The sequence below is a fragment of the Salvelinus namaycush genome, chromosome 12, assembly GCF_016432855.1.
Source record: "Salvelinus namaycush isolate Seneca chromosome 12, SaNama_1.0, whole genome shotgun sequence".
NCBI classification, from domain to species: Eukaryota; Metazoa; Chordata; class Actinopteri; order Salmoniformes; family Salmonidae; genus Salvelinus; species Salvelinus namaycush.
Genome location: NC_052318.1, coordinates 32,769,929 through 32,842,017, shown reverse-complemented (window position 1 = coordinate 32,842,017; position 72,089 = coordinate 32,769,929). Strand labels below are relative to the sequence as shown.

Here is a 72,089-nt window from a genome sequence, read left to right as displayed (position 1 = left end):
GGTCGCAGTGGTGGGTAGTATATGGGGCTTTGGTGATAAAACGGATGGCACTGTGATAGACTACATCCAATTTGCTGAGTAGAGTGTTGGAGGCTATTTTGTAAATGACATCGCCGGAGTCAAGGATCGGTAGCATAGTCAGTTTTACGAGGGTATGTTTGGCAGCATGAGTAAAGGAGGCTTTGTTGCGAAATAGGAAGCCGATTCTAGATTTAATTTTGGATTGGAGATGCTTAAATGTGAGCCTGGAAGGAGAGTTTACAGTCTAACCAGACACCTAGAGTATGTGGACAACCACAAATACCTAAGTCAGAACCGTCCAGAGTAGGGATGCTAGTCGGGCGGGTGCGGGCAGCAATCGGTTGAAGAGCATGCACTTAGTTTTACTAGCATTGAGAAGCAGTTGGAGGCCACGGAAGGAGTGTTGTATGGCGTTGAAGCTCGTTTGGAGGTTTGTTAGCACAGTGTCCAAAGAAGGGCCAGATGTATACAGAATGGTGTCGTCTGCGTAGAGGTGGATCAGAGAATCACCAGCAGCAAGAGCTATATCATTGATATATACAGAGAAAAGAGTCGGCCCAAGAATTGAAACCTGTGGCACCCCCATAGAGACTGCCAGAGTTCCGGACAACAGGCCCTCCAATTTGACACACTGAACTCTATCTGAGAAGTAGTTGGTGAACCAGGCGGGGCAGTCATCTGAGAAGCCAAGGCTATTGAGTCTGCCGATAAGAATGCGGTGATTGACAGAGTCGAAAGCCTTGGCCAGGTTAATGAAGACGCTGAACAGTACTGTCTTTTATCGATGGCGGTTATGATATCGTTTAGGACCTTGAGCGTGGCTGAGGTGCACCCACAACTGGCTCGGAAACCAGATTGCATAGTGGAGAAGGTACAGTGGGATTCGAAATGGTCTGTAATCTGTTTGTTAACTTGGCTTTCGAAGATTTTAGAAAAGGCAGGGCAGGATGGATATAGGTCTATAATAGTTTGGGTCTAGAGTGTCTCCTCCTTTGAAGAGGGTGATGACTACGGCAGCTTTCCAATCTTTGGGGATCTCAGACGATATGAAAGAGGTTGAATAGGCTAGTAATAGGGGTTGCAACAATTTCAGCAGATAATTTTAGAAAGAGAGGGTCCAGATTGCCTAGCCCAGCTGATTTGTAGGGATCCAGATTTTGCAGCTCTTTCACAACATCAGCTGTCTGGATTTGGGTGAAGGAGAGGCAGGGGGGCTTGGGCAAGTTGCTGCAGGGGGTGCTGAGATGTTGGCCGGGGTAGGGGTAGCCAGGTGGAAAGCATGGCCAGCCGTAGAAAAATGCTTATTGAAATGATCGATTATCGTAGATTTATCGGTGGTGACAGTGTTTCCTATCCTCAGTGCAGTGGGCAGCTGGGAGGAGATGCTCTTATTCTCCATGGACTTTACAGTGTCCCAAAACTTATTGGAATTAGTGCTATAGGAAGCACATTTCTGTTTGAAAAAGCTAGCCTTAGCTTTCCTAACTGACTGAGTATATTGGTTCCTGACTTCCCTGAAAAGTTGCATATCGTGGGGGCTATTCGATGCTCATGCAGAACGCCACAGGATGTTTTTGTGCTGGTCAAGGGCAGTCAAGTCTGGGATGAACCAAGGGCTATATCTGTTCTTAGTTCTAAATTTTTTGAATGGGGCATGCTTATTTAAGATGTTGAGGAAAGCACTTTTGAAGAGCAACCAGGCATCCTCTACTGACGGGATGAGGTCAATATCATTCCAGGATACCCAGTCCAGGTGGATTAGAAAGGCCTGCTCACTGAAGTGTTTTAGGGAGCGGTTCAATGTAAGGTCTACTATTCGGCGCACGTGACAAAAAAACTTTGATTTGATTTGACAGCGATGAGGGTGGTCGTTTGACCGCGGACCCATGACGCACGCAGGCAATGAGGCAGTGATCGCTGAGATCCTGGTTGAAGACAGCAGAGGTGTATTTAGAGGGCAAGTTGGTCAGCATGATATCTAAGAGGGTGCCTGCCCATGGTTATGGATTTAGGGTTGTACCTGGTAGGTTCCTTGATAATTTGTGTGAGATTGAGGGCATCTAGCTTAGATTGTAGGACTTCCCGGGGTGTTAAGCATGTCCCAGTTTAGGTCACCTAACAGTACGAACTCTGAAGATAGATGGGAGGCGATCAATTCACATATGGTGTCCAGGGCACAGCTGGGGGCTGAAGGGGGTCTATAACAAGCGGCAACGGTGAGAGACTGGTTTCTGGAAAGGTGGATTTTTAAAAGTATAAGCTCGAATTGTTTTGGCACAGACCTGGATAGTATGACAGAACTCTGCAGGCTCTCTCTGCAGTAGATTGCAACTCTGCTCACTTTGGCAGTTCTATCTTGTCGGAAAATGTTATAGTTAGGGATGGATATTTCAGTTTTTGGTTGCCTTCCTAAGCCAGGATTCAGACACGGCTAGGGCATCCGGGTTGGCAGAGTGTGCTAAAGCATTGAATAAAACAAACTTAGGGAGGAGGCTTCTACTGATAACATGCATGAAACCAAGGCTTTTACGGTAATGGAAGTCAACAAATGAGAGCGCCTGGGGAATGGGAGTGATGCTGGGGGCTGCAGGGCCTAGATTAACCTCCACATCACCAGAGGAACAGAGGAGGAGTAGGATAAGGTTACGGCTAAAGTGGTGGAACAAAAGGACTAGCTAAGGGATATTGAGCAAGGCTGGAGGCTCTACAGTGAAATAAGACAATAATCACTAACCAAAACAGCAATAGACAAGGCATATTGACAATAGGGAAAGGCAAGTGTAGCCAAGTGATCATAGGGCCCAGTGAGTAGCTAGGCGAGCTGGAGACACGGTGATTCAGACAGCTAGCAGGCCGGGGACAGCAGGCTAGCAGATGGGCATCCGGGGGACGTCGCAACGGAAGAGCCTGTTGAAACACCCTCTGACGGTTAAGTCGGCAGACCAGTCGTGATGGATCGGCGGGGCTCCGTGTCGGCAGTAAAGGGTCCAGGCCAATTGGCAAAAGAGGTACTGTAGCACTGTAGCACAGAATTGGCTGATGGATCTCTTTTGCTAGCCGGGAGATGGGCCTAGCTCAAGGCTAGCTCCAGGCTAACTGATCCGGTGTAAAGTTTCAGAGCTTGCGGTAGGAATCCGGAGATGTGGTAGAGAAAAAGCAGTCCGATATGATCTGGGTTGATATCGCGTTGTGCAGACTGGCAGGAATTGACCGGGCTGAGGCTGGTTGATGTCTGAGTTAACGGTGATGACCACTAGCAGTGGATCAACTTGTACGACAGCAAGTTCCAGATCCCGCTAATATCCAGCAACTTCACACAACCATAGAAGAGGAGTGGAAACAGCATTCCACAATCAAAAGCATGATCAACTCTATGCGAAGGAGATTTGTCGCACTGCATGAGGCAAATGGTGGTCACACCAGATACTGACTGGTTTTCCGATCTACACCCTTTTTATAAGGTATCTGTGGCCAACAGATGCATATTTGTATTCCCAGTCAAGTGAAATCCATAGACTAGGGACTAAAGAATTTCTTTCAATTGACTGATTTCCTTATATGAACTGTAGCTCAGTAGCATCTTTGAAATTGTTGCATGTTGCGTTTCTAGTTTTGATCATCTAAACTCAGCAAAAAAAAGATACGTCCTCTCAATATCAACTGCGTTTATTTTCAGCAAACTTAACATGTGTACATATTTGTATGAACATAAGATTCATAAATTGAACAAGTTTCACAGACATGTGACTAACAGAAATAGAATAATGTATCGCTGAACAAAGGGGGGGTCAAAAGTAACAGTCAGTATCTGGTATGGCCACCAGCTGCATTAAGTACTGCAGTGCATCTCCTCCTCATGGACTATACCAGATTTGCCAGTTCTTGCTGTGAGATGTTACCCCACTTTTCCACCAAGGCACCTGCAAGTTCCCGGACATTTCTGGGGGGAATGGCTCTAGCCCTCACCCTCCGATCCAACAGGTCCCAGACGTGCTCAATGGGATTGAGATCCGGTCTCTTCGCTGGCCATGGCAGAACACTGACATTCCTGTCTTGCAGGAAATCACACACAGAACGAGCAGTATGGCTGATGGCATTGTCACACTGGAGGGTCATGTCAGGATGAGCCTGCAGGAAGGGTACCACATGAGGGAGGAGGATGTCTTCCCTGTAACGCACAGCGTTGAGATTGCCTGCAATGACAACAAGCTCAGTTCGATGATGCTGTGACACACCACCCCAGACCATGACGGACCCTCCACCTCCAAATCGAACCCGCTCCAGAGTACAGGCCTCGGTGTAACGCTCATTCCTTCGGCGATAAACGCGAATCCGACCATCACCCCTGGTGAGACAAAACCGCGACTCATCAGTAAAGAGCACTTTTGCTAGTCCTGTCTGGTCCAGCGACGGTGGGTTTGTGGCCATCGGCGAGGTTGTTGCCGGTGATGTCTGGTGAAGACCTGCCTTACAACAAGCTCTCAGTCCAGCCTGTCTCAGCCTATTGCGGACAGTCTGAGCACTGATGGAGGGATTGTGCGTTCCTGGTGTAACTCGGGCAGTTGTTGTTGCCATCCTGTACCTGTCCCGCAGGTGTGATGTTCGGATGTACCGATCCTTTGCAGGTGTTGTTACACGTGGTCTGCCACTGCGAGGACGATCAGCTGTCCGTCCTGTCTCCCTGTAGTGCTGTCTTAGGCGTCTCACAGTACGGACATCTGCAGTCCTCATGCCTCCTTGCAGCATGCCCAAGGCACGTTCACGCAGATGAGCAGGGACCCTAGGTATCTTCCTTTTGGTGTTTTTCAGAGTCAGTAGAAAGGCCTTTTTAGTGTGCTAAGTTTTCATAACTGTGACCTTAATTTCCTACTGTCTGTAAGCTGTTAGTGTCTTAACGTCCGTTCCACAGGTGCATGTTCATTAATTGTATATGATTCATTGAACAAGCATGGGAAACAGTGTTTAAACCCTTTACAATGAAGATCTGTGAAGTTATTTGGATTTTTACAAATTATCTTCGAAAGACAGGGTCCTGAAAAAGGTCAGTTTCTTTTTTTGCTGAGTTTATTAGGCATTTATTTAGTCATTTTCTTCATAATCTAATAAATCAGTTTATTCATTCATAACTAGAATGTAGGTGGGCCCAGCACTGGCAGTGTGGTCCCCTGGTTTTCTGGTGGCATAGTGACAACAGAGGAGAACCAGACGGACAGACAGACAGACAGGGACAGACAGACAGACAACAAGGAGAAGCATAGACAGACAGGAGAAGTTGAAGCACAGAGAGGAGAAGGACAGAGAGTGACAGCAGAGAAGGTGCAGAGAGACAGCACAACAGAGAGGCAACAGAGGCACATTTAAAGTGGTGAGTTGTATCTCCAGTGGTGCTTTTACATGCTGTATTTGTCTTAAACATGAGCTGGTTAAAGGACCGTGTTTAAAGGACCATGTTTTGCCGGTCACTGGTACAGTAACATTTGAAAAACGCTGTACTACAGTGTCCTACTTATGTTCTGTGTCAGTAGCATTACCGCCTGTGTTTGGCTAATCATTTTTCTTTTCAGGGGGGCTGGTTCCTATTTTTTATGTATACAGTGCATTCGGAAAGTATTCAGACCGCTTCACTTTATCCACATTTTGTTACATTACAATTGTTTCCCCCCTCATCAATCTACACACAATACCTCATAATGACAAGGCAAAAACAGGTTTTTAGACATTTTTGCAAATCTATTGAACATAAAAAACTGAAATATCACATTTACACAAGTATTCAGACCCTTTACTCGGGACTTTGTTGAAGCACCTTTGTCAGTGATTATATCCTCGAGTCTTCTTGGGTATGACTCTACAAGCTTGGCACACCTGTATTTGGGGAGTTTCTCCCATTCTTCTCTGCAGATCATCTCAAGCTCTGTCAGGTTGGATGGGGAGCGTTGTTGAACAGCTATTTTCAGGTCTCTCCAGAGATGTTACACAAACAACAAGTGTGGGGTTAAATTGGCAAAAAACACACACATTTCTTTCCACAGGGCCATAGGGTGAGACAGATATGCAGCTTAAGCCCCACCCTCTTTAATATATTTATCAATGAATTGGTGAGGGCACTAAACAGTCTGCAGCACCCGGCCTCATCCTACTAGAATCTGAAGTCAAATGTCTACTGTTTGCTGATGATCTGGTGCTTCTGTCACCAACTAAGGAGGGCCTACAGCAGCACCTAGATCTTCTGCACAGATTATTTCAGACCTGGGCCCTGACAGTAAATCTCAGTAAGACAAAAATAATGGTGTTCCAAAAAAAGGTCCAGTTGCCAAGACCACAAATACAAATTCCATCTAGACACCGTTGCCCTAGAGCACACAAAAACGATACATACCTCTGCCTAAACATCAGCGCCACAGGTAACTCCCACAAAGCTGTGAATGAGCTGAGAGACAAGGCAAGAAGGGCCTTCTATGCCATCAAAAGGAACATAAAATTCGACATACCAATTAGGATCTGGCTAAAAATACTTGAATCAGTTATAGAACCCAGAAAAGAGCCGTTCAATTCTACAACCACCTAAAAGGAAGCGATTCCCAAACCTTCCATAACAAAGCCATCGCATACATAGAGATGAACCTGGAGAAGATTCCCCTAAGCAAGCTGGTCCTGGGGCTCTGTTCAAAAACACAAACAGACCCCACAGAGACCCAGGACAGCAACACAATTAGACCCAACCAAATCATGAGAATACAAAAAGTATTTACTTGACACATTGGAAAGAATTAACAAAAAAACTGAGCAAACTAGAATGCAATTTGGCCCTAAACAGAGAGTACACAGTGGCAGAATACCTGACCACTGTGACTGACCCAAAACGTAAGGAAAACTTTGACTATGTACAGACTCTGACTATGTACTTTGACTTTGACTATGTACAGTGAGCATAACCTTGCTATTGCGAAAGGCCACCGTAGGCAGACCTGGCTCTCAAGAGAAGACAGGCTATGTGCCCACTGCCCACAAAATGAGATGGAAACTGATCTGCACTTCCTAACCTCCTGCCAAATGTATGACCATATTAGAGACACATATTTCCCTCAGATTACACAGATCCACAAAGAATTCGAAAACAAACCCAATGTTGATAAACTCTCATATCTACTGAGTGAAATACCACAGTGTGCCATCACAGCAGCAAGATTTGTGACCTGTTGCCACAAAACAGAACAAACACCATTGTAAATACAACCCATATTTATGTTTATTTATTTTCCCTTTTGTACTTTAACTATTTGCACATCGTTACAACACTTTATATAGACATAATGACATTCGAAATGTCTATATTATTTTGGAACTTCTGTGAGTGTAATGTTTACTGTTCAGTTTTATTGTTTATTTTACTTTACTTGCTTTGGCAATGTTAACATATGTTTCCCATGCCAATAAAGCCCTTGAATTGAATTGTTAAATCGGGTTCAAGTCTGGGCTCTGGCTGGACCACTCAAGGACATTCAGAGACTTGTCCCGAAGCCACTCCTACATTGTCTTGGCTGTGTACTACCTGTTGGAAGGTGAACCATCTCCCCAGTCTGAGGTCCAGAGCGATCTAGAGCAGGTTTTCATCAAGGATCTCTGTACTTTGCTCCATTCATCTTTCCCTCGATCCTGACTAGTCTCCCAGTCCCTGCTGCTGAAAAACATCCCCACAGCATGATGATGCTGCCACCACCATGCTTCACCGTAGGGATGATGCCATGTTTCCTCCAGGCGTGACACTTGGCATTCAGGCCAAAGAGTTCAATCTTGTTTTCATCAGATCAGAGAATCTTGTTTCCCATGGTCTGAGAGTCCTTTAAGTGCCTTTTGGCAAAATCCAAGCAGGCTGTCATGTGCCTTTTACTAAGGAATGGCTTCTGTCTGGCCACTCTACCATAAAAGCCTGATTGAAGCTCTTAAAGAGACAGTGTAGAATTTTCAATATAATGCATCTCAATAGGTAGTGCTTTTACACAATGTAGAAACCTAAAATTCCACAAATGACTTTGTAATTTCCATGACAGGTTTTTGTATCAACATTTCAGCTTTGTACAATTAACAAATGTATTTACAGGGTTAAATATGAGTTTCTAGAGCACAACATGTTCTTCAAAAAGTATCTAGAATTCATATAGCCCAATATGCTAGGCTATATCTCAATCAATACTTTGTTATTTTGGTGCGTTTAGATTTTATGTTTTGCGCTTGACTTTAAGTTGGGAGCACCAGTGGTATCATTGAGCCCTGCACACACGTTTTCAAAGTGTTCAGTTGTGTTTTCAGGCCTATTGTTGGGGTATTCATAGTTTGAACTCGCTGACATATCAAAAAGAAACATTACCTTCATAATCTGTGTCGTTGTCATCACCACCCAATAGCATAATGACAATTATTATGAACGTCCAGAATCTCGACAGAATTTAGCGGTTTCCGGCTGCTGTGTAACCCGAGCCGTGGGTGTAGCGACAGCAGGAGAAGCGAGGCGAGTGGCAGCGGGATAAGGCAGGCTACGCGCCTTTCGGAAATAACCTCTAGCTTTCTCTTTCTTTCAGTTTGTACTTTACTCAAATCTGGAACGGCAAGTAAAGATCGGTTAACTTTGCGATTTTTGGGGTATCTGTACTTGACTATATTTTTGACAACTTTTACTTCACTACATTCCTAAATAAAATAATGTACTTTTTACTCCATACATTTCCCTGACACCCTCGTTACATTTTGAATGCTTAAAACCTGTTGAGGACAGAGGGCGCTGTTTTCACTTTGGGGGAAAATCGTGCCCAATTTAAACGGCCTCGTACTCAATTCTTGCTCGTACAATATGCATATTATTATTACTATTGGATAGAAAACACTCTCTAGTTTCTAAAACCGTTTGAATTATATCTGTGAGTAAAACAGAACTCCTTTTGCAGCAAACTTCCTGACAGGAAGTGGAAAATCTGAAATCGATGCACTGTTCTAGGGGCTGCCTATTAAAGTCCTTGATATTTATTAGTTTAGATGCACTTCATACGTCTTCCACTAGATGTCGACAAGCAGTGAGAGAAGAAATTGAGTGTGTAACTTGATCTGGACTCGAATCATAGCTCTTGGCATGACGTGTCACCAGTTTCCTGTTTTCTGGAGAGCGCGAGGAGGGACCTGGATTTGCCTTCTGATAAGCTGACGTTATGGACGACTAATATCTCCGGCTTTGATTTTATTTGATACATGTGACAATATCATCGTAAAGTATGTTTTTTCAATATAGTTTAATCAGATTATTGAAATTTATTCGCGAGTTTTGCCGTGTTCCGTTCTCTTCCGTTTGTTGACGATGGAGAGATTCGTGCCACTTGGCAAGTGTGCTTGCTAAATCGAGAGGGAAAAAGGCAGTTCTAAAACTAAACAACGATTGTTCCCGACAAAGGACCCCTTGTACAACATTCTGATGGAAGATCAGCAAAAGTAGGACCCATTCTATGATGTTATTTCATATATCTGTCGTACATGTGAACTAGTCGTTTGCGCCCAGCTTTTGGGTACTCTCTCGCTATACCTAAGCTGGATGTCGTAATGAAGTTATTTTTAGAATTCTAACACGGCGATTGCATTAAGAACTAGTGTATCTATCATTTCCTATACAACATGCATTTTTTAGTTATGTTTATGAATAGCTATTTGGTCAGAATATGTGTGTCAGAAAAAGTGTCAGAAAAATATCCGGACGTTGTGGGAAAAAGATGCTACGTTAGCACAACGTTAGCACAATGTATAACCACTGATTTCAGCTCTAAATATGCACATTTTCGAACAAAACATAAGTGTATGTATAACCTGATGTTATAGGACTGTCATCTGATGAAGCTTATCAAGGTTAGTCAAAATTATATATCTTGCTGGTTTATTCGCTATCGCTAACGTGCCTATTGCTATCGCTAATGTGCCTTGATGAATGAATGCGGTAGTGTGGTAGGCTATTGTAGTAAGCTAATATAATGCTATATTGTGTTTTCGCTGTAAAACACTTAAAAAATCGGAAATATTGGCTGGATTCACAAGATGTTTGTCTTTAATTTGCTGTACACCATCGATTTTTCAGAAATGTTTTATGATGAGTATTTAGGTATTTGACGTTGGTGTCTGTAATTATTCTGTCTGCTTTCGGTGCAATTTCTGATTGTAGCTGCAATGTAAACTATGATTTATACCTGAAATATGCACATTTTTCGAACAAAACATAGATTTATTGAATAACATGTTATAAGACTGTCATCTGATGAAGTTGTTTGTTGGTTAGTTTGGTTGGTTCTTGGTTAGTTAGGTTGGCTTTGTGCATGCTACCTGTGCTGTGAAAAATGTCTGTCCTTTTTTGTATTTGGTGGTGAGCTAACATAAATATATGTGGTGTTTTCGCTGTAAAACATTTTAAAAATCGGACATGTTGACTGGATTCACAAGATGTGTATCTTTCATTTGCTGTATTGGACTTGTTAATGTGTGAAAGTTAAATATTTCTAAAAAATATCTTTTGAATTTCGCGCTCTGCCTTTTCAGTGGAATGTGGGAGGAGTTCCGCTGGCGGAACGCCAGAGCCAGACAGGTTAAGAGGACAGGATAATGGTCCAATTCACGTAAGAAAACGTCCCTGGTCATCTGTACTGCCTCTGATGTGGCTGATTCACTAAACACGTGTGTATTGATATGTAAGCTACGTGTGCCACTTTTTTATTGATGTAGTTCTGTCCTTGAGCTGTTCTGGTCTATTCATGTTCTGTATTATGTCAAGTTTCATGTTTTGTGTGGACTCCAGGAAGTGTAGTTGCTACTTTCGCAACAGCATTTTTTTTCTTTGTATCATTACGACACACATGTTGTTTCTATTGTTCCTGCGAGGCAGGTGGCATTTTCTTTTTATAGGCGCTGCGAAAACGTTTTAAACATTGTTACAACGTTTGGTGTTAAAGGCGCTACATTGTCAATTGCAGACGTCAAATTGACCATGTAGCGCCTTTAACACCAACAGTTATGCAGGATTTATGGTGACATGGCCTCTGCAGAAGTCAGGGCATTCATACTTCTTGCGCTTCGCGGAGCAGCGCAGAGCTGTTGTGAAGGAAGTGAGTTTGTGTTTATAGAGGACCTCCCGCACTCCCCTATCAACCAATTATTTCAATGCGGAGGAGCTGAGGGAGCCCTTGGCATTGTTACACATTTTGAGAGACGCATGACTATGCGTTACGGAGCTCAATTTGGCCTCTGCGTGCCTCTGGAGGCTTCGCAATTGTCACACAATCCATATGGCGCCTCTGACCATATTTTCGGATCAAGCATAAACGGTCTCTTACAGAGTTTACACATCCAATAAACTGCACCACACCACTAGTGATTCAGGGCTAATATCTATAGCCATCCAGCTAATTACAAACAACTGGCTAAACAAAAAGACAAGACCTTCTGAAATGTTGGAGTCCGTTTCCAGATGCTTGACACAGGAGCTCAGCCAAGATGACATGGTGTAAAAAGGCTGCACCGTTTTCCCACCGTGTCTCCTCATTGCCCCACAGCAAAAGGATCCTACATTTAGGCTATTGTTTATATGTGACTTTCACACTATGTTGAGGTCAAAATCAGAGTATAATGCTGTATGGATGTCAACCCCAACACATGTTCATGTCATCGTCATTAATCAACTGCATTACAGTTAAAAACGCCTTTGACTACCACCACTATGCTACCAGTTTGTATGAATAGGGCCAACTTCTAAATGTTATGCAGCGAAAACAGCCAAATATATCCACATCAGATTTTAGTGACCACATTGTGGGCCTGTTACAATACATCAATCATGACAGATTTGACAAATATCTGCTTTGTTAGATCAGATTTGTTGAATGTGCGCCAATCCAGCGTCCTTCTATGCCATGGTCTGCATTCCATTGACCTTTATACCACATCTATCCCCATAACCTCCCAGATATCTTTCCAGGAGTTCAAACTCATTATCGTGTCTTTGAAATCCCTACACAAGGTATCATAAAGATGTTTTTATTTGTGAACCTGTTCGTCTAAGTTCTCCATGTTTGTTGTGAAGGAAGTGAATTTGTGTTTATACAGGATATACCTCCCCCACCTACTCTAATCATGTCAATTCAGATCTATGCGGAGACCTCCTCATTGTTAAAACATGTGGGAGGCGCATGGCATCGCCACCGCAAGCCTCTGGAGGCTCCGCAATTGCTTCACACACTCCATATGGAGCCTCTGATCCACATTGCCACCAAGCATAAATTGGCTTTTATGGTTGACACAGGGTGGCTCTAGCCTTGTGGGCGCCCTAAGTGAGATTTGGTTGGGGGGATTTCGAACTTGTACCTTGTGTATTAATATCTAACTCTCAACAGTAAGTTGAGACCCCCGACTGAGTTCCTAAAAACCACCCTTGCGGCAAGGGGCCTTATTATGCCTGGAGCCAGCCGTGGGTTGACATGCCTAGATGTTAATAATGTAAATTGAAAATGGTTCATTGGGTGCTTTTAGCAAATCGGTCACTGATTATTCAAGTTCCTTTGGCCTTTCACGTGTTGAATCCTTTGAAATGGTATGCTTTATAGTCCTTATGGGTTTTATGCCATCCATATTTCATAATAGCATGGTTCTCTTCCTTCCTTCCTTCCTTCCTTCCTTCCTTGTGCAGTGAGTTATAATGAGGAGTCTAAGCTGATTGAGGACCTGTTCAGAAGCTACAACAAGAACATTCGTCCAGCAGCGCACCCCACAGACAAGGTGGAGGTGCAGGTCAAGCTGATTCTCACCAACCTCATCTCCCTGGTGAGAGACAGACCACACCTGCTGCAGCATAACAATACAACACACATACAGTGGGGAGAACAAGTTTTTGATACACTGCCGATTTTGCAGGTTTTCCTACTTACAAAGCATGTAGAGGTCTGTAATTTTTATCATAGGTACACTTCAACTGTGAGAGATGGAATCTAAAACAAAAATCCAGAAAATCACATTGTATGATTTTTAAGTAATTCATTTGCATTTTATTGCATGACATAAGTATTTGATACATCAGAAAAGCAGAACTTAATATTTGGTACAGAAACCTTTGTTTGCAATTACAGAGATCATACGTTTCCTGTAGTTCTTGACCAGGTTTGCACACACTGCAGCAGGGATTTTGGCCCACTCCTCCATACAGACCTTCTCCAGATCCTTCAGGTTTCGGGGCTGTCGCTGGGCAATACGGACTTTCAGCTCCCTCCACAGATTTTCTATTGGGTTCAGGTCTGGAGACTGGCTAGGCCACTCCAGGACCTTGAGATGCTTCTTACGGAGCCACTCCTTAGTTGCCCTGGCTGTGTGTTTCGGGTCGTTGTCATGCTGGAAGACCCAGCCACGACCCATCTTCAATGCTCTTACTGAGGGAAGGAGGTTGTTGGCCAAGATCTTGCGATACATGGCCCCATCCATCCTCCCCTCAATACGGTGCAGTCGTCCTGTCCCCTTTGCAGAAAAGCATCCCCAAAGAATGATGTTTCCACCTCCATGCTTCACGGTTGGTATGGTGTTCTTGGGGTTGTACTCATCCTTCTTCTTCCTCCAAACACGGCGAGTGGAGTTTAGACCAAAAAGCTCTATTTTTGTCTCATCAGACCACATGACCCTCTCTCATTCCTCCTCTGGATCATCCAGATGGTCATTGGCAAACTTCAGACGGGCCTGGACATGTGCTGGCTTGAGCAGGGGGACCTTGCGTGCGCTGCAGGATTTTAATCCATGACGGCGTAGTGTGTTACTAATGGTTTTCTTTGAGACTGTGGTCCCAGCTCTCTTCAGGTCATTGACCAGGTCCTGCCATGTAGTTCTGGGCTGATCCCTCACCTTCCTCATGATCATTGATGCCCCGCGAGGTGAGATCTTGCATGGAGCCCCAGACCGAGGGTGATTGACCGTCATCTTGAACTTCTTCCATTTTCTAATAATTGCGCCAACAGTTGTTGCCTTCTCACCAAGCTGCTTGCCTATTGTCCTGTAGCCCATCCCAGCCTTGTGCAGATCTACAATTTTATCACTGATGTCCTTACACAGCTCTCTGGTCTTGGCCATTGTGGAGAGGTTGGAGTCTGTTTGATTGAGTGTGTGGACAGGTGTCTTTTATACAGGTAACGAGTTCAAACAGGTGCAGTTAATACAGGTAATGAGTGGAGAACAGGAGGGCTTCTTAAAGAAAAACTAACAGGTCTGTGAGAGCTGGAATTCTTACTGGTTGGTAGGTGATCAAATACTTATGTCATTCAATAAAATGCAAATTAATTACTTAAAAATCATACAATGTGATTTTCTGGATTTTTGTTTTAGATTCCGTCTCTCACAGTTGAAGTGTACCTATGATAAAAATTACAGACCTCTACATGCTTTGTAAGTAGGAAAACCTGCAAAATCGGCAGTGTATCAAATATTTGTTCTCCCCACTGTACATTAGATGCCAGTACAAAAATGTATGCACTCACTACTGTAAGTCACTCTGGATAAGAGCATCTGCAAAATGACTCAAATGTAAAACCAAACATATTACACACATCACACTGCTGCACCCCAACAACACAATACATATTCCGTACGGATGACATACTATCTAAACAGTTCTGTACTTCCACCATGCAGGGTGCACTACAGTACTATCACATATCAAACTGAAATGGACAAATGTCTTCATCAGACAATCATATTATCTCCTCTGTTACAGAATGAAAAGGAAGAGACTCTCACAACTAATGTCTGGATTGAGATTGGTGAGAGAAACACTCACAATTTTATCAATTCATTTGTCATTTGTTTCTTGCATACTTTGACTAGATTCAGTTTTTTCCTTTCTCCTACTTTGAGTTTTTTCCATCTCAATGCTCTCTTCTCCCTCACTCGTCTGTTTTCTCCTCCGTTCCTCCCCCTCTCTCGTCTCTCCTCTGCCTGTACCCTCCCCTCCCTCCCACAGCAATGGAATGATATTCGCCTAGCCTGGAACACCTCTGAGTATTTTGGCATTGAAGTTATCTGTGTGCCTTACAACACAGTATGGCTCCCTGACATCGTCCTTGAGAACAAGTGAGCCAGTAGAGGGCTTTCATCTTTTTCCTCATTCTGATTTCCCCCCCTTTTGTGGCTCTGTTTTGCTTTGTTTTGAGCAATGGACTCTTGAACTCTTCTCATCGCACCCTACCCTTTCCTTCCACCTCCTTTCTTCCCCTCCTCTCTTCCCCCTCTGCAGCATTGATGGCAAGTTTGATGTGGCCTACTATGCCAATGTGTTGATCTACTCCAGTGGCTACATGTACTGGCTGCCTCCAGCGATCTACCGCAGCACGTGTGCCATAGAGATCACCTATTTCCCCTTTGACTACCAGAACTGCACCTTAGTCTTCAGGTCCCAGACATACAGTGCAAATGAGTTGGAAATCATATTGACGCAGAGACCAACAAGCCTATTGAGTGGGTGGACATTGATCCTGAGGCCTTCACTGGTAATACACACACTAATGTTGCAACGTCTTGTTTTTATGGTTTTCCAAATCAAATCATATTTGTCACATGCGCCGAATACAACAGGTGTAGACCTTACCGTGAAATGCTTACTTACAAGCCCTTAACCAACAATGCAGTTAAGAAAATATTTACTAAATAAAGTACATTTAAAAAATATATATATATGTTTGTGGTGGTTAATAGACGGTACTCTACCTCAGGCAAGCAATACCTTGAGACGACCTTAATATTAGACATCGTGCACCAGCTGTTCTTGACAAAAAGACACACCCCCACCCCTTGTCTTACCGTACGAAGCTGTTCTGTCCTGCCTATGCATGGAAAACCCAGCCAACTGTATATTATCTGTGTCGTCGTTCAGCCACGACTCGGTGAAACATAAGATATTACAGTTTTTAATGTCCCAGTGGTAGGATAGTCTTGAACAGTTTATTTTCCAGTGATTGCACGTTGGCCAATAGAACGGATGGTATAGGCATGTTACCCACTCACCAATGAATTCTCATAAGGCACCCTGATCTGCGCCACCTGTATTTCCTTATTTTCTTCATGCGAATGACGAGGATTTGGGCCTTGTCCGGGAGTAGCATTATATCCTTCGCGTCAGACTCATTAAAGAAAAAATCTTTGTCTAGTTCGAGGTGAGTAATCGCTGTTCTGATATCCAGAAGCTCTTTTCGGTCATAAGAGATGGTAGCATCAACATTATGTACAAAATAAGCTACAAACAATGCAGAAAAACACACAAAATAGCACAATTGGTTAGGAGCCTGTAAAACGGCAGGCATCTCCTCTGGCGCCATTCTTTAAATAAATTATATTTCAAAATCTACCTCCCTCTAATAGTTTCCCACCACTACTCAGGTCCTGCATGTGTGACACAAATACTGAATATACAACTTTGTAGTTTCTCAAAATCAATATGTACGACTCCAACACCATAAAGTTTGCTGAGGACATGACGGTGGTAGGGCTGATCACCGACGGCGATGAGGCTGCCTATAGAGAGGAGGTCAGAGACCTGGCAGTGTGGTGCCAGGACAACAACTTCTTCCTCAATGTCAGCAAGACAAAGAAGCTGATTGTGGACTACAGGAAAGGAGGTGCGAACACGTCCCCATCCACATTGGGGCTGTAGAGGAGCGGGTTGAAAGCTTCAAGTTCCTCGTTGTCCACATCACTAAGGAATTATCATGGTCCACTCACCAACACAGTCGTGAAGAGGGCATGACAATGCCTCTTCCCCCTCAGGAGGCTGAAAAGATTTGGCATGGGCCCTCAGATCCTCAGTTCTACAGCTACACCATTGAATGGCTGCATCACCGCTTGGTATGGTAACTGCTTGGCATCTGATCTCAAGGCACTACAGAAGTTAGTGCATATGGCCCAGTATATCACTGGGGCCAAGCTCCCTGCCATCCAGGACCTCTATACCAGGCGGTGTCAGAGGAAGGCCCAAAAAATTGTCAAAGACTCCTTCCAACCAAGCCGCAGACTGTTCTCTCTTCTACTGCATGACAAGCGGTACCAGTGCACCAAGTCTGGAACCAACAGGATCTAAACAGCTTCTAACCCCAAGCCATTAGACTGCTAATCAAATGGCTACCCTGACTACCTGCGTTGACCCTTTTTTGCACTCTCTCTCTTGCAGTGACTACGCACACATACTGGACTCTACCCACACACTAACCCATACTTACGCTGACATCCCAACACACACACACACACACACTGACGCAACACACATTCACACTCACCAAGTACGCTGCTGCTACTGTTTTATTTATCCTGTTGCCTAATCACTTTACCTATATGTACATAGCTTCCTCAATTACCCCATACCCCTGCACATCGACCCGGTACTGGTACTCCTTGTATAGAGCCATGTTATATTTACTCTTTATTGTTATTCACTGTGTATTTATTCCTCATGTCACTTTGTATTTGACTTTTTTTTTCTTAATCTGAAGTACATTGTTGGAAAAGGACCTGTAAGTTAGCATTTCATTGTTAGTTGTGGTGGAATTATTCTAATCAAAGATACTTTTAGATTTCCTCAAAACAATTGAACTTTATTATTTAATGACTGCAGTAATGGAACGTTAACAATCACCCAATGGTGTAGTGTTAAAGCCCAAATAAACAGGATTCGGTTAGAACTATTTATAGTCTTCCTGAGTCCTTGTGACAAGGAACAGAAATGATACAAAGGTACATTGTGCTCTCATGCAACAGACATCAAGATTTACATGGCACCAAATATCTGTCTCTAGTTCATTTACTACTTGTTTATACAGAAATACTAATGCAACCTAGAATACTAAATCCTTTCCTTAAATAAACTGGACATTGGTCCTCCCTGTTACCGATAAACAGGCACACAGACACTAATCATGGAATGCAGTCTTTAGATTCTCACCAAGCCATCGTAAATCTGTCAGAGTTAAATCTGAGGATTCTCTCTCTTCACGCAGACACATGAGAGTTCTAAGAACCCTATTCTGTTGCCTCTAGAAAAAACAGACGGTGTTAATGTTTTAATATAGGAATACATTCTAATATAAAAGTAATGTGATTAACATAATGTTGTAATTCTACGACATTGTCTAAACCTGTTGACAAAGCATGTGACAAATAACATTTGATTTGATTAACAGCTATCTGTAAACAATTTACAACCCATCAACAGGTCAAATCCTAATGAAATGGCTTCTATTGATCCCAGTGTGTCTGTTTCCACCCTGTTAGAGAACGGTGAGTGGGCCATAAAGCCCCGGCCAGCCAGGAAGCTGATCAACTCACGCTACACTCCTGATGACCTGGAGTACCAGGAGATCTCCTTCAACCTGGTCATCCAGAGAAAACCTCTATTCTACATCATCATCCTGCCCTGCTCACTCATCTCCTCCCTGGTCGTCCTGGCCTACTTCTTACCTGCACAGGGTAGGTTGCAACACTGCTGCTGATTGGTCAGTGGTGTAACTTAAGGATACAGGAAGATGATACAGTATGCCATCAACAACTGATGTTAGCAGATGTCTGTTAGTGTTGTTTCATATATTGACTATTAAATCAAATTATTTATATTTAAAGCAGCTATCAACAGTTGAAACAATAACAAAGTGTCCTCCCTGCCCCCATTTCAGTAAAAAGCTGAGGGATGGGGCTAGAGAAATATAACCACTCAAATTCATAAAAGAGAGCTATGGATGCAAGGACTGACCATCCATGATATCAGAATTATAATTTTTAATGTTCTGAGGTTATGTAGTGTTTTACATTTACTTTGTTTACAAACATTGAAGTAAAACAAGTTTATATTTTGGATTCTGATGGGGTACGAATGCTTATGAGGCATTAATAAGTTATATTCTTCAAGAATCAATGGGTACATATCATTAATTTATGAGTCCACAAATGGATGTAGCAACTGCAGATTGCCCCTTTATGCTCTAACATAGATTTCATGGTTTTGAGTTTCAAACTAGAGAATGCACTGTATGTTGTCGGATTTAAGTTGGATTCTGTTTGCCTGCGCAAGACAAGATCAATAGGGATCTGCATTCCAACTAAAACACTTGGAAGCACTCTCACGTTACGTCTGGAATTGCTCGAGTATATTACAGGGATCATCAACTAGATTCAGCCGCGGGCCTTTTTTTCTTGAGCGGATGGTCAGGGGGCCGGAACATTATTACAAATCATTTGTAGACTACAAATTGACTACAAGAAACCCAAACAGATAATGTGACTAAAACATAACTTCAAACCTTGCTTAGGCATTTGTTTACGATCACATCTCTTTATTATGTTTGGGAATAGGCCTACTTGGGATCAGATTTCCAAAATGTTTATCACTTGGAGCTGATTTGGAGCTGGAGCTGTCCAACAACAAAAATGTTTTTTTTGCTCAGAAAACTTGGTGGGCCAAATAAAACCATCTGTATATTATGTCTGTTGTCGTCTATGATGATTATGGGAAAAGCACTGCACTCCCGTCTACCCCTCTGATTCTCTGTTGTCCCCTTCATAGCTGGGGGACAGAAGTTGACTGTGTCCATCTCTGTCCTGCTGGCTCAGACTGTCTTCCTATTTCTTATTGCTCAGAAGGTCCCTGAGACATCGCTCAATGTCCCACTCATTGGCAAGTGAGTTAGAATGTACCTGGGTGTGTTTGTATGATGATTCTGTGTGAGAGACTCCATATAGTCACTGCATTCCTTTCTCAACTTCAAATTTGTGCCCTCTAATGGGATTCTTCTTCAGTCTCTTTCTTACTGCCTTCCTCCATACATTTCTGTTACTCCATAAGAGAGCCAAATCCCCTCTCCATCAACATCGGTCTGTTCTTCTCTTCCAGGTACCTGATCTTTGTCATGTCTGTGACCACGCTCATCGCCACCAACCAAATCGTGGTGCTCAACATCTCCCTCCGCAGTCCCAAAACCCACACCATCAAGCAGGTATGTATACATTGAAAAGCAAAATGATTTGTTTAACCACAAATGGGTGCTAAGTGGCATAAAAAAATCCAGGTCCAGTACTTGTGTGGGTTTGAAAGTTAAATACTTTATTGCATAGGCCAAGTCATGACTAAAATATAGTGCATTCTGAAAGTATTCAGACCCTATAACTTTTTCCACATTATACATTTATGGATTTTCCCCACAATGACAAAGCAAAACAGGTTTTTAGATTTCTTTGCCAATTTATTAAAAATAAAAACAGAAATACCTGATTTACATAAGTATTCAGACCCTTTGTACCAAAAAATGGTACCAAAAAATGGCTGCAGCATTGAAGAACACAGTGGCATCCATCATTCTTAAATGGAAGAAGTTTGAAACCACCAAGACTTTTCCTACAGCTGGCCGCCCGGCCAAACTGAGCAATCCGGGGAGAAGGGCCTTGGTCAGGGAGGTGACCGCGAATCTGATGGTCACTCTGACAGAGCTCTGTGGAGATGGGAGAACCTTTCAGAAGGGCAACCATCTCTGCAGCACTCCACCAATCAGGCCTTTATGGTAGAGTGGCCAGACGGACACCACTCCTCAGTAAAAGGCACATGACAGCCCGCTTGGAGTTTGCCAAAAGGCACCTAAAGGACTCTCAGAACATGAGAAACAAGATTATCTGGTCTGATGAAACCAAGATTGAACTCTTTGGCATGAATGCCAAGCATCACGTCTGGAGGAAACCTGGCACCATCCCTACGGTGAAGCATGATAGTGGCAGCATCATGCTGTGAGGATGCTTTTCAGCGGCAGGGACTGGGAGACCAGTCAGGATCGAGGGAAAGATGAATGGAGCAAAGTACAGAGATCCTTAATGAAAACCTGCTCTAGATCGCTCTGGACCTCAGACTGGGGTGAAGGTTCACCTTCCAACAGGACAACGACCCTAAGCACACAGCCAAGGCAACGCAGGAGTGGCTTCGGGACAAGTCTCTGAATGTACATGATTGGCCCAGCCAGAGCCCGGACTTGAACCTGATCGAACATCTCTAGAGAGACCTGAAAATAGCTGTACAGCGACGCTCCCCATCCAACCTGACGAGCTTTCGAGGATCTGCAGAGAAGAATGGGAGAAACTACCCAAGTAAAGGTGTCAACCTACAAGAAGACTCAAGGTTGTAATCGCTGCCAAAGGGGCTTCAAAGAACTAAAGGGTCTGAATACTTATGTAAATATGATATTTCAGTTTTTTTTTGTCTAAAAATCTGTTTAAGGAAATGAAAAGCTGTTAAAACGACCCAACATGTTTTTGATAAAATATGCATCCAAGCAGAAATGAAATCTTATGTGGTTGAAATACTATCAGCTTTGATGATGCTTATAAAGATAGCACCTTTTGTCACGATCGTCTTCTTGAGAAAGAGAGGACCAAGGCGCAGCGCGTGAAAAATACATCTTCTTTAATGAAGGAAAAAACAACCACTTACAAAATGAACAAAACAAACGATCGTGAAGCTAAACAGAACTAAGTGCACACATGCAACATAGAACATAGACAACTACCCACAAAAGCCTACTGTCTATGGCTGCCTTAAATATGGCTCCCAATCAGAGACAATGAATGACAGCTGTCTCTGATTGAGAACCAATCTAGGCAGCCATAGACATAACTAGACAACTACACTCTTCTCTGCCCCATACACATACAACACCCCTAGACTAGACAAAACACACAAAGACAACCCACCCCAACCAACTAAATAAATAAAAGAAAAAGGAACAATAGGTCAGGAACGTGACATAACCCCCCCCTTAAGGTGCGAACTCCGGGCGCACCAGCATAAAGTCTAGGGGAGGGTCTGGGTGGGCGTCTGTCCACGGTGGCGGCTCTTGCGCTGGTCGTGGTCCCCACCCCACCATAGTCACTACCCGCTTTCGTAGCCTCCTCCAAATGGCCACCCTCCAAATTAACCCCACCGGACTAAGGGGCAGCACCGGACTAAGGGGCAGCACCGGACTGAGGGGCAGCACCGGACTGAGGGGCAGCACCGGACTGAGGGGCAGCACCGGACTGAGGGGCAGCACCGGACTGAGGGGCAACACCGGACTGAGGGGCAACACCGGACTGAGGGGCAACACCGGACTGAGGGGCAACACCGGACTGAGGGGCAACACCGGACTGAGGGGCGGATCCTGGCTGGCTGGCTCTGGCGGATCCTGACTGGCTGGCTCTGGCGGATCCTGACTGGCTGGCTCTGGCGGCTCCTGGCTGGCTGGCTCTGGCGGCTCCTGGCTGGCTGGCTCTGGCGGCTCCTGGCTGGCTGGCTCTGGCGGCTCCTGGCTGGCTGGCTCTGGCGGCTCCTGGCTGGCTGGCTCTGGCGGCTCCTGGCTGGCTGGCTCTGGCGGCTCCTGGCTGGCTGGCTCTGGCAGCTCCTGGCTGGCTGGCTCTGGCAGCTCCTGGCTGGCTGACTCTGGCTGGTCATGGCTGGCTGACGGCTCTGGCTGGTCATGGCTCGCTGACGGCTCTGGCTGGTCATGGCTCGCTGACGGCTCTGGCTGGTCATGGCTCGCTGACGGCTCTGGCTGGTCATGGCTCGCTGACGGCTCTGGCTGGTCATGGCTCGCTGACGGCTCTGGCTGGTCATGGCTCGCTGACGGCTCTGGCTGGTCATGGCTGGCGGAAGGCTCTGGCTGATCCTGTCTGGCGGAAGGCTCTGGCTGATCCTGTCTGGCGGAAGGCTTTGGCGGCTCCTGTCTGGCGGAAGGCTCTAGCGGCTCCTGTCTGGCGGAAGGCTCTAGCGGCTCCTGTCTGGCGGACGGCTCTAGCGGCTCCTGTCTGGCGGACGGCTCTAGCGGCTCCTGTCTGGCGGACGGCTCTAGCGGCTCCTGTCTGGCGGACGGCTCTGTAGGCTCATGGCAGACGGGCGGCTTTGCAGGCTCATGGCAGACGGGCGGCTTTGCAGGCTCATGGCAGACGGGCGGCTTTGAAGGCTCAGTACCGACGGGCGGCTTTGAAGGCTCAATACAGACTGGCAGTTCATGCGGCGCTTGGCAGACGGACAGTTCAGACGGCGTTGGGCAGACGGACAGTTCAGGCGCCGTTGGGCAGACGGGCAGTTCAGGCGCCGCTGGGCAGACGGCAGACTCTGGCCGGCTGAGACGCACTGTAGGCCTGGTGCGTGGTGTAGGCACTGGTGGTACTGGGCTGGAGCGGGGAGGTGGCACCGGAAATACCGGACCGTGCAGGCGTACTGGCTCCCTTGAGCACTGAGCCTGCCCAACCTTACCTGGTTGTATGCTCCCCGTCGCCCGACCAGTGCGGGGAGGTGGAATAACCCGCACCGGGCTATGTAGGCGAACCGGGGACACCATGCGTAAGGCTGGTGCCATGTAAGCCGGCCCGAGGAGACGTACTGGTGGCCAGATATGTAGGGCCGGCTTCATGACATCCGGCTCAATACTCAATCTAGCCCGGCCGATACGTGGAGCTGGAATGTACCGAACCGGGCTATGCAGGCGTACAGGAGACACCATGCGCTCTACTGCGTAACACGGTGTCTGCCCGTACTCTCGCTCTCCACGGTAAGTACAGGGAGTAGGCGCAGGTCTCCTACCTGACTTCGCCACTCTCCCTTTAAGCCCCCCCCCAAGAAATTTTTGGGGTTTACTCACAGGCTTTTCGGGTTTCCAGCCACGTCTCCTTGCTGCCTCCTCATACCACCGCTCCTGGGCTTTAGCTGCCTCCCTCTCTTCAATAGAGCGGCGATATTCCCCTGTCTGAGCCCAGGGTCCTTTTCCGTCCAATATTTCCTCCCATGTCCACGAGTCCTGGTTTCTTTGTTGCGCTCTCCCACGCCGCTTGGTCTTTGGTCGGTGGGTAGTTCTGTCACGATCGTCTTCTTGAGAAAGAGAGGACCAAGGCGCAGCGCGTGAAAAATACATCTTCTTTAATGAAGGAAAAAACAACCACTTACAAAATGAACAAAACAAACGATCGTGAAGCTAAACAGAACTAAGTGCACACATGCAACATAGAACATAGAACATAGACATAGACAACTACCCACAAAAGCCTACTGTCTATGGCTGCCTTAAATATGGCTCCCAATCAGAGACAATGAATGACAGCTGTCTCTGATTGAGAACCAATCTAGGCAGCCATAGACATAACTAGACAACTACACTCTTCTCTGCCCCATACACATACAACACCCCTAGACTAGACAAAACACACAAAGACAACCCACCCCAACTCACGCCCTGACCAACTAAATAAATAAAAGAAAAAGGAACAATAGGTCAGGAACGTGACACCTTTACAGACTGTTCTGGTCCTTCTATTTATTTTCAACTCCATTTCACAGCTTTTCTCTTACTGAATTAAACTTTGATATTGTCCTTTTTGCCTCAGTGCATCAATGTTAACTTTTTCTGCCTAAATTCCCAAAAGCATTTGGCAATTGCCGTGTATTTAGCACGCTACAGTTAGGCCCTAAAGCTTAGGCTAAATACTAACGTCAGATAGAAAAACCTCAGTGTAGCCTATAGATATGAATTGCACAAGAATTATACTTTTTTTTAACGCCTTCTTTTCTCTTTATTCAATACTATAACGATCCGATATGACATAAGATCCTACTTTGTCAGAATGAATATTAGACTTTTTTGTTGCCTATTCCACCTTTCCTCTCCCCTGTTTAGCCCCTCTGGTGGATAATGCAGAGGCGGAAGTGAACAGAGTGAGGGAGCGACGGCGTAGCTCGTTCGGCCTGATGCAGAGAGCGGAGGAGTATGTGCTGAAACAACCACGCAGCGAGATGATGTTTGACAAACAGAGAGAGAGAGGCACGGTCTCACACGATCATTTGGTAAGATTAGAGATACCGGTAGGGAGGGAAGGAAGGATAGTGCATGGGGGGGGTATACAACATTTGTTTTGGTGTTATGGAACCCAGAAACAGTTGTGCCAAACAACATTTGAGACAGGCACGTGCACAGATAGGGCTCTACCTGCACAGAGCACATGCCCCTTTGCCCTTCCAGTCTCCAAAGTTCCTTTTTCAGTGGTGGAATAATCTCCCCCCAAATGTTTATTTTTTTAAATAAATGTTCTGTCATGGTTGTTCTGAACCTACTGTCAGCAAGTCCTCATTAAATGATAATCTATGCTTCAGAACCAACAAGTTGCGCATCTTAATTGTTGACCAATGACTTCATCGACGTTGGAGCATAAAGAAGGGCATACTAGTGGTGCACGGGTCAGCTGTTTGTTCACCGGCACCCGCCCGCAATTGCTAATAACACATCTGCAACCACCCAACTATGTGTAATAAAGTGGAAATCTGAGAACCGACCCTAACCCGCAAATATAGAAAATGCATGGTAGGCTAGAGATGGCAGAATTTTGGGGGGGAAGATCTTTTTGCCTGATTTTAGATATGTTTCTGCTTATAATTTCCAACATTATGGTAGGCTATTTGTTAGTCAACTTGTCTATAGTTAGATACAGGTGGCTTCTCTTCTGTCATTATGTTGCCCGAAGAGTAAATAAACCCTTACTCAGCAGAATGTTATAAATGGACAGAATGAATGCTTCAATCTAGTTGACTTCGGTAAAGTTCTCTCTGTCATCTCTGCTTCTTTCGTGGAGCAAAGAAGTTTAGAGATCGGGGAGAAAATGCAATAACTCAAAAATCTGGAAAGATTTTCTGTGCAACATTTCCTTATGACATCAGTTTACCCGGTTGTAAGGGAAGCTGTGAAAACGACCCAACATGTTTCTGATAAGAATTCAGTTCGGCTTGGATGCATATTTTGTGGTTGAAATACTATCAGCTTTTATGATGCTGATAAAGATAGGTACTGTTTAGAGGTGCTAACTGTGCATTCGCATTCTCTCAAGATGACAAAAATCATATTTCTCCACTCCTGTTCAAAATTTTGCCGACATAATTTTACTGCAAGAAATGCTTAATTCTCCAGGAGTTACTATTAAGGCTATGTGAGAGGTTATAGACCTACAGTCAGTGCCCAGATTTCAGTTTCCATTTAACCCTTCTGAACAGTAGGCTACAGTTCCCTCAATATTAACTTTTTCTGCCCGTTCCAAAATGCATTTGGCGATTGGCGTGTTGGCTATTTGGCGCGTGTACAGTTAGGCCCTAAAGTTTAGGCTTATGCACTAATGCAGATAGCCTAAAATAATGAAAGAAAAACCTCAATGTAGCTTAAGATGTATACATTGCACAAGAATTATACATTTATGGATTTTTTAAGGTATTGTCTTTATTCAACCCGCCCGCCACCAACCCGCCCTTCATCCACACAATATTTCATGACCCTCAACCCGCCCGCCCTGCGGATATAACCACGGGGACTGCGATTTATGAGTCACTAGGGCACGCATATCCAGATTAGTGACCAAAAATAACTTGTTTCAAGCCTACATTCATCATCCATATAAAATACAGTTTCACAATCTACTACTGACTTATCTTTGCCAGAACAATTGTCTACCTGGCGATTTGATTGATCATTTTCATATTTCAGATAGGCCTAATGTGGGTGGCTACTGGCTATATGTCTAAAGATAAGCAGCTGTAACATCGCACTGCCATCAATATTATGGGACAAAGATGTAACATATTCTGGCGAAATTCTTACGATATTTGTGAGGAAGAACAGGGCTATCCGGCTGGCAATGAGCGCTTTGCAGGCAGGCATGATAGTGGCCACAAATAGAGTTGGGTTGGATATAGTAATGGTAGGCTACAATCTTCTATTTTGACTGGTATTGTGTTGGTCATTGTTAATAAGAATTTGAGTTCAAAATAGTTTAGAAAAATAATTTACTAATCAGATTGTTCTGCTTTCCCTTCTTGTAATAATTGCTCAACGAATCTGTGACCGCGGCTGCAGGAACCATTTTTTTGGGGTGCCCTTTTTTTGTTGATGAGCACATCCCCCCCCCCCCCCCCCCCCCAAAAGGTCTGCGGACAGCCCTGCTTTGAGATGTAGTAGTAAGTAGTTATGTATATTATCCAGCAAGCCACTTTTTTAAATAGATGTCTGGGTTAATTTGAATTGGTTTTAAAAAGCATTTGGTTGTATTTGTTCTTGTAAATAAGTATCACAATCAATAGGAAAAGGAGAGAGGATAAAGATTCGCACTGTGGTCCATCACCAGCATATGTGTAGGTGACTGTATGTCTCTGTTACCCTCTAGTGGATGGCATTGATGTGAGCACCACAGCCAGTCTGTTCAAGAGCCTCGCCCAAGCTGCTCCTGAGATCAAGGAATGTGTGGATGCCTGTAACTTTATCGCTGAGAGCACAAAGCAAGCAAATGACATTGGATCAGTAAGTATTGCTTTTATTCTGGGGATGTAGGTCAGGTTTTGGGTCAATTTCATTTCAATTAATTCTGTTCAGGCCCATATTCACAAAGCGTGTTGATCTAGGATCATGCTCTTATGATAAAATAAATGATTATGATTTTAAAAGGCCTACACTGAGACACTTTGAATACAGGCCCATGGTGAGCTGAGGGTTAAGAAATCGTGATAGAACAGTGTGGGTCATTGTCTCCCCACTTCTGGCTCACCGTTAACTGTCCCATAGGAAATGGAGAGTTGGGTATTGATCGGGAAGATGATTGACAAGGTGTGTTTCTGGGTGGCCATGGCCCTCTTCTCCATCGGAACTGTCGCCATATTCCTCACGGGACATTTTAACTCAGTCCCAGAGTTTCCATTCCCTGGGGAAAACAAACGATACCTCCCCAGTTAAGAGAAGGGGCGTTGCCTTGTCCTCCTAACTTGGTCACAGATTATATGGATCATCCATTGTCTTCATATCATTGAGACTTAAGTTGTCTTGCTCATTTCTTCACTTACAGTGCATTCGGAAAGTATTAAGACCCCTTGACTTTTTCCACATTTTGTTATATTACAGCCTTATTCTAAAATGTGTTATAGTTTTTCCCCCTCATCAATCTACACACAATACCTCATAATGACAAAGCAGAAACAGGTTTTTAGAAATGTGTATTTAACCTTTATTTAACTTTATTTAAAATATCACATTTACATAAGTATTCATACCCTTCACTCATTACTTTGTTGAAGCACCTTTGGCAACGATTACAGCCTTGAGTCTTGTTGGGTATGACGCTACAACCTTGGCTTGGCACACCTGTATTTGGGGAGTTTCTCCCATTCTTCTCTGCAGATTCTCTCAAGCTCTGTCAGGTTTGATGGGGAGCGTCGCTGCAGGGCTATTTTCAGGTCTCTCCAAAGATGTTCGATCGGGTTCAAGTCCAGGCTCTGGCTAGGCCAATCAAGGACATTCAGAGACTTGTCCCGAAGCCACTCCTGCGTTGTCTTGGCTGCGTGCTTAGGGTCGTTGTCCTTTTAGAAGGTGAACCTTCGCCCCAGTCGGAGGTCCTGAGCCCTCTGGAGCAGGTTTTCATCAAGGATCTCTGTACTTTGCTCCATTCATCTTTCCCTCGATTCCGACTAGTCTCCCAGTCCCTGCCACTGAAAAACATCCTCACAGCATGATGCTGCCACCACCATGCTTCACCGTAGGGATGGTGCCAGGTTTCCTCCAGACGTGATGCTTGGCGTTCAGGCCAAAGAGTTCTTGTTTTACACCAGACCAGAGAATCTTGTTTCTCATGGTCTGAGAGTCCTTTAGGTGCCTTTTGGCAAACTCCAAGCGGGCTGTCATGTGCCTTTCACTGAGGAGTGGCGTCCGTCTGGCCACTCTACCATAAAGGCCTGATCGGTGGAGTGCTGCAGAGATAGTTGTTCTTCTGGAAGGGTCTCCAATCTCCACAGAGGAACTCTGGGGCTCTGTCAGAGTGACCATCGGGTTCTTGGTCACCTCCTTGGCGCTGGCCCTTCTCTGATTGCTCAGTTTGGCCCGGCGACCAGCTCTAGGAAGAGTCTTGGTGGTTCCAAACTTATTCCATTTAAGAATGATGGAGGCCACTGTGTTCTTGGGGACCTTCAATGCTGCCGAAATTTGTTGGTACCCTTCCCCAGATCTGTGCCTCGACACAATCTAGTCTCGGAGCTGTACGGATAATTCCTTCGACCTCATTGCTTGGTTTTTGCTCTGACATGCACTGTCAACTGTGGGACCTCATATAGACAGGTGTGTGCCGTTCCAAATCATGTACACTCAATTGATTTTACCACAGGTGGACTCCAATCAAGTTGTAGAATCATCAAGGATGATCAATGGAAACAGGATGCACCTGAACTCAATTTCAAGTCTCATAGCAAAGGGTCTGAATACTAATATAAATAAGGTATTTGTTTTTTATTTTTAAAAGCCTGTTTTCGCTTTGTCATTATGGGGAATTGTGTGTAGATTGGTAATGAAAAATAAATATTTAATCCATTTTAGAATAAGGTTGTAATGTCACAAAATGTGGAAAAGGTCAAGGGGTCTGAATACTTCCCGAATGTACTTCTTACTTACTTATTACAGTCTTTTTGGCAGTAGATGACTGAAAATGGCACCGTCTTGATATCATGTCATCCTTTTTGATAAATATTTCAAACTGTGTTTTGTGTTTTACCCTAACCATTTCTTGTTACACGTGTGTATTCTACTGTTTAGTAAGCCGTGTGACATGAACATGCCAAAATATCTAAGTTTGTGGCAAAGCAGTTGTGATTTAATTCAATAAGTCTGCTGTGGGCTTTGCTTGGTTAGAACAAAATGAAGAAGCCAGATCTCTGTTTCAGCCCTCACACTGCCTTAGGATGAGGATGCAGGTCTCCTATACCCTATAGAATTCTTGTCTTTCTTGTATCTCACTGTATGGTGATGTATATGTGACACAGGTCTTAACTGATGGATATAATGCAATTTGCAACATAAGAAGACCATAATACTCTAAGAATATTAGATTTAGCTAGTTACTTTATTTTACGCACAATACATTTACATGGTTAATTAATTGTTCTGTTTAACTTCTACCAAATAATGGCACAGACACTTAATTCAAACTTAAACTGAGGCCTTGCTTTCGTTTCTGCCCAATTGGTGCCTCATTTATAAAATGTTATATAATTAAACAATTTATTTTTGTATACAATTAAAACACCTATGCTGATGATGTTGGCATACACAAATCATCATGAACAACAATTTGTTTGTTTTACATTATGGGCATTGAATATGGAGTTTTAGCATCAGGAGGATGTGTTGAATGGTACATAGTCAGCAAAAACGTTGGAGATTCAAACCATTACTGGAACGTACTATGTTTTACGTGTCCCTCTGCATCTAAGATCTTTAAAACATCTATACAAACAAATGCTGCATAATGACTGTTAGTATTTTCTGTTGTTATTAATACTGTGAAAATTAAATAAATACTTTTTATCAAAAGACTTGTGGTCATTGTTGAGAGGGTGCACATACAATATGTGGCTATTAAATCTTGAAATGGCAGTTTGAGATGGTTTTTAAATATCAGACAATGTTGAAGACAAAGGTTAATGCAGACCGCCTCCAAAAACACTGCTTGACTGATTCCAAGGCTTGGCTAGAATCATTTGTCCAGCCCTTTGGGAATCCAAGCACAACCACAGTTTATTTTCCCAAGGATGATTAAATAGAGCAGTAGCACAGCATCCTACCATGCAACAGAACAGTTTGAAGGTAGTTTTAATAAAGTCAAAGTAAACATTTCTTCAACACCAGACAGCAGCAACAATTACACATGCAAGTACGGTTGTATTGCTTCATTTTGTCGACTACTGTCATGGTTACATTTCTGTTTCACTGTAGAGTATTCTTAAAACCTTTGAGGCATATTAATGGGAAGCAGTGTAGTGTGTACGGTGAAAGTAGTCTACATTCTACTTGATCACACCACTATAATTATGCAACTTTTGAGTGAATCAGAATAGGCTACACACACCTTCAAGATCACATTTTGATGTTGCTTGGGCAAGAAATTTGGTTTAATATAACAAAATATTTTCTGGTCTTTATATTGTGTCGATATACATTTGTTTATGTTTATGTATTTAGAATATTACAATGTAATTCGAGATAAATCTCTTTAGGTTCAACACATTTAATTTACTGTTTCTACTGAGTGTAGAGGGTGTGGTCTGACCACTATGACTAGACAAGGTCTGACTATGACTAGACAATGTCTGACTCTGACCACTATGACTAGACAATGTCTGCTGACTCACCCAAAGATCTTCTTTGTCCTCAATTTGAGGACTCTCTCTAATCATTTTAAATGTAACCTTTATTTAACTAGGCAAGTCAGTTAAGACAAATTCTTATTTACAATGACAGCCTACACCAGACAACACTGGGCCAATTGTGCGCTGCCCTATGGGACTCCCAATCACAGTGTTGCAGCCTGGATTTGAACCAGGGACTGCAGTGACACCTCTGGCTCTGAGATGCAGTGCCTTAGACCACTGCACCACTCAGGAACTATGTGCTCCCAACATTCCTCTGGTTTGGCTTCTGGACCAAAGCCCCGGTTGAGACATGTCCCTTTTGTCTCAGTTCAACAGTACTCATTCATTTTGTGTGAATGAGGAGGAGGAATGTCTTGAGCCAGTAAAAACAGATCTGGCATATCACCTGTTTTGCAGCTGGTTACACTTCAAATAAAGTAATCTCTTCTATTGAGAAAATCTCAAGCAACAAAGACAAAGATGTTTAATAATTAAAAACCAATGAAAATCATATAATCCGGACCAAACTCTTATAATTTAGTTGTTGATTGTTAGTTCTCAATTTTTTTATTTGAATTTTAATAGAAGAAATGGTTCGATTCCAGCCTGTATCACAACTGGCCGTAATTGGGAGTCCCATAGTGCGGCGCACAATTGGCCCAACGTCCTCCGGGTTTGGCCGGTGTAGGTCTTCATTGTAAATAAGAATTTGTTCTTAATAACTGACTTGCCTAGTTAAATAAAGGTTAACTACTGTTGTGCTGCTGACGGTACAATCTGTCTTCAACTGGAGTGCTGCTGCCTGCTACGTCAGGCACTATGCGACATTTGTTTTGACAATGGAATAGCTAGGTAATGTGAAAGAAAAATGTATACGTTGTTGATACATTGATGCAATGTTTACCTGGACAAGTCATCGCGCACTACTGTATCAGACTATTTGTGCTTCTGTAGCGGATATTCTCGGTGAATGATTTCAGGAATATAGCCTACCATGCAGCCGGAAGGAACATTTACATGTGCATGGTTTAGAGTAAGTACTGTATCGCTTTCCTTCTCTCTTTTACGTCAAAACTACTGATAAATCTTCTAGGGCGAAGGGACAAGGAAGAAAAACAAAGATATTTTTACTCACGGATATGGAATTTGACCCTCGTCTTCCTGATCTTTTCTATGTGATGCTTTAGTAAGTAACTACGGCTCTACTAAAATGAATCTCCTCTGTGATTCTATACCACTATAAAGGGAACTATCGTGATTTAGAAATAGTTTAAAACAGCACGGATATAGAATACTAATAAGGCCTATGCGACATTTCAACTGGATACTTTATTATAGTTTCACATTGCCAATTCTGTCTTCTCCTTCGTTCTCCAACCTGGTATCATACACTAGACGTAATATAGTAAATGAAAAATTATCGGCCACTCATTAGTATAATATGTTATGTTTGGTATGGTTACATAAGACCAAAGGTTACTTAAAGGAGTAGTTCACTATTTTACAACTTGATGTTAAATGGTTCCTCACTCTAAAAGTAGTCTATGGGCCAGGGGAAACTGTCATCCATGGTTCAGTTGTCTTTAAACAGCCACTACAAACTTCAGCTAACTTTAGCCACCACAAGTTAATCAATTGAAGTGATGTGGGTATGTGAGTCAAATCACCTTTAGTAATATAAAACTAAATATAGAGTTGATTTCAGGTGTTTTGGACATTCTTAATTTTTTAAATAAACATGCTCACATGCCCCCATCACTTCCATTGATTGTTAGCTTGTGGTGGCTAAGGTTAGCTGAAGTTTGTAGTGGCTGTTTTAAAGAACTGTACTGTGCAATCTACTCTCTCGGGCCATAGACTACTTTCAGGGTGAGGAACCCTCTAACATCAGTTTTCCTTAAGGCAAACACGAAAGGAGGGTGATTGGGTGGGTGTATAACATGAATATCTAGCAACCCAAAGGTTGCGTGTTCAAATCTCATCACAGACAACTTTAGCATTTTAAATAATTAGCAGCTTTGCAACTACTTACTACTTTTTAGCTACTTTGCAACTACTTAGCATGTCAGCTAATCTTAACCCTTTAACCTAACTCCTAACCTTAACCACAGCAACAACTAATTGGAATTCTTAACATATCATACATATTGTTAATTCATGTCATACGAATTGTAATTTGTAACATTATATACGGTGTCCACCCACTCTGCCCAGAGTTGGTGAAAATGTGCTTTGGTGATGACATTTCACTTCCTTATGCTATTAAATACATTTTACCAAGACAAATATGGTTCTGAATCTTTCAGTGGAGTTTTCTCCAACATATCACATTATATAGAAAAGTCAGATTTCATAACCTAATACATCCGATAATTAGCACCGAGTTCGATTGAAAGAGCGGTGGAGTTCTCTCGCCGAAACTTATGAGGATTTAACATTTTGTGGTCATCGTCATCCAAGTTGTTCCGCGGGTCGCAAATAGCATAATTAGCATGACACGAGCTGAATTAAATGTTAAAAGGCTCCATTGACATTTCACAGAGATACGCTTGTTTTTGTAAGAAGTCTTTGAAAAAGAACAGAAACTTTGCATTAATATGAACTGCGTATACTAAAATATCAAAATACATGTTATATCACAATCTATATCTATCTTACCTCTATTGATTTATGTCATCCTGATTTGAGAAGAAAGATGTTGAGTTCAATGGTGAGCTTGTCAGGTAACCTTAATTCTCGGACAGCATCCAGCCTAGATGATGCGATACTATTTCTCAGATTTTTGCCACTTTGTCTCTGGTCTCCTTTGAGTTTAGTCGCCCTATTGTTGACAATCCTACAAGGGTAAAAACGGCAATAAGTTTTGAATGGATTATGATAGAGACATGAGGTTTGGACCATTGGTTTCTTAGACCATTATCTACACAATTAACATATTATTTCACTCATTGATCAAAATATGTGTTTTTGATTGGACACCTTATATCAGGGATTTTCAACTAGATTCAGCTGCGGGCAGTTTCTTTTTTCTTGAGCAGATGGTCAGAGGCCAGAACATAATTACAAATAATTTGTAGAATGCAAATTGACCGCAAGAAGCCTAAACAGATATAATATTTGACAGAAACATAATAATTTCAAACTTTGCTTACATTTATATACGATCACATATGCCTCTTTATTATGCGTGGCAATACTTGAACAGATTTCCAAACTTAAAATCATTAGGAGCTGATTTCCTGGTGTTTTCACAGTCTTATGTCCAACAATAAAAAATCTCAGAAAACTTGGGGGGCTCTGGTCCGCCAGTTGGGGAACCTGCCCTATATCATACAAAATGTATGATGGAAATCCACAAATTAATACATACCATACGAAACGTAACATATACTAATTTGAATGTCCTTGATTTTCATTTACTATGTTACGTCTACCCCTGAGTCCCACTCACATGCCAAGATGTTCTGTTTTTTCTAGAGTGCTTTGGAACTTATATTTAACTGCAGGGGGAATGGGTGGAGGCTATGGAAAATAGAATGATGGCTTCAGTGGGGAAATCTATCGTAGGCAATAGGCCTATCATTTTGTCATTTGAATGACTGACTGGCTAAACAGTAGATATTTTCTAGAGAATGTTGAATATGGTGTAATAAATTAAGCAAATGCTGTAAATGTTTTTTTGTTCTGCAATTGCCATTTATCCATAGATGACAAGATGATACCTAGAGAAAGCAATAAAGTGAACTTTGGGATTGTAATTTGCTGTGCAGTGTCCAGTGTGCACACTTAATAACAGTTCTCCCCCCATGTTTTGGTGTGTTGACCCATCCACAGTTCAGAAATGTTTCCCTCCAAATGAAAACAACTCATGTTTCTTTATCCATGACTCAGAATAAGCCTACAGCACAAACTCACCCGTGGGTATAGATTTACACTGGGAATTAGGAACCACTGTAGGGTCCCCTAGTGACAGTCCCTATGGTGAGCTTGTACAGCTTACTAGAATCTGTCCTGCATTACAGCAAAGACAATGTAGATAAAGTACCAAGACCACTGTCAGAGCTAGGCTGATACTCTGCATAGTAAGAGACGTGGAGACAGTGATGCACATTTTGTCAATGCATCGCTTTCTCTCTCTCGATTTTGTTTCACCTTGAACTTGGTTGCCCTGGAAACAAATCTACTCATCCAATCAGATCCCTCTTCCCACACGCATTTGCACACACCCTTCTCTCTCATTGTGTGTGCTCCCTCCCAGACTTCTTATGTGTCACACCGCTGATGATACAACCAGGTAAACACCACCAACACATTATTGTACTTTTTGATGCTGTTATCATGTCATTTGTTCCTCTTCAGATGGTGTGGTGTTGTGTTATCTGGTTCACTGCAGTGTCTGAGGCACTTGAGAGGTCCCAGGATTATATTTAGACACATGTGAAGCCCCAGTCTCTCCTAGTTCATAGATCAGTTCTCCCCACTATTTATAGTCATCTGTGTTAGGTGGCCTTTAATGTAATGTACTTCATAGATAACGTGTCTGAAAAAATGATCTTGGCCTTATTGACACAGGCCTGCAATTAGTCTGAATGACTGTCATTGCATTGTACAGTTCCACTATTGTCAAGTATTTTCTATGTAATACAGTAAATTCAGCTAGATTAAAGTTTTTTCTGGATACTATAGCGAGATGTTTGAAAGATTATGGTGATGGAATGTGATTAATATTTAGTGCAATTTTTCTGTGTGATGAAAGGTATAGAGCACAATGGCCAGTCCAGCACCAGCATGCTGCAATACCCCTTCATGTCCAGATGGGGGAGCGGCGGAGGCCCAAAAGACAAAGCGCTTCATCACGGACGACTGTGAGCTGAGCAAGGAAGAGCTGGATGGCCTCATGAGGGAAGGAGGTGAGGACACAGACCCTAGTTGTTGATGTAGCCTATAATGTTTTATTCCCTCCATCCAAATACCTTTACATCACATTGGACTGATAAGAGACTTCAGTAGTGGTATTGAATTATTCTGTAATAGATTGCCTGTGTCATCTGATCTCCCCACAGAGGAAAGTCGTCCCTTCCTGGTGGTCCATCATCTGCTGGATGTGAAGGAGGCAGGTGTGCCGGTGTTACTGCCTGGGACTCCAGTCATCTGCAGAGTGGACAGCACCGAGAGATACACTACGCGCTCCAAGGTGTGTGTGTGTGTGTGTGTACCGTATACTGTATGTACATAGTGTTTATTCGTATGTCTGTATATTATATGCACACCTGTACCTTTCCACATGAGCACATGTTTATATTATGTGTAGGCTACACAAGTCAATGGCATGTTTTCTCTTCCAGGTCCGTGTGTGCACTCTGTACACTGTGAAGCTGACCCATGGCAAGTTCACCTGGACGGTAAAAAGGAAGTACAAGCACTTCCAGGAGCTGCACCGTGACCTCTACAAGTACAAGATGATGGCCCACTTCCTGCCTCTGGGAAGGTCAGACTCAGAGCACCAATCAGAGCTCAGACATGCAAATCAACCCATTATCTGTGCTGAGAGTAATTTGTTTAGAGGGGATGCACTTCAAATCAGAGTGAAGGCCTGTTGTGATTTTGGTACGAGTTTAAGCAGTAAAATGTTTAGAATATTAAAATGTCTATTTTTTTAGATTTGCAGCCCAGAGAGCGCAACTGAGGGCTATGACAGAAGAGATGCCAAGTCTACATGGGACTGAGAGGATGAGACGAACTTCCAGCAAACCGGTATCACTCTTACAACCATGGAACCACACGTACTGTACACAAAAAGACAGACACTGATAAACACCATGGTATACATGCAGACAGAGAGCCACACATCACTCAGTCTTACATCTACTTAGTTGTAGATAATTCCCTCCACACAAAAAAACAAAGGATCAATCTTGTGACTTTTTAAAATCATTATCAGGGGTTCTTCTGTCTATCTGACCATTTGATTTGTTGACATTTGATAATGTAGGTCCAGTCAGTTCTGATCTCTCTGTTATAGAAATACCTTGAGGAATACCTAAACGGCCTTCTGGAGAATTCCTTTTGTAAGAACTATCACGGCATGGTGAGTGAAGATAGCACGCACATACACCAATTACCATTCATTGTCAGACCGTGATGATAGCACATCCTATCTTGTTCTGATTCCAGCTGGAATTCCTTGATGTCAGTGCCCTCTCCTTTGTCAGTGAGCTTGGACCCAAAGGCCTGTAAGCACTATTAATAGTCTATGAGAGTGTGTGTGATGGTATATGAGAAAGAGAGACCGTGTTATTCAGTATATTTTAATGTGACTGATTCTATGTCTGTGTGAGTGATGTCATTGTGTTTCAGGGAGGGTTCCATCTTCAAAAGGTCAGGAGGTCACCGTATCCAGGGTTTGAACTGTATTGGTCATCACCAGTTCTGCTTTCGCTGGTCAAAGCGCTGGCTGGTGGTCAAGGACTCCTTCCTGCTCTATATGAACCGGGAAAACGGGGTCGTCTGCTTCGTACTGGTCTTTGACCCAGAGTTCAAAGTTCAAGTGGGTCGTGCATATACTGACACCAAGTATGGGGTTTGCATTCAGAACTTCACCAGGTAAGTTCATAATGGAATCCAAAATATGATTACTTTTCAGCAGACACTCATAAAAGTGTACCCTCAAATAGACACTTCTATTCCTAACTGTTTTTCTTATGTATGAGTCAATTCCTAGCTGTTTGTGTATTTGTGCGGGCAAGTATTGTCTCGCTGTGTAAACTCGTGTATGTGTATTCTAGGGATGGGCATTTGAAATGATTTCAGTATTCAAATAATATCATGATATTTTTTCGGATATCCGGATAGTCGAAATACATGCGTTTTTAAATAATAGAGAGAGAGCGAGATAGTTGGTGCACGGAGGGAGAGAGAGAAAATAGCCAAACCGACTAGTTGACAAACTATATCAGACCGTCTGGTATGGCCTGTCTTGACTACATCAAATTGTTGTGAAATAGCTAGCTACTGCAGCCAGCTAAGTTAGCCAGCTAGCTAGCTAAAGTAGCAAAGCTAATAGAGGCTATTTTGCTACACTCCCCATCCAATGTCTACAACAACCCCATTCATATGAAACCACAGCCTACCTGTTGGTTCATCATTATAGCCTACTCCTTTTCATTTAGCCTTTTTATTTCCATAAGTTTAATTCCATTTGGCATTGGTTAGAAATCGCCCACTTCACTTGCTACACGTGGAGCCTCTGAATGTAGCGCTGCTTTGTTTGACTGACAATAACAACAAGCTACATGTGTGAAACCATAGACATTAAAACCAGTGTGAAACGTGTGTAAGCTACCTGTTTGTCTTTTTTATGCGGCACACTCATAAAACTGATGTTTTATTACCATTTTGACTGTAATGGTCTATCCTTGTAGGCCCCTGAGTGGCGCAGCTGTCTAAGGCACTGCATCTCAGTACTAGAGGTGTCACTACAGACCCTGGTTCGATCCTGGGCTGTATCACCATCGGCCGTGATAGGGAGTCCCATAGGACGGCGCACAATTGGCCCAGCGTTGTCTGGGTTAGGGGAGGGTTTTGCTGGGAGAGGCCGTCATTGTAAATAATAATTTGTTCTTAACTGACTTGCCTAGTTAAATAATGGTTCAATAAAAAAACTAATTTAGCAATATCAGATCATTTAATTTTGGACAAAGCCTTAAAAAAAATAAATAGACAAAGCCTTTATAAAAAATGAATACTCTCCCAAGTAATCGAATACTAACATCCGTTCGGATATTCGAATAACCGTGCCCATCCCTATTGTGTTCTTACATGAGTGTTTTGTGTGTGTGTAGGAATCTGGTCATCAAATGTAACAGCTACAGACAGGCTCACTGGTGGAGCCATGAGATCAATAGGCTGGCTGAGCCCTGTGAATTCCTCCAGGTCCAACGCTTTGGGGGCTTTGCCCCGCCACGGGAGAACACACTCACTAAATGGTCAGATGTTGCTTCCAATTAGATGATAATGTGGTATGTGTACATGCTGTATACACCCATAGCTTTGTGCACCCTTAACTTAAATGTAATGTCTCTGTTTATGAATTGGTCATATTAAAGGTATGTAAATGGAAGTGGCTACTTTGCAGACCTGGCTGATGCTCTGGAGCAGGCCAAGGAGGAGATCTTCATTACAGGCTGGTGGTGAGGAGCAGAGCTAGCACCATAGAAATATATTTGAACATTATATTATTATACAGTATATCTCTATGGCTAGTAAGCTACTGTGTGTTCCAAGACTTGTACTGATGTAAGCACAGTGCTCTCCATAATTATAGAGCGTGGTTATACAGAGCCATATACATTATACTGTAGAAAATGGCTCTGCCGTTAGCTAAATAAGAGCATACAGCAAACAAAACAAATATTTGATATCAATATCAACGGAGATCACTGTTTCCAACATGTATTAGGTTTGTTTCTAATTAGTCTGTAAACAGCAGGACACAGTGTAAATATGTACATGGTTAACATTGCATGGTGAATATGTCTTTCCATCCCTCCCTCCCAGGCTCAGCCCAGAGGTTTTCCTGAAGAGGCCAGCTACAGACACATACTGGCGCCTGGACCAGATCCTCAAACGCAAAGCAGTACGAATCTACTTCCCAACTTTCTCCTGTCAACATGTTTCTAGTCTCCCTTTTACCTCTCCTCCCTCCTTTCCTCTGAATGCACTGAAGGTTAATCCCTCCTTTCCTCATCCTTCCCACCTACTGTGTAGCCTGGCAAAAGCGTACCTCATGACCACACAGCTGTGACCCACTGGTCTGAAAAGGAGGCTGTCTGTTAATGAAATCTTGATTGTTTGGTTGGTTCTCTCGATTATATAATTTTTTTCCTGGGGGGTTGAGGTTGTTTGGTTTGGAAATCCAACAGTTGTAATGGAAGGGGGTGGCACTCTGGGGATGTGTGTGGCTGTGGGTGTTTGAGTGAGAAAGACACTGAGGAGACCCAACCAGTAAAAGTACAGCCCCCTTCATTATCAACGCATCGTGCCGACAACATCAAAACAGCCTTTTCAGACTCTGAAGTCAGAAGGACTTTGGTATCAGCCAGACTACCTTCTGTGTATATCCATCCTTTCTTTTCTCTGTGCAGGAACAAGGTGTCAAAGTATGTGTGCTCCTGTACAAGGAGGTGGAAATGGCCCTGGGCATCAACAGTGGCCACAGCAAGAGGACACTGATGGACATGCACCCCAACATCAAGGTCTGTCTGAGACGTTCCAATCTCTGCTCTGCAGTCAGGTGGTGCTTTACACCTGAAAAACCAATCACGTTGCTGGCTCTTAGTCATAACATTGTAGCACAGTGTCACACTAAACAGAGGAATCATACACATCCTCATGCTTTCATTACTATGTTTTGTTAATCTGGGTCTTTTAATTTAAATTCAAAACTTTTAGATTTGTGTCCTTAGCTTCCCTGACATCTTCCCAACAGGTGATGCGACACCCCAACCACATGTCCGCGGTGGTGTTTCTGTGGGCCCATCATGAGAAGATGGTAGCCATTGACCAATCAGTGGCTTTTGTGGGAGGCTTGGACCTGGCCTTTGGGAGGTGGGACGACAGTCAGTACCGGTTGACTGATACGGAGACAACCAATCATATCTCTGAAGAAGAACCAAAGGCTCCACTGGCTGAGCCAGAAGTGAGACACCTCAAGACAAAGTCAAGATTAATCTTTCTCTTGTGTTGTTCTGTTCTGGTAATCCATAGTTCAGTGTTACCTGGTGTTGAGCGATGACTTCATTACCAGACTGTCCTACTCTGCCCCCTAGGCAGCTGATTCAGGTGACCAGGTGGATGGGTCAGACTTGGCCCAGGATCCAAAGCCTACAGAGCCAGAGGAGGTCAAGGAGGTCAACCATGTGGACCTGAAGAACAACACCCAGTTGTGGCTTGGCAAGGACTACAGCAACTTCATCAGGAAGGACTGGGTCCAACTGGACCGCCCATTCGAAGGTACAGTATGCACACACTATAGCTCAATTCATAACCCTCCCTATCACTCCCGCACTAACACACATGTACATGCATACACAACACACCCAAGAGGACTCATTCTTAAATGTAAAGTCCTTTGTTCCCCAGACAACATTGACCGCACTGAGGTGCCCCGTATGCCGTGGCGTGACTTGTCTGCTGCACTCCACGGCAAAGCTGCCAGGGATGTAGCCCGCCACTTCATCCAGCGCTGGAACTTTGCCAAGGTCAGAACCCAAATAAGAGGTTCCTAAGGATCTTTCTTTCATGACTTTACTTTGATGTGCATTCAGAAAGTATTCAGAACCCTTGACCTTTTTCCATATTTTGTTGCGTTATTCTAAAATGGATTAAATTGTTTCCCCCCTCATCAATCAATCATCAATCTATACCCCATAATGACAAAGCAAAAATAGTTTTTTGTTCTTTTTCCCCCCAATTTTTGTGCTATCCAATTGTCCCATCGCTGCAATTCCTGTATGGACTCGGGAGAGGCAAAGGTTGAGAGCCATGCATCCTCCGAAACACAACTCTGCCAAGCCGCACTGCTCACTAAACCCGGATGCCAGCCACACCAATGTGTCGGAGGAAAAAACGTACAACTGGCGACCGAAGTCAGCGTGCATGTGCCCGACCCGCCACAAGGAGTCGATAGAGCACGATGGGACAAGGCCATCCCGGCCAAACCCTCCCCTAACCCGGACTATGCTGGGCCAATTGTGCGCCGCCCTATTGAACTCCCAATCACGGCCAGTTGTGATTCAGCCTGGAATTGAGCCAGGGTCTGTAGTGACGCCTCTGAGATGCAGAGATGCAGTGCCTTAGACCACTGCGCCACTCGGGAGCCCATCAAATGCCAGTCCTATATTTTCCCACAAAACTTAGCTATCTACCTAACGTCACAGAGTTTCTAAACCAGAAGCGCAACATCGCGAGACTTACGGGAACGCTTGCGAAACAATCAGACCAAGCCAGGGTTTGGGGTTTGAGAAGTCAATGAGAGAAGTGAAATATTCTTCCTTAGCAGTTCATTTTCTCTGAAATCTAAAGGCACAGCCGAGATTCCAGTAGTTGAACATTTTATTACACCAATCTTGTGAAAGTGACAAACTGACATGTTTTCATTTGTCAAAAACAACTTTATCGAAGGAGTGCCCTTAAAAAAAAATTGCAGTTTTGAAACTGCAGTAAAATGCAGTCGACTGTGGTATTTTGGACTGCAACATTACTGCAGTAAAAAAAAAACTGTTATTTGGACGCAGTAGTTGCGGCATTCTGCAGTTATACTGCACTCTGACTGCAATCTTTTTTCGTAAGGGTGCCTTCGATTTCACGGCCTGCAAATACGCAGTTCGGCGCTAGACCCTATGATGTGTTTCTACGCATGAGCATAGCTAGAAAACTTCGCCATGACGTCGCCTATAAGTGTGATCGGGGATTTCTATTGGAGAAGCAGTTTTAGCCTATCTTCATACTGTACTGTCTTTACTAACGTACATCAGTTCAAAACCAACACCAAATTTTGGGCAAATGGTCACGCTGCTACCTTAGAATGCAAACAATGGTCTTTTGCAATACTAGCTGGCTAGCTAATCCATAGTCCAAGCTAAGGTAAAAGCTAGCCATATTTCACTGAAACAAATGCACATGTATACAGTGCGGTTGGGCACTCCATTGTGCAAATGGATGCTTACTAGCATCAGAAAAACTCACCAGTTTTGCATTTCTAGAATAGATTCCAGTACCCACCTTCTCCTTTACATTTTATCCAAATCTGTGCTGATCAACAGTGCCAAACGAACAACTCTGCCATTTGACCATCTTGATTGTATATGCAGATCCGATTTGGATGCTGGACTAGCCCATGTCCAGCACCTCTACCTGTGTGAAGCTAGCCACAATAGATGAATTTGCGGTTTTCATTGAAAATAAAAAACAACTATTGAAAGTGAATTTAAACTGATACAAATAGTGTAATCATGCCATATTTCGACTAGATAATGCTAAACAATAACGGAATGTTATATAAATACAACAGAAGACAATCATTGAAATCAGTTGAAATTGCACTGGATGTATTAGACTTTAGAATTGCTTTGGGGGCATACTTACAGTTGAAGTCGGAAGTTTACATACACTTCGGTTGGAGTCATTAAAACTCGTTTTAGAACCACTCCACAAATTTCTTGTTAACAAACTATAGTTTTGGTAAGTTGGTTTGGACATCTACTTTGTGCATGACACAAGTAATTTTTCCAACAATTGTTTACAGATTATTTCAATTATAATTCATTGTGTCACAATTCCAGTGGGTCAGAAGTTTACATACACTAAGTTGACTTTGCCTTTAAACAGCTTGGAAAATTCCAGAAAATCATGTCATGGCTTTAGAAGCTTCTGATGGGCTAATTGACATAATTTGAGTCAATTGGAGGTGTACCTGTGGATGTATTTCAAGGCCTACCTTCAAACTCAGTACCTCTTTGCTAGACATCATGGGAAAATCAAAAGAAATCATCCAAGACCTCAGAAAAAAATTGTAGACCTCCACAAGTCTGGTTCATCCTTGGGAGCAATTTCCAAATGCCTGAAGGTACCATGTTCATCTGTAATGACATCTGAAATGTCCTCTGGTCTGATGAAACAAAAATATAACTGTTTGGCTATAATAACCATTGTTATGTTTGGAGGAAAAAGGGGGAGGCTTGTAAGCCGAAGAACACCATCCCAACTGTGAAGCACGGGGGTGGCAGCATCATGTTGTGGGGGTGCTTTGCTGCAGGAGGGACTGGTGCACTTCACAAAATAGATGGCATCATGAGGAGGGAAATTATGTGGATATATTGAAGCAACATCTCAAGACATCAGTCAGGAAGTTAAAACTTGGTCGCAAATGGGTCTTCCAAATGGACAATGACCCCAAGCATACTTCCAAAGTTGTGGAAAATGGCTTAAGGACAACAAAGTCAAGGTATTGGAGTGGCCATCACAAAGCCCTGACCTCATCCTGTAGAACATTTGTGGGCAGAACTCAAAAAGCGTGTGCGAGCAAGGATGCCTACAAACCTGACTCAGTGACACCAGCTCTGTCAGGAAGAATGGGCCAAAATTCAGCCAACTTATTGTGGGAAGCTTGTGGAAGGCTACCCGAAACGTTTGACCCAGGTTAAACAATTTAAAGGCAACGCTACCAAATACTAATTGAGTGTATGTAAACTTCTGACCCACTGGGTGTGATGAAAGAAATAAAAGCTTAAATAAATAATTCTCTACTATTATTCTGACAGTTCACATTCTTAAAATAAAGTGGTGATCCTAACTGACCTAAGACAGGGAATTTTTACTAGGATTTGTGAAAAACTGAGTTTAAATGTATTTGGCTAAGGTGTATGTAAACTTCTGACTTCAACTGTACTCATGTAATGGAGTATCCACCTACTCAGTGACACTCACAGAACACAACTGTGTAGAGTTTACATCAAAATTAGCGTTTTCACTCTTATTGTCTAAACATCAGTGCGAAATTAGCCACATTAAGCTCACCAGTCAACCTACTGACGCAGCTCTAGTGTACATGGGAATATCTTTGTTTAGTCTCAATGGCTGAGTTATACAACCTTCAAAAGTCAATGACTTAAAACCGTTTTCTTTAACTGTGCTTTCAATGGGATTTGAGTCATTTTACAATGTAAGACTGTCACAGTCAATTGAGCTATTCACCTTCTGAAAACTGCAGACAATTACTTTTGACTGTCTATGGTAAATTCTAAACATAACTGATTTGAGCTATTAGAGGGCAGAAGACCAGGGTCTAAATCAGCAACCCTTGCAGGTATGCAAGCACACCACCTGTGCCAATAAGGCCAAGACCTTTTGGCCAAATTTAAAGGTTAAAATAGCAAATTTCCTTTCTTCACATGGGAAAATGTTGTATAATGCACCTTTTAAAGCTGCAATATGTAATAAAAGTTAGTTATAGATCTGTCATTCTCATTGAAAGCAAGTCTAAGAAGCGGTAGATATGTTCTATGTGCGCTATTTCTGTGCTTCCCATTTTGTTTTTGCACACCTGGTTTGCACACCAGCTTCAAACAGCTGAAAACCTTTTTTTTTCACAGCAGTTTTAGATGGTACAATGATTCTCTACACTATACTTTCTTGTTTTGTCACAAACTGAAATTAGGCAAACTATTAGATTTTTAGCAACCGGGAAAGGGCAGAGCGATTTCTACATAGTGCACCTCTAACAGAAAATCACCTTCCGGTGTAAAAACAATTGGAATTAAAAACAGATTAAGTTAAAGGAGTAGGCATTGGTCTGAAGCTGAAAAAGAAAGGAAATTCACATGCGCAACACAATGCCTACTCCACCCATGCTCTACCAAGGTTTTCCAGCACTTACCTTTGACCTACTACAGTAGCTATGTTGGTCTATACTACTTCAAACGATGTGTATGCAGGTTGCTTAGGATTCAAACCTTCTCAAACAGCCTAATTCATACTCTTCAGAGGAATAATGAACTTTACAGTGTCCTGCTATTAAAATTATATATGTGTGTGTGTGTGTGTACCAGTCAAAAGTTTGGACACACCTACTCATTCCAGGGTTTTTCTTTATTTTTAATATTTTATACATTTTAGAATAATAGTGAAGATGTCAAAACTATGACATAACACATGGAATTATGTAGTAACCAAAAAGTGTTAAACAAATTAAAATATATTTAAGATTCTTCAAATAGCCACCCTTTGCCTTGATGACAGCTTTGCACACTCTTGGCATTCTCACAACCAGCTTCATGAGGTAGTCACCTGGAATGCATTTCAAAAAACAGTTGTGCCTTGTTAAGTTTAATTTGTGGAATTTCTTTCCTTCTTAATGCATTTGAGCCAATCAGTTGTGTTGTGACAAGGTAGGGGTGGTATACAGAAGATGACCCTATTTGGTCCTATTTGGTAAAAGTCCAAGAACAGCTCAAATAAGCAAAGAGAAACGACAGTCCATCATTACTTTATCTTCTTATGGCTGCAATCCCGTTAACGGGATCGATATGACAACAGCCAGTGAAAGTGCAGGGCGCCAAATTCAAACAACAGAAATCTCAAAATTTAAAATTCCTCAAACATACATGTATCTTGTACCATTTTAAAGGTAATCTTGTTGACAATCCCACCAAAGTGTCCGATTTCAAATAGGTTTTTCAAGGAAGGGACCACAAACGATTATGTTAGGTCACCACCTACTCACAGAAAAATTCTGCCATTTTTCCAGCCAAAGAGAGGAGTCACAAAAAGCACAAATAGAGATAAAAATGTATCACTAACCTTTGATGATCTTCATCAGATGACACTCATAGGACTTCATGTTACACAATACATACAGTGGGGAGAACAAGTATTTGATACACTGCCGATTTTGCAGGTTTTCCTACTTACAAAGCATGTAGAGGTCTGTAATTTTTATCATAGGTACACTTCAACTGTGAGAGACGGAATCTAAAATCCAGAAAATCACATTGTATGATTTTTAAGTAATTAATTTGCATGACATAAGTATTTGATCACCTACCAACCAGTAAGAATTCCGGCTCTCACAGACCTGTTCATTTTTCTTTAAGAAGCCCTCCTGTTCTCCACTCATTACCTGTATTAACTGCACCTGTTTGAACTCGTTACCTGTATAAAAGACACCTGTCCACACACTCAATCAAACAGACTCCAACCTCTCCACAATGGCCAAGACCAGAGAGCTGTGTAAGGACATCAGGGATAAAATTGTAGACCTGCACAAGGCTGGGATGGGTAACAGGACAATAGGCAAGCAGCTTGGTGAGAAGGCAACAACTGTTGGCGCAATTATTAGAAAATGGAAGAAGTTCAAGATGACGGTCAATCACCCTCGGTCTGGGGCTCCATGCAAGATCTCACCTCGTGGGGCATCAATGATCATGAGGAAGGTGAGGGATCAGCCCAGAACTACACGGCAGGACCTGGTCAATGACCTGAAGAGAGCTGGGACCACAGTCTCAAAGAAAACCATTAGTAACACACTACGCCATCATGGATTAAAATCCTGCAGCGCACTCAAGGTCCACCTGCTCAAGCCAGCGCATGTCCAGGCCCGTCTGAAGTTTGCCAATGACCATCTGGATGATCCAGAGGAGGAATGGGAGAAGGTCATGTGGTCTGATGAGACAAAAATAGAGCTTTTTGGTCTAAACTCCACTCGCCGTGTTTGGAGGAAGAAGAAGGATGAGTACAACCTCAAGAACACCATCCCAACCGTGAAGCATGGAAGTGGAAACATCATTCTTTGGCGATGCTTTTCTGCAAAGGGGACAGGACGACTGCACCGTATTGAGGGGAGGATGAATGGGGCCATGTATCGCGAGATCTTGGCCAACAACCTCCTTCCCTCAGTAAGAGCATTGAAGATGGGTCGTGTCTGGGTCTTCCAGCATGACAACGACCCGAAACACACAGCCAGGGCAACTAAGGAGTGGCTCTAAGAACCATCTCAAGGTCCTGGAGTAGCCTAGCCAGTCTCCAAGACCTGAACCCAATAGAAAATCTGTGGAGGGAGCTGAAAGTCCGTATTGCCCAGCGACAGCCCCGAAACCTGAAGGATCTGGAGAAGGTCTGTATGGAGGAGTGGGCCAAAATCCCTGCTGCAGTGTGTGCAAACCTGGTCAAGAACTACAGGAAACGTATGATCTCTGTAATTGCAAACAAAGGTTTCTGTACCAAATATTAAGTTCTGCTTTTCTGATGTATCAAATACTTGTCATGCAATAAAATGCAAATTAATTACTTAAAAATCATACAATGTGATTTTCTGGATTTTTGTTTTAGATTCCGTCTCTCACAGTTGAAGTGTACCTATGATAAAAATTACAGACCTCTACATGCTTTGTAAGTAGCAAAACCTGCAAAATCGGCAGTGTATCAAATACTTGTTCTCCCCACTGTATATGTCTTGTTCGATTAAGTTCATATTTATATCCAAAAACCTCCGTTTACATTGGCGCCATGTTCAGAAATGCCTCCAAAATATCCGGAGAAATTGCAGAGAGCCACGTCAAATAACAGAAATACTCATCATAAACTTTGATGAAAGATACATGTTTTACATAGAATTAAAGATACACTTGTTCTTAATGCCACCGCTGTGTCAGATTTCAAAAAGCTTTACGGCAAAACACAATATTCAATAATCTGAAAACAGCGTTCAGCCACAAAAGCAAGCCATACAGTTACCCGCCAAATTGTGCAGTCAACAAAACTCATAAAAAGCATTATAAATCTTCACTTACCTTTGCTGATCTTCGTCGGAATGCACTCCCAGGACTCCCACTTCCACAAGAAATGTTCGTTTTTTTCGGTAATGTCCATCATTTATGTCCAAATAGCTATTTTTGTAGCGTGTTTGATAAACAAATCCAACGTCAGGGGAGCGCGTTCACTAAAACCTGACCAAATGTCCAAAAGTTCCGTAACAGTCCGTAGAAACATGTCAAATGATGTATTGAATCAATCTTTAGAATGTTTTTAACATAAATCTTGAATAACGTTCCAACCGGAGAATTACATTGACTTCAGATGAGCGATGGAACAGAGCTCCCTCTCATGTGAACGCGCATGGTCAAAGAATGGTCAGGTCATGGCAGACCTGACTAATTCCCCTCTCATTCGGCCCCCCTTCACAGTAGAGGCATCAGACAAGGTTCTACAGACTGTTGACATCTAGTGGAAGCCGTAGGAAGTGCAAACTCATCCATATCTCGCTGTGATTTCAATGGGATCTTGGTTGAAAATCGACTAGCCTCAGAATTTCCACTTCCTGTTTGGATTTTTTCTCAGGTTTTTGCCTGCCATATGAGTTCTGTTATACTCACAGACATAATTCAAACAGTTTTAGAAACTTCAGAGTGTTTTCTATCCAATACTAATAATAATATGCATATATTAGCAACTATGACTGAGGAGCAGGCTGTTTACTCTGGGCACCTCTGCACCTTTCATCCAAGCTACTCAATACTGCCCCTGCAGCCATAAGAAGTTAAGACATGAAGGTCAGTCAATCTGGAAAATGAAGCGCTATGATGAAACTGGCTCTCATGAGAACCGCCACAGGAGAGGAAGACCCAGAGTTAGCTCTGCTGCAGTGCAGAGGATAAGGTCATTAGAGTTACCAGCCTCAGAAATTGCAGCCCAAATAAATGCTTCAGAGTTCAAGTAACAGACACATATCAGCATCAACTGTTCAGAGGAGACTGTGTGAATCAGGCCTTCATGGTCGAATTGCTGCAAAGAAACCACTACTAAAGGACACCAATAAGAAGAGACTTGCTTGGGCCAAGAAACACGAGCAATGGACATTAGACCGGTGGAAATCTGTCCTTTTGGTCTGATGAGTCCACATTTGAGATTTTGGTTCCAACCACCATGTCTTTGTGAGACACAGAGTAGGTGAACGGATGATCTCCGCATGTGTATTTCCCACCGTAAAGCATTGAGGAGGAGGTATTATGGTGTGACAGTGTCACCAGCAAAGCACCGTCTGATTTATTTAGAATTCAAGGCACACTTAACCAGCATGGCTACCACAGCATTCTGCAGCGATATGCCATCCAATCTGGTATGCGCTTAGTGGGACTATCATTTGTTTTCAACAGGACAATGACCTCCAGGCTGTGTATGGACTATTTGACCAAGAAGGAGAGTGATGGAGTGCTGCATTAGATGACCTGGCCTCCACAATCACACACATTCATCCCAATTGAGATGGTTTGGGATGAGTTGGACAGCAGAGTGAAAGAAAAGCAGCCAATAAAACAGGACCATGTTTGCAAAACATGTATTTCTGAGCTTATGTCAATATTACACAGGTAAACTGACTGTTACAGAATGCAGGAGTCGAGACAGGCTCTATATACCTCTATATATGAGTGACTGTGACACCACCACTTGTTATGTTGGGCACCTATTGACCAAAAAAACATATATATTTTCTCAATGTCATGCATTGCTAAAATAAAGGTTTATGGAAATACAGGCAGGTACCACATTACTACAAGACGAACAGCTCGCTCAATCAAGCATGATGGTCGTTTTAAACGTGAGCTTGTCTGAGATGTCGGACTCAAAGACAGTTGCTATCCATTGTGGCTGGGTGAGCACTGTTAATTATCAAAGCCAGATTTACTCACAAATAAACCTTGATGAAGCCCATGTTCACCATACTACAACATAGCTCCAACAACCAGAGTGACATATGCTATTAACCGAAACTGACAAACAATTTTCACCAAATGTAAATACCAATGTAGTCAAGATACACAAGTGATAGCCTCCGTTGATGGCATATTTCATATAATCTGACAAAATTACAAACTGCTCAACTCAGCCATGTAGCATCCACAGTTACAACTGATAGGTGGCACTAAAATAACAATATGGACAGATTTCATCTGAATAATTCGCAAAGCAAACTCCATAGCCTTTCACAATGGATTTACAAATCTTCCAATGTGCCGCGCTTGCAAATATACACACATATAGAAGTGTTAGAACCTTTATTATATATAAACAATCAAAATGACTGAAATGTCATTCTAGCTTGATAAATCAAATGCATCCAAAGGGATGTTGTATATCCTCATGATTCAACAGTAGCCTAACCCGCAAAGGAAAATGCATTAAGGCCTACGTTTACTTGTAAAGTCCATTCGTCTGGTGAACCTCTCGTGACAGCGTTGTAGAAGTCACAGCAGAACCCCATGTCCGTTATTATATTTTGAATGCACACACCAGCCCCACGGCCGTAGGGGAGGCCTCCTTCGATTCCATTTTCACACTGACACAAAAAGTCATACACACTCAAACAGTAGCTGGTAGCACAGTTCTCCCATGCAGCACACAGGCAGCTCCATCCATTGGGGCATCTAGCTTGTCGGAGAACATAATTCTCCTGCGTGAGTGCGCCCCCATGCAGCCATGCACGTAGAATGGTTGTAGTGTAGTTAATAGCATTCATCGTGTAGAAGCCAAGGCTCGGGCCCCGCATTGAGTGGCAGGAGAAGCCCCATTCCCACTACATCCACAAAGTAAATGTCCAAGATGTGTAAAAGTCTGGGTAAAAAAGTATTAATTGATAATGGCCTTTCAGTCAAGTGGACAGTCAAGTACTCACTGTTTGCCTGCCTGACAGCTAGCAGTTAGGGAGATGGTGGTTGCCTTGCCTGTCATGAATAAAGTAATGTATTGTATGCTGTATGTTGCCTCTGTCTGGTCTTAACTTTTATTATAGTTGACGTTTCACTCTTCGAACCCTCCAAACAGCCGTTACATTACTCCAACTTGGAAAATAGTTTGAGGCGCAATGATGCAGTATAGTAGTGTCCATTTGTCAGGTTGTAAAAAAATGGCTAGCCGGAGCTTGTCTGAGCAGTCTGCTGTGAATGCCCTCACCTGCTGGTAATTAATGCTGATTGTTTTTTGGTTCTGCCCACTATAGTGCTGTCCGGTTAGAACATGATGTTGAGGCCCATTACTGTCTTAATTGTCACCACCACACACACGCACGTGGACACAGTTGCTTCCATTGAAGGTATTTCTTTATGTGTGGTAATCCAAATGACTTGTGATTTTAATTGCAGAAGCACGCACAACACTAAAATAAACACTGTAAACTCGGTCGCCAGCCAAACTTACATCTTCTGTCGACGACTAAAAACACTCTAAACTAGACTGGGCGGAGACAGAGTCAATGTCCATTCAAACCCGCTGATTTGCTAGAAGGGCCTTTTTTACACAGGTTGTTTTTGATAACTAGCCTTGTTCAGTTCAAGGAATTCGAGCGCCAGATTATGTAGACTCCAGGCAATACCCACACAACATGTTTAGGCAATACACATGCGCAAAATATGAAATTGGCTCAATGCAACGAATAAAGCTACTTCAAGCAAAGCAGAGATGCCTATGTTGTCCCTGTCAATTACCACTGACTGGAGTCAGGAAAGGCCGTGTGGGTCAAGGATTTCAATGGATTTCAATGGCTGGAAAGAAAGGCATGAGTACCTTGGCTCCGTCCCTGAGGTTTTGATGCATTTTAGCAATTTTTTTTGATTTTGAGCATGACAAAACACCAGAATCATTGAGAAAAAAACATAACAATTAATTGTGTTTTTTATTTGGCTTTTCTTAACAGCTTTTTTATTGGATTGTCACAGGGTAAACACTGCCTCGCCTGACCGCACATCACTGATTCACACTGATATAGGGGCTAGCTAGGCCTTCTGTAAATTGCATTATGTCTGTACCATGGACATGCCAAACTTTGTCAATTAGCAAGATTAAATTCACCATTGATAAGGCTTTAAAAGAATTAATCATTCTAGTCAAATTCCCCACCACCCACAAAAAACTTGTTTTAAATAGGCTATGTCTACAAAATGGGGGGAAACCAGTAATTTTTTTATGTTTCTAAATACGAGATTCACTGGCTGTGTCAGGGCTGGATAGGCTGCGCTTCCGCTCTCAAAATCCATGCCATTACCAACGGCATTACCTTTAAGACCTGTCTTTTGGTGGGTCTTAAAACCTCCCTTTGGTGCTGCATGAAATGGTGACTTTTTGCTTGTCTTTAAGGACACACCTCAAATATTGTCACCCCTCCCACCTAAATGCAAGTGTGCTGATATTAGACAGGTAAATTGCCGAACCTGGCGTAAGTGGTGGAAAATGCCAGTGCGAGAGTTTTTAAATGACGAAATTGCAAACTAACGTGCGTTTAACACTTGCGCCTCCTTAGCGCCAGCCGAAAAGAGCCCCTAAGGTTATGTGAGAGAGACATCTGGCTCTTATTGTCTTTGCTTTGTCTGCCTGCAGATCTTTAAGTACAAGAACATCCGAGGCAAGTTCTTCCCTTGCCTTCTGCCCAAGTCTCACAGTACTGTTGACCCACTGCCATTCACTGTGCCTGGCTCCGGGAAGGCCTCCGTGCAGGTACACATGCTCACCCAGACACATACAAGCTCACAGAGAAATGCCTATCTTTTTACCACCAATTGTGTATTTATTTTCATTATTCTCTTTCTCTCAGGTGTTGCGTTCTGTGGATCGCTGGTCAGCCGGAACTTGTGAGAGCTCTATCCTCAATGCCTACATTCATACAATCGAGAACAGCGAACACTACATCTACATCGAGGTAACTCTGCTACCAGCACATTACGTACATTACATACACATTATTTCATTGCACTCATTTACCAGACTCATAACCACACTACTTCCATGCCGTATCCATCCTCTCTACCTGTTTGCTTGCTGCAGGTAGAAATCAACCAGGGGACAAGGTTGTTTTTTGTTACGCCAGACAGTGCCCTGGCCTCCCCCACAGTCTTGTGACTGTGTCTCTGTACTGAAGTCAACAGCTCAAGGTTGAGATAATGACCGCCCTCATGTGCCTCCACAGTCCACATGATCCTAGTGCTATCAAGTCCAATTGAATGCATAGATTTTCAAATGAGATGAATAGTTCAATGAGGTGTTTGTTTTTAAATATGCATTGTTTCCATATCTCTTTTAACTGGAAATGGTTGTTTATTAATGGGACACAAGGGTTAGAAAGATGTATTTTCTCCCAACCTTGCTTTATTTCCCGATCCCTGCCTATTCCTGTCTCTCTAACATTGTCATGTGGGTTTTATTTGCTGTTCTATGTGAGCAGCTTGAAGTCTGAATGCTTTAACAGCAATGTCCCTTCCTGGTCACAAGTCCAGCTCCCTACCCATCACACCCCACAGCATCAAACAGAGACCAGAGCCATATATGCACGGCTCTGACAGAGATTCCATCTGTCGCTCTCTCTACCTCTCTTCTCTCAGAACCAGTTCTTCATCAGCTGTGCTGACGGGAAGAACGTGCACAATGGCATTGGTGACGCGATCGTGAAGAGGATCCTACGTGCACACAGGTGTGGTTCTACCACCATGTCTGTCTGAGTTTAACCTGTCAACACACAGCTTGGTTTACTGTATAACATGATATTACTGGACTGGTTTATACATGTTTTATACATGTTTTATACATGTTTTATACATGGTTTATACATGGTTTATACATGTTTTATACATGTTTTATACATGGTTTATACATGTTTTATACATGTTTTATACATGGTTTATACATGGTTTATACATGGTTTATACATGTTTGTCTGTTGATTAGCTGTTTCAATAAGTAAAGTTAAATTATCATGATTCAATATTGTTTATGTTACAAATACATTGTTGCCAATAGTTTCTTTCTATATAACTCTCTCTCCTCTGCTACCCCATTCCATAACTCTCTTGCTGTTCCTCAGTGAGCAGAAGAAATACAGGGTGTTTGTGGTGGTGCCCCTGCTGCCTGGGTTTGAAGGAGACATCCGTGAGGGAGGTGGGAATGCCATCCAAGCTATACTACACTTCACTTACAGGTCAGAACCCTCCCTTATGGGCCTTCATGCACGCTCACACACACGTTCACACACACACATGCACACACACACTGTACCCAGCAAACTGGGAACATTTCCAGAACATTAGCTAAGATTCCCATTAAGTTATAGTTAGGGTTTTATCTAACATTAGGATGGTAACATTCTCCCCCCCCAAAAATGTCATGAAATATCCTTGGAATGTTCTAACATTTACTAAAATATCGTGCACAACATCTGTAACAGCCACCACAGAACAGTCCCCTAAAAGTTATCATTAGGTTTCCAGGTAATGTAATAACGCAATGTACCAGTCATGTTTTCCCAGCAAACAAAATTGGTTCTGTGACATTCGTTAGGTTGCGGCAAATGTTCTCATTAGACAAAAACTGTCCAGTTGTGCTGAAGATTATACACTGAGTGTACAAAACATTATGAACACCTGCTCTTTCCATGGCATAGACTGGCCAGGTGAAAGCTATGATTCCTTATTGATGTCACTTGTTAAATCCACTTCAATCAGTGTAATTGAATGGGAGGAGACAGATTAAAGAAGAATGTTTGAGCCTTGAGACAATTGAGACATGGATTGTGTATGTGTGCCATTCAGAGGGTGAATAGGTAAAACAACAGATTTTAAGTGCCTTTTGAAAGGGATATGGTAGTAGATGCCAGGCGCACCGGTTTGTGTCAAGAACTGCAATGCTGCTCGGTTTTTCGTTTTTCACACTCAACAGTTTTCCATGTGTATCAAGGGTGGGGGGGGAGAGGGGTGCAACTCAATAATAGGAAGGTGTTCTTAATGTTTTGTACACTCAGTGTACAATATTTGTATAAAACATTCACCTGATGTTGCAACAACGTTCCCAGAACACATTTTGTCTGTTCTTTTATTAGGTTGTGGGAACAGTCTGGTGGGGACATCCCAAAATATATGTTCCCAAAACACAAACAACTGCCCAGTTGTGCGGATGATTGTACAATGTTTATTTTAGGGTGCACAGGACATCCCCTTAATGTTTACAGAACACCCGGTCTAAGTTCTTTGAAGGTTCCCAGAATATTTCATTAAGTTATGTGAGTTGTCTGGGATGTTGCAAGAATATTATTTTGATATTCACAAAGGTTACACAGAACATTCTCACAATGTTCCAAAATGTCCAAGTCAGTTATGACGTTCATAGCTTATTGTTTTAAGGTTTAACATAATATTCCATTGTTCACACAATATACATTTACCTCTTGGAGGTCCGCAGGACATTTCAAGAACATTTATAAAATTGTATATTTAAGTTTGACCTAATATTACCACAACATGCTCAGCATGCAAATGTGTAGCTCCTTAAAGCAGATTTGAATACATCCCCATTATGTTTATCTCCAGATTTTATGGCAATTCGCTTTTGAGGACTGTATTGTAGGCAATGGCGTGTATTCATGGATGCCAAGGCAAGCCAGGCTTCCCCCCAAAATGTACCAATATATTTTTTTAAATAATTAATTTTTTCTCTCTGTGTGTTTCATAATTTTTCTTCAATTTGCAAGAGGCTGAATGTATCTCACTAGAAAGCATCCAAGCGAGCGAAACGGCGCCCCTCTGTCTCTCTCTGATGCTGTCTGATCCAAACGAGTATGACATTGTTACCACCCAAAGCATTGAAGGCAAGGGAAGCCAGTGAGTATCTGGCTTCCTTTTGATAAAAAAAGTGAATGGTCCTGGCGTACCGAAAAAAAGTGTCAAGGGAAGCCAGCTTGGATTTGGCGTCACTGAGCATATGTCGTTGATAGAAAAACTTGAATTGTTGAATCTTGTTGTGTTGTTGTCCTCCGGTGGCTAGCTAGCCAGCTAGATAAAAGTGTCCCTTTCCTAAATTAGTCATGGATGGAGATAGGGATTTGGACGTGTAGTTTTACTTAATTCTCCGTATTGACCAATGATTATAACTGCAATTTTGATCCAACCATTAATTCATACATTGTTGTGCCCCTGGCCTGAGAGGATAGTAGTTCAATTTGTAGCTCGATGTAGATGGCTAATGTTGACTAGCTAACATTGACCATGAATGGAAGTTAGGCTAGCAAGCAAGCATTTTTGCCAGTGTTAGGTTCTAAATAAACACAGTAAAAACTCATGGACGATTAGTAAAGCTCAAACCAAGTTTATTCACCCACCGTGTCATACAGCTGCATGAGACAAAGACATTCAAACAAGCACTAATATTTAACCCTTCCTCCTAAGCTGAATCTCCACCTTACACCTCTGAACAACCAATACACATCTGTTGCTAGACCGAACTTTGATATCTGTTCTTCCTTACCTCATCTGACCTGACCTCGGCCCCAAATTCCTCACTCCTCCCCATAGGATCCCTGATGTCTAACAATAACATATTCTGACAGAATGTATACGTTCTTCATTCCCCTCTCTCCCTCAGTGACATGAATAAGGATATTTCATATTTTCAAGTTTAGAAGTCAGAACCCTTCACCAGATAGCCTAGGACAACAAAAACTAAAAGCGTGTACTATATGACAGAGTGATAGACCGTTTCTTCAACATAAGAGTGGAAGCCATCATCCATTGGCGTTTCTCTACAAGTAGGGTGTCAACATGTTTTTGTACTTGCACAAACTCACACGCACACAGAAATCAGAGCCATGGACAAGCCACATCATATTTAGCTTACGTTGATTGGACTAAATTGTTTTTGGTTTCTTTTTAGTTGTCACTGTATTAGACTAAGCAGAGGTGATTTGATGATGTTGAAATGGTGCTGGAATAGTGGAGGCAGCTCCTGTTTTCTTTGCGACTTGCGGTATCTCTGTGGTTCTAAATCAATAGTTGTTTAGTGGTCCGAAAATGTCGGAAATATTAACTTGCTTGACCATGCTGTAGGTCATCTAACTGTCTGTTACTGTACATGCAATATGCTTTGTGGACAGAGGTTGCTATCGTTTTTGTGTTGAAACAAAGGTGTGGTTGAATTCTGCTACAGTGTCTTCTTATTGTCTCGACCTTTAGATCACGGTCGGAAGACATATGAATTAACAGGTTATAGAGCAAACAACGCAATTATCACAACACATACCGTGGCAAGAAAAAGTATGTGAACCCTTTGGAAATACCTGGAGTTCTACATAAATTGGTAATAAAATTTGATCTGATCTTCATCTAGGTCACAACAATAGACAAACAGTCTGCTTAAACTAATAACACAAACAATTATACGTTTTCATGTCTTTATTGAACACACCGTGTAAATATTCACAGTGCAGAGTGGAAAAGTATGTGAACCCTTGGTTTTAATAACTGGTTGACCCTTCTTTTGGCAGCAATAACCTCAACCAAATGTTTTCTGTAGTTGCGGATCAGACCTGCACAACGGTCAGAAGGAATTTTGGACCATTCCTCTTCACAAAACTGTTTCAGTTCAGCATTCTTGGGATGTCTAGTGTGAACTGCTCTCTTGAGGTCATGCCACAACATCTCAATCGGGTTGAGGTCAGGACTCTGACTGGGCCACTCCAGAAGGCGTATTTTCTTCTGTTGAAGCCATTCTGTTGTTGATTTACTTCTGTGTTTTGTGTTGTTGTCCAGTTGCATCACCCAACTTTTGTTGAGCATCTTAACCTCATTGAGCATTCTGCGCTGTGCTCTTGTAGTCGTCTTTGCAGGATGGCCACTCCTAGAGAGAGTAGCAACAGTGCTGAACTTTCTCTGTTTATAGACAATTTGTCTTACCATGGACTGACGAGCATCAAGGCTTTTAGAGATACTTTTGTAACCCTTTCCAGCTTTATGCAAGTCAACAATTCTTAATCTTAGGTCTTCTGAGATTTCTTTTGTTTGAGGCATGGTTCACATCAGGCAATGCTTCTTGTGAAACGCAAACTCAAATTTTGTGAGTGTTTTTTATTGGGCAAGGCGGCTCTAAATAGCATCTCATTGATTGGACTCCAGGTTAGTTGACTCCTGACTCCAATTAGCTTTTGGAGAAGTCATTAGCCTAGGGATTCACATACTTTTTCCAACCTACACTGTGAAGGTTTAAATGATGTATTCAATATAGACAAGAAAAATACAATAATTAGTTTAAGCACACTGTTTGTCTTGTTGTGACTTAGATGAAGATCAGATCAAATTTGATGACCAATTTATGCAGAAATCCAAGTAATTCCAAATGGTTCACATACTTTTTCTTGCCACTGTAGGTTGTAATGTAACGTTTTTGGGGGGAGGCTGGCTTGGGTTCCCAGTTTTTTTTTTTCTCCCACGCACCCCTACTGATTGTAGGATCACTACAAGGTGATAGACACACTGCATTTTTTATTTCATTCATAGGACATTTGAACAGCATTCAATCATACTAACACAACCATATGTTTTACACTTGATATGTTGACAATCTGCACTTGTGGGGTTTGAACCTGCAATGTTTGGTTCCCAAGGCAGTTCTTTTACGGCCCTCCGTTTCCTGTAGTCCACGATCAGCTCCTTTGTCTTGCTCACGTTGAGGGAGAGGTTGCCAGGTCTTTGTCTCATCGTCGTCAGTGATCAGGCCTACCACCGTTGTGTCGTCAGCAAACTTAATGATGGTGTTGGAGTGGTGTACGGCCACACATTCGTGGGTGAACAGGGAGTACTGGAGGGGACTAAGCATGAACCCATGTACTCATGAAGTCCACAATCCAGTTGCAGAGGGAAGTGTTCAGTCCCAGGGTCCTTAGCTTGGAGGTGTTGAACGCTGATCTGTAGTCAATGAACAGCATTCTCACATAGGTGTTTCTCTTGTCCAGGTGGGAGAGGGCAGTGTGGAGTGCTATAGAGATTGCATAGACTGAGGATCTGTTGGGGTGGTATTTGAATTGAAGTGGGTCCAGGGTGTCTGGGATGTTGGTATTGATGTGAGCCTTTCAAAGCATTTCATGGCTACAGATATGAGTGCTATGGGGCGATACCTTGGCTTTCTTGGGCACAGGGACTATGGTGGTCTGCTTGAAACATGTAGGTATAATATAGACTCAAAGCGAGCATACGGTGGTTGCTCCGCTAAAAGTTTTGAGATTATGCTGCGGTATTTAGAGGTCATTTGTGGTTTAGTACGGTACCCTGTGTCACCACTTCATTGCTTCAGACCAGCGCAAGGGGGAGTTAGAGCACTGATTATGCTTTTGGGTCTTACTGTGTCTCTAACTGACAATGAATGGGTGACATAAACCTAAATAGAAACGGATAATTATGCACAACTTCAGTACTACTTACTAAAACTGTTACACTAAGGATTATTTTGCTGTTATTGTAATAGTGTAGCCCACTCCCGACCAGTCACGTTGTACAGTGCCTAAGTGGCGCATGGTCTAAGACACTGCATAGCAGTGCAAGCTGTGTTGCTACAGAGTCTGGTTCAATACCTGTGCCGGCCTCAGCTGGGAGACCCATTTGAAAATGAAATAATCTGCAAAATTTTATTTTTGAATCAAAGCTATTATTAATATTATTATTATTATTAATTAGGAATTATATAAAAGCCCCTTGGATATTCTCACAGATATATTATTAACCCTGTTATTAGCAGGACAATATATATTGTTCATGGCTCCCGAGTGGCGCACAATGGGATTGCCTTGCTGTTCTCCAGCTGTATCCACTGAAAGCGCACGAGGGTCAAGGCACGAGGGCACGGGATGGGCCGCAGATCCACGCACAGAAGACGGACCTAGCCCATGGGTAAGGGAGGAGGAGGAAGGGAGATGGGGGGGTGGACCCCCGCCCCACCACACTGGGTAGCACGGAGCAACACTCTAATAATGGCGCTGACTAGGGAAACGTTCCCGCTGTTCTTAGTGCCAGTCTGCACGTTCAAGCTAAAACAATGTAACTAATAATGGCATCTTTATGCTTTCGTTAATAAAATAATTATAAAAATACTCTTTCAAAATGCAAATGTTTATTTAGTTATGATCCATAACAAATTACTATGGGACTAAATATCACTGAATTACATAAATATCCTTCAATCCTCTATATGTAATTATTGGCGGAGAGTCACGTCATATTTATTTTTCGATATACTGTAGGCGTACCGTTAGCGACATGTTGAGTAATGTGCTGTTAAAAGTGGTGTAGGTCTTATTTATTTAAAGAGCATATTGAAGTTAGAAGCAATAGGATTTGAAGCAATAGCCTACAACTATTTTAGCACCGTTTTGCGTTGCAGTGAGAAAAGCATGGGGACTGGTCTTGATAAATCAATTAGATTTTTTATTTTGGCTGAATTTCCATTTTGGTCTTGGTTAGACTACAATTAGGGTGTAGAAATGTTATGCTCTTAGTGTAACCTTTTATTTAACTAGGCAAGTCAGTTAAGAACAAATTCTTATTTACAAGGACAGCCTACTCCTTCCTCCTTATTCCCCTTATTTGTGGCACTAAACAGTATATGCCTCCATACATGTTTTCAATTAGTACCGGGGGACCTTCAGTCGAGGCATGTGGGCGTCCTAAAGCAAAACAACCGACATGTACACTACCGTTGAAAAGTTTGGGGTCACTTAGAAATGTCCTTGTTTTTGACAGAAAAGCACATTTTTTGTCAATTTAAAATAACATCAAATTGATCAGAAATACAGTGTAGATATTGTTAATGTTGTAAATTACTATTGTAGCTGGAAACGACTGCGGGATGCTGGCCTTCTAGGCAGAGTTCCTCTGTCCAGTGTCTGTTCTTTTGCCCATCTTAGTCTTTTCTTTTTATTGGCCAGTCTGAGATATGGCTTTTTCTTTGCAACTCTGCCTAGAAGGCCAGAATCCTGGAGTCGCCTCTTCACTGTTGACGTTGAGACTGGTGTTTTGCGGGTACTATTTCATGAAGCTGCCAGTTGAGGACTTGCGAGGCGTCTGTTTCTCAAACTAGACACTAATGTACTTGTCCTCTTGCTCAGTTGTGCACGGGGCCTCCCACTCCTCTTTCTATTCTGGTTAGAGCCAGTTTGCGCTGTTCTGTGAAGGGAGTAGTACACAGCGTTGTACGAGATCTTCAGTTTCTTGGCAATTTCTTGCATGGAATAGCCTTCATTTCTCAGAACAAGAATAGACTGATGAGTTTCAGAAGAAAGTTATTTGTTTCTAGCCATTTTGAGCCTGTAATCGAACCCACAAATGCTGATGCTCCAGTTCCTTAACTAGTCTAAAGAAGGCCAGTTTTATTGCTTCTTTTATCAGAACAGTTTTCAGCTGTGCTAACATAATTGCAAAAGGGTTTTCTAATGATCAATTAGCCTTTTAAAATTATCAACTTGGATTAGCTAACACAACGTGCCATTGGAACACAGGAGTGATGGTTGCTGATAATGGGCCTCTGTACGCCTATGTAGATATTCCATTGAAAATCTGCCATTTCCAGCTACAATAGTCATTTACAACATTAACAATGTCTACACTGTATTTCTGATCAGTTTTATGTTATTTTAATGGACAAAAAATGTGCTTTTCTTTCAAAAACAAGGACATTTCTAAGTGACCCCAAACTTTTGAACGGTAGTGTACGTGTTCGTCAGAGTCTCATCTGTCCATAGAGGGGTCATAACCACTACAGAAGATTTTGTGAGAAGACCAACTTTCGGGATGTCTCATGGTCTGACAAACACCACTCTAGCTCTGTCACCTTTCACCGCAGAAGTGTGACATAGGCGGATGCGGTGGATTGAGATGCATCCAATGCAAAAAACAGATATCTCTAGTTTAAACTGATGGGGATTTTATGGGGATTGTTTTATTATGCTAATTACATTTCCTTGGGGGCATGGACATCGACCTTACGGGGTTATTCAATTAGAGATCGCGCACCAGCTTTTGTTAATAAAGAGACACAGACCTCTCCCTAAAGTTTTACCCCAAGCTGCTGTTCTGTCCTGCCGATGCATAGAAAAAACAGCTAAAGGTATATTATCCATGTCCTTGTGGATATGAAGATTGTCAACATATGAAGAGTGGTTGTGTTTGTTTGATTAAATGCTGTTCAAATGCCCCATGAATGAAATAATGTCCAGACTGTCAACATATAAAGTGTAAAAAATATGGTTGCGTTTGTATGATTTTAAATGCTGTTCAAATGTCCTATGAATAAAAATATAATCCCATGTGTCGCTCTATCACCTACAGTACAGCTCTCAAATGCAAATTGCCATTTAAATCTGGAGAGAAACATAATGGGGATATATTCCAATTGGCTTTCTTATGCTTTAAGGAGGTACAGAATGTTGAGAATGTTGTTGTAATAGTAGGTAAAACTTAAATATAACATTTTCTAAATGTTCTTGAAATGTCCTGCGGACCTCCAAGAGGTAAATGTATTCGTGAACATCAATGGACTATTATTTTAAACTTTAAACAAATACGATATGAACGTCATAAAAACATACTTTTTGGGAAATTGTGCAATATTGTGGGAATGTTCTGTGCAACCTATATGAAAATTACAAGAATATTCTTGCAACATCCCAGACAACTACCATAACTTAATTAAATGTTCTGGGAAACTAAAGACCTTAGACCAGGTGTTGTTCTTTCAACATTTTTACAATATTCTAGGATTTTCCTGTGCAACCCAATTTAAACATTGTATGAATGTCATCACAACTGAGCATATTTTGTGTTTTAGGAATGTATCTCTTGTAATGTACCCACACTGATCCCACAACCTAATTAAATGTTCTGGGAACCGTTTAAAGAACCCAGAACGGCTGTTCTGTCAACATTCTTGCAACAACAAAGGAATGTTTTGTGTACTCTGATATAAACATTTTCTGAATGTCAGCACAACTGGACAGTTTTAGGTTCCATGTGATGTCCCCACAATGTTTTCACCAGACTGTAAATGTGTTCTAGAACGTTCTTGCAACATCAGGCAAACGTTTTATACACATTCTATAGTCATCAATTTTGTGTTATGAGAACATTGCAGAGACCTAACTAATGTTCTGGGAACTTTCACAGAACCAATTTTGTTTTACTGCATAGACACTAAGACATAATCACTTATGTCATACTGTATGATGTTAAAACATACATTTTGTAGTGATTTGTTTTTTAGACAACTGAGATTGTTGTTGATTTGTTAAGTAATATGTATTTGTCACAGGACCATGTGCCGTGGAGAGTACTCCATACTGATGAGATTGAGAGAACGTGAGTTTTCTTTCCAATTCAACCTAATATCTGTCATCTCTGATAACATTTCTGCTTGTCTTTTTCTCTTATGTTTGGCTTATCCTCCCGCTAACTGAAGACTCATAGTAGGTACACTACATGGCCAAAAGTATGTGGACACCTGCTCGTCGAACATCTCATTCCAAAATCATGGGCATTAATATGGAGTTGGTCCCCCCTTTGCTGCTATAACAGCCTCCACTCTTCTGGGAAGGCTTTCCACTAGATGTTGGAGCATTGCTGCGTGGACTTGCTTCCATTCAGTTACAAGAGCATTAGTGAGGTCGGTCACTGATGTTGTGCTCGCAGTCGGCGTTCCAATTCATCCCAAAGGTGTTCGATGGGGTTGAAGTCTGTGCAGGCCAGTCAAGTTCTTCCACACCGATCTCGACAAACCATTTCTATATGGACAGCATTGTCATGCTGAAACAGGAAAGGGTCTTCCCCAAACTGTTGCCAAAAAGTTGGAAGCACAGAATCGTCTAGATCAGGGGTGGGCAACTCCACTCCTCGGGGGCCTGATTGGTGTCACACTTTTTCTCCATCCCTAGGAAACACAGCTGATTTAATGAAATTGCATTTTAACCTGAAGATCATGATTAAGTGATTATTGGAGTCAGGTGTGTTAGCTGGGGCAAAACTGTGATACCGAGGACTGGAATTGCCCACCTCTGGTCTAGATTTTTCATTATTCCTCCTACACCAAACTTTACAGTTGGCACTATGCATTCGGGCAGGTAGCGTTCTCCTGGCATCCGCCAAACCCAGATTCATCCATCGGACTGCCATATGGTGCATTGTGATTCATCACTCCAGAGAACGCGTTTCCACTCCTCCAGAGTCCAATGGTGGCGAGCTTTACACCACTCCAGCCGACGCTTGGCATTGTGCATGATGATCTTAGGCTTGTTTGCGGCAGCTTGGCCATGGAAACGCATTTCATGAAATTCCCGACGAACAGTTTTTGTGCTGACGTTGCTTCCAGAGGCAGTTTGGAACTCGGTAGTAAGTGTTGTAACCGAATGCAGACGATTTTTACGCGCTTCAGCACTCTGCAGTTCCGCTCTGTGACCTTGTGTGGCCTACCACTTCGCAGCTGTTGCTCCTAGACATTTCCATTGCACAATAACAGCACTTACAGTTGACCGGGGCAGCTCTAGCAGGGCAGAAATTTGACTAACTGACTTGTTGAAAATTCTATGACGGTGCAACATTGAAAGTCACTGAGCTCTTCAGTATGGGCCATTCTACTGCCAATGTTTGTCTATGGAGATTGCATGGCTGTGTGCTCGATTTTTATACACCTGTCAGCAACGGGTGTGGCTGAAATAGCGGATTCCACTCATTTTGAAGGGGTGATCACATACTTTTTGTGTATCTGCCTTTACTATCTATACTAACTATAGTATAGTTCTCCATTCTCCTCATACTTAATCAGTCCATCCTCTTTTCCGATAATGCCATGTGTCTTCTCATGTTTAAATTGCGCTCCCGTTTCCTTAGCGTTCATTTTTTCATTGGCTTCAGCTCTATGCCAGTGTGCCAACCAACCAGTGTGTCCCCCTCCCCCCAGTTGAGAACCAGTGGAGCAAGTACATCACCCTGTGTGGCCTGCGCAAGCACTCCCAGATCTCCCAGTCCCTGGTCACAGAGCTCATCTACGTACACAGCAAGACCCTCATAGCTGATGACCGCCGCTACATCATTGGTGAGTCACCATCATCACAGCCATACTTGATACAGATTCAGAGATGGGATGGGACATAATTGTGTCTGGAATGGCACCTTATTCCTTATATAATGCAGTCATTTTGCTCTTGACAAAAGTAGTGTACTAAATAGGGGTTAGGGTGCCATTTCCAATGATGTCTGTGATTACTGTCTCTGCATAATAATCACAAGATGAAAAAACATGCTGCTATATATACATCCATCCTGGACTTAAGGGGAGGGTGAGGGAGGGGAACTTAAAAGGCACCACCCTCATTAAAGATTAATGCGATCTTTAATAATATCGTTATACAATATGTTATGGTTTGTAGTAGGATGTTTATACACATGCACTCCTCACTGTGTAATGTCCCTCCCTTTTGGTACCACCCACTGAAACTCTTCATCTGGCATCCCACTGCTAAGCTAAGCTTCCCCTAAAGTAAATTGAATTAAATTGCCAAAATGATATAGCCTAATTAGCCTACTCCTATCTATACAGAAATAAATACAATCATTCAAAAAAGGCTAGTACACCAGAAAGGATGATTTTGGAGGATCGGAGAATAAAAATAAAAAGCTGTGGATTGTTTTAAATCGCATAGCCTGTCGGAAGGGCCTGCAATTTGGGCAGCGCATTTGGAAAATACCAAATAGATGATTGTTGAGTTGCGAATGTCAGTGAACGAGAAGCCCAGCCAGGCAAATCGCAATATTTCAAATTACAATCGCGGGAAAACATCATTTGGAAAACAAATGGCTATTCCTGTAAAGGAACTTAACAAATTCACAACTTAATTGAGCGAACATTAGCCTATCTTATTGGCAGCAGCGTAGCATCGGCCATATCCCCGGTGAGTGCGCATATTCACTGTCTTTATCATTGGGTCAGTGACACTTTGTTTTTGGACAGTATTTGTGTCTCCCCTTTTTGTTGGCCTATTAGAACGTTGCAGACAACATCATTTTTATTGATCTATTTGTCAGTTAGCAGAGTATTGTTATTGTATTTTAAAAGATTATACTAATGTCTCCAGTCAAATAAAGTATAGTAGAATTGCCTGAAATTCGTTTATAAAAGGCCACATTTTTTTCTGTGAAAAGAAAGGGTAAGAAATGTATCTATTATAAACTGGGTGGTTTGAGCCCTGAATGCTGATTTGGCTGACAGCCGTGGTAAATCAGACCGTATACCACGGGTATGACAAAACATTTTATTTTTATTGCTCTAATTACATTGGTAACCAGTGTATAATAGCAATAAGGCATCTTGGGCGTTATAGGGCCAATATACCACGGCTAAGGTCTGTACCCAGGCACTCGGTTTTGCGTTGTGCCTAAGAACATCCCTTAACCATGGTATATTAGCCATATACTACACCTCCTCGGGCCTTATTACTTAAATATACCCTAGTCTAGGCCTATTCCACCACACGCTGCTTTGAACAGTCTTTTTGCGAACAGTGTTTGAGTTATATTATTAGGCTAAATTATGACTATCCTATCTACTCATCACATTAGAAATAGTAGGCTATCTTACATAAGTCTGCAAATGTGATTATGCATGGAATGCTTTATTATAAAGGTGCATTTTTATGGTGAAAATTAGCTTCCCCAAACTTGAGACTCGTACCGTCTATGAACTGGCACAACCACGTCATTTCAACGTGGACATTTGTTGATATTAGGTGGAGTTGTTGATCAATGCGATTTCAACCTTTTATTAACCCACTCAAAAAGACAACCAGAAGTTTGTTTAATTCCCAATGTCCCTTTGTCACTATATGCTTTCAACCATCTAAAAGCACTACCAAATACCAATGGAAAAACAATGTCTGATTTTTGGATTAGTTAAAAACATATAAATGTGTTATTACTGCACTTTCAACCATTTAAAAGCACAACAAAGTTAAAATTGAAAATCAGTGTCATATATTTTGTATTCATACAATAACTTTATGTATTATCACTGTGCTTCATCTAATAGCACAACCAAATGACCTGGATTGCAGTTGAAGTTACATTAAAAGTACATAGTGGAAGTGATCAGTGCTGTTTGAGATTCTGTTTAGATTATAGCAATTGTTTCTGGAAGCTGTGCTGAATCATTTCCCCCCATGTGAGCCAGTCCCCTAGCCATTCGAATTTCAGCCAGTGAGCTTCAGCCCCTCACCATTTGAGTGACAGCTATCAAGATGCTCACACACAGCAGAGAGAGAAAGAGAGAGAGAGAGCAATTATGTGGTGCACATATCTGCATAAATGTGATGAAGTACGCAATTTCCAAAGACCACTTTTGGCTCGTGAGTGCTACTTTCAGAACTACTGGCTAAAAAGTATACAAAAGTACCGGAGCATCTCTTTAAAGAATAGGAGTAGATAAAATAAAATCAAACTTTAAATGCACTTTAAATAATGTTTGAGTCGATATAGTCCTATCCTTTAACATTTGCTCTGTTAAACCTACCCTTTGGAATGAATTTAATAACAACAGTGAATCTATTTAGTTATTAAGAGATCTCTCAATAATCATTCTCGCGATAGCACATTGGTAGTAGTCTGTGACAAATCAAAGTTAAGAAGGGCTGGGCTTTGTTAAAATCCTGGATGGGAGACCAAACAGATAGCTATAGATCAACTTTCCAGTAGGAGGTGCTGCACAGCCTATAGTTTTCTTCTGATAGTGGATATAATGTTGAAGATCTGACGTTGTTTCAAAGGTACAAACTAAACATATTTTATACAATGTTTGTCTATGTTGAAAATTGGTTACCATGATGACATAATCCTGTGGTTGAAATTTCACCCTCAAAACAACAGTTTACTTTGATTACTTTTTTCAAATCTAATGTATTTTCCAAGTAGATTTCATGTCACAATACGTTGAAAAATTACATTAAAACAAAGTTTATTCATCCACTTTGTGCCAAGTGGGATGGTTCCATACAATGATATGATTATAATTACACTGGGACTGGGTAGGGTAATTATGGTGCTCCTCTCAGCTAGATAAGAGTCCTTGAGACACAGGAAAAGGGTTTTGTAAACAGCGTTTTTTGTTAACCTTCTATCTTCCCCAACTTGGTATTAAGAAAGTTTGCTGCTAACAACTCACATGCTTAGAATAAAGTAAGTCGCTGCAGAATCTATGGCCATCATCACTGATATAAGTACTGTCACTACACTCTCCTCTTTGCTCTCTCTCTCTTTCCTCCACTCTCTGTGCTCCCCCCATCCAGGCTCGGCCAATATCAATGACCGCAGTATGCTGGGCAGCCGGGACAGTGAGCTGGCTTTGCTGGTAGAGGATGAGGAAAGGGTCCCCTCCATGATGGGGGGAGAGGAGTACCAGGCCGGACCCCTCACTTTGGCACTGCGCAAAGAGTGTTTCAGGTCAGGACTATGGAAAATATGACAGTAGGGTCCATACACTTCTGCACTCTGTGATTTTACATTCAATTAGTTCACTGATAGAGAGGTTCACTGAGTTTGAGGGGTATATAAATGATATAGCTGGGGTGAACCTGGATGTGTTTGGACTTGAAAGGGTTATCTCCTCTGCAGAAGTGAATCACTTCAAAGGAGCTGAACAACTCCCACAGTCATTCTTATGTTAGTGAGGGAGGGGGTAACCAAGGTCCCTACACTGACATACTAATAACGCTGACTCCACTGCTAGTGGATGGATCTATTGATTAGTAATTGTTGGCATTTGTGATGCACTAAAACTGTCCCTTGGAGTCCTAGACAGAATATGCATACACTTCACAGAGCTTGCCTGAAGCCTATTATGCCAGCAGAGCTATTCGTTTTGGCTCGAATCAGCAGCTACCAAGTATATCCTCTAGTTTCCAAGGGAACCATCAGATGACAATCGTGCGCAAGCGTGGTCTTCATTCTCTGTATGAAGGAATTCTGTTTTTTTTTATTTATTTTTTTAAATATGAATTTGTGTACCAACCTTCACTCAGCTACTGTATTACGAACTGTCACTCTATCAACCGTTTGAATGTGCAGTTAACTTAGCTGCTTGGCAGTAACTGACTCTGTGCATGTGCTTCCCAGGGTGCTTTTAGGAGCTGATTCTGACCCCAAGATCGATATTGATGACCCGATCAGTGACCCTTTTTTCTTGTTGGGATGGAATGCGGCGGCAAAACTGAATGCTAAGATTTATGACAAGGTATAAATGTAAATTAATACGACTAAACGCTATGTTTGGATCTCTTTTTCATGTGCATCGTTATTAGTCTCTCTTTCCCTTTAACCTCCCTCTCTGTCCTCTCTGCTGCTCACCTTTCCCCTTGACTGTTACTTTCCTTCCCTTTACCTGGAACAGGTCTTCCGCTGCCTCCCCTGCAACTCTGTCCATAGCATGAGGGAGCTGAAGGAGCATTCAGGCACAGAGCGCCTGTGTGACACAGACCCCCAACAGGCTAAAGAGGAGCTGGCGGCCGTCAGGGGGCTACTTGTCCACTTCCCCCTCAACTTCCTGTCAGAGGAGAGTCTGCTCCCCCCACTGGGCAGCAAGGAGGGCATGGCTCCTACGGGACTCTGGACATAAGAGTACCAGGCTACCAGCCACAAGAGCCAGGATGACACTGAAATATCCCAGTACAGCAGGGGAGAGATTTATAGATTTTATCACCTTTGCCAGATACCACTCCATTATTAATAAAAAGATTGGAACAAATGTATTCTAAACTGACCTAGCTAAAAAACACTAACTGACGAAGAATGCAATTAGATGCAAGATTTTTACATAGCTGTTGATACAGAGTGGATTTTAACTCTGTTAAAACGGTCAAACATTTCAAAACAAACCAGATGATAATGTATCCCAGGGTTCCCCAATTGGCGGCCCACAGGTAATTTTATTTGGCCCCCCATGTTTTCTGAGCAAATAAATAAATAAAATATATTTTTGGGGGGGACACAAAAGACTGTAAAAACACCAGCAAATCAGCTCCAAGTGATTTTAATTTTGGAAATCTGTTCCAAGGTATTCCCACGCATAATGGAGAGATATCCACAGTGCAAAAAACATTAGGAACACCTGCTCTTTCCATGACAGACTGACCAGGTGAAAGCTATGATCCCTTATTGATGTCACCTGTTAAATACACTTCAATCAGTGTAGATGAAGGGGAGGAGACAGGTTAATGGAGGATTTTTAAGCCTTGAGACAATTGAGACATAGATTGTGTGTGTGTGTACCATTCAGAGGGTGAATGGGCAACTGCCTTTGAACGGGGTATGATAGGGGCCAGGCGCACCGGTTTGAGTGTGTCAAGAACAGCAACGCTGCTGGTTTTTTGATGTTCAACAGTTTCCTGTGTGTATCAAGAATGGCCCACCACCCAAAGGTCATCCAGCCAACTTGACACAACTGGGAAGCATTGGAGACAACATGGGCCAGCATCCCTGTGGAACACTTTCGACACCTTGTAGAGTCCATGCCCTGATGAATTGAGGCTTTTCTGAGGGGCAAAAGGGGGTGCAACTCAATATTGGGAATGTGTTCCTAATGTTTTGTGCATTCAGTGTATGTGATTGTATACAAATGTAGGCAAGGTTTAAAATGATTATGTCTAATGTTATATCTGTTTGGGCATCTTGTGGTCAATTTGCTGTCTACAAATTCTTTTTAATTATGTTCCAAGTGACTTTGAGACATGGCTATTTGAAGGATTACCACTGTTTTAATGTCACATGTACATTTTTATAATGTTGGATCATTGCCACACTCAACTGACCAAATTTGTTTGTTAATGTAATACTGAACCTGAGTATTTCCTTTTTTAAAGGTCTTAGGTACGAGTCTGCCAATATAGAACATAACAGGAACAGAATGCCACTGTATGAGAGGCAGGAGGAGGAATGGAGATCAGAAGTCAAGAGTCTCAGATGATTTAGGAACATTGCGTACATTTATTGTTGCAAGGTTGTGGGTGGATAGCTCCTCTCTGTCTCTCTCAGCCTCTCCCTCTTTCTCTCTCTGCCTCTCGCTTCCACTCTCCATGCAGTGCCAGCAAATCTGTCAGAACATTTGTGGTTGTTATGGTGACGGTTATAAAGAGCTGACTAGATTGTGGCTGAAAGAGGAAAGGACAGATGAGCGATAGACTGAATCAGACAGAGGTATATGAAAAAATGGAAGACGAGGTGGCCTAGCAAATTCTGTAAAAGGAGGGTCATTGGATTTGCAAGATAGGCAATGACAAAAGAGGAAGACAAAGGACCATATGAGGGGCACGGGGCGAATAGAGAGGAATGAGAAAAAGATATTCAGGGGGTGCTCCTGGCGTGCTTTAATTGTTGCGTCTTTTTGCCATCACCATGGCAACCAAGTGAATTATTGTTACTAACTTACCCTGTTGTCAGTGGTCCAGAACATT

The 72,089-nt window shown here is 42.5% G+C and overlaps 1 protein-coding gene and 1 pseudogene across 2 annotated transcripts; both read left to right on the top strand.

Annotated features, from left to right (window-relative positions):
- Nucleotides 1–12,492: 12,492 nt before the first annotated feature.
- LOC120057483 lies at nt 12,493–27,911 on the top strand (annotated as a pseudogene).
- Nucleotides 27,912–32,048: 4,137 nt separating this feature from the next.
- LOC120057116 (phospholipase D2-like) lies at nt 32,049–70,830 on the top strand. 2 transcript variants are annotated; one of them, XM_039005540.1, is made up of 24 exons: nt 32,049–32,294; nt 36,018–36,171; nt 36,325–36,455; nt 36,607–36,749; nt 36,922–37,015; nt 37,284–37,349; nt 37,436–37,494; nt 37,619–37,864; nt 39,103–39,246; nt 39,367–39,450; nt 39,818–39,896; nt 40,405–40,515; nt 40,749–40,958; nt 41,089–41,272; nt 41,402–41,520; nt 53,183–53,299; nt 53,397–53,501; nt 54,181–54,269; nt 54,660–54,773; nt 63,914–63,960; nt 65,555–65,689; nt 68,931–69,084; nt 69,757–69,874; nt 70,031–70,830. In XM_039005540.1, exons 2-24 carry the CDS (start codon nt 36,030–36,032, stop codon nt 70,253–70,255), a joined length of 2,916 nt encoding a protein of 971 aa, XP_038861468.1. In that variant the 5' UTR covers nt 32,049–32,294; nt 36,018–36,029; the 3' UTR covers nt 70,256–70,830. The 2 variants fall into 2 exon arrangements, with proteins under 2 accessions (XP_038861468.1, XP_038861469.1); XM_039005541.1 differs by lacking the exons at nt 39,103–39,246; nt 39,367–39,450.
- Nucleotides 70,831–72,089: the final 1,259 nt, after the last annotated feature.

Excerpts from the sequence above, each read along its gene's own strand:
- LOC120057116 (XM_039005540.1), top strand. The coding sequence starts at position 36,030 with ATGGCCAGTCCAGCACCAGCATGCTGCAATACCCCTTCATGTCCAGAT. Across the intron at positions 36,172-36,324 it reads TGGCCTCATGAGGGAAGGAG|AGGAAAGTCGTCCCTTCCTG; the intron begins GTGAGGACACAG and ends ATCTCCCCACAG. Across the intron at positions 39,897-40,404 it reads AGATCCTCAAACGCAAAGCA|GAACAAGGTGTCAAAGTATG; the intron begins GTACGAATCTAC and ends TTCTCTGTGCAG.